Source organism: Manis pentadactyla, chromosome 14 (assembly GCF_030020395.1).
Source record: "Manis pentadactyla isolate mManPen7 chromosome 14, mManPen7.hap1, whole genome shotgun sequence".
In the NCBI taxonomy this organism is placed as follows: Eukaryota; Metazoa; Chordata; class Mammalia; order Pholidota; family Manidae; genus Manis; species Manis pentadactyla.
Window position 1 is genome coordinate 60,497,416 of NC_080032.1, and position 68,044 is coordinate 60,565,459.

The following is a 68,044-nucleotide window of genomic DNA, read 5'->3' on the forward strand; positions in this document are numbered from 1 at the left end:
GTAATTGGTCTGTTTAGATTTTCTGTTTCTTTCTGGGTCAGTCTTGGAAGGTTGTATTTTTCTAGAAAGTTGTCCATTTCTCCTAGGTTTCCCAGCTTGTTAGCATATAGGTTTTCGTAGTGCTCTCTAATAATTCTTTGTACTTCTGTGGGGTCCGTCGTGATTTTTCCTTTCTCGTTTCTGATTCTGTTGATGTGTGTTGACTCTCTTTTCCTCTTAATAAGTCTGGCTAGAGGCTTATCTATTTTGTTTATTTTCCCCAAGGAGCAGCTCTTGGTTTCACTTATTTTTGCTATTGTTTTATTCTTCTCAATTTTATTTATTTCTTCTCTGATCTTTATTATGTCCCACCTTCTGCTGACCTTAGGCCCCATTTGTTCTTCTTTTTCCAATTTCAATAATTGTGACATTAGACCATTCATTTGGGATTGTTCTTCCTTCTTTAAATATGCCTGAATTGCTATATACTTTCCTCTTAAGACTGCTTTTGCTGTATCCCACAGTAGTTGGGGCTTTGTGTTGTTGTTGTCGTTTGTTTCCATATATTGCTGGATCTCCATTTTGATTTGGTCCTTGATCCATTGATTATTTAGGAGCATGTTGTTAAGCCTCCATGTGTTTGTGAGCCTTTTTGCTTTCTTTGTACAATTTATTTCTAGTTTTATGCCTTTGTGGTCTGAAAAGTTGGTTGGTAGGATTTCAATCTTTTGGAATTTACTGAGGCTCTTTTTGTGGCCTAGTATGTGGTCTATTCTGGAGAATGTTCCATGTGCACTTGAAAAGAATGTGTATCCTGTTGCTTTTGGATGTAGAGTTCTGTAGATGTCTATTAGGTCCATCTGTTCTAGTGTGTTGTTCAGTGCCTCTGTGTCCTTACTTATTTTCTGTCTTGTGGATCTTTCCTTTGGAGCGAGTGTTGTGTTGAAGTCTCCCAAAATGAATGCATTGCATTCTATTTCCTCCTTTAATTCTGTTAGTATTTGTTTCACATATGTTGGTGCTCCTGTATTGGGTGCATATATATTTATAATGGTTATATCCTCTTGTTGGACTGAGCCCTTTATCATTATGTAATGTCCTTCTTTATCTTTTGTTACTTTCTTTATTTTGAAGTCTATTTTGTCTGATAGTAGCATTGCAACACCTGCTTTTTTCTGTCTGTTGTTTGCATGAAATATCTTTTTCCATCCCTTGACTTTAAGTCTGTGCATGTCTTTGGGTTTGAGGTGAGTCTCTTGTAAGCAGCATATGGATGGGTCTTGCTTTTTTATCCATTCTATTACTCTGTGTCATTTGATTGGTGCATTTAGTCCATTTACATTTAGGGTGATTATTGAAAGGTATGTACTTATTGCCATTGTAGGCTTTAATTTTGTGGTTACCAAAGGTTCAAGGTTAGCTTCTTTACTATCTTACTGTCTAACTTAACTCGCTTTTTGAGCTCTTATAAACACACTCTGATGACTCTTTACTTCTCTTCCTTCTTATTCCTCCTCGTCCCTTCTTCATGTGTTGGGTGTTTTGTTCTGGGCTCTTTTTAGGAGTGCTCCCATCTAGGGAAGTCCCTGTAAGATGCCCTGTAGAGGTGGTTTGTGGGAGGCAAATTCCCTCAACTTTTGCTTGTCTGGGAATTGTTTAATCCCTCCTTCATATTTAAATGATAATCGTGCTGGATACAGTATTCTTGGTTCAAGGCCCTTCTGTTTCATTGCATCTAGTATATCATGCCATTCTCTTCTGGCCTGTAGGGTTTCTCTTGAGAAGTCTGATGATAGCCTGATGGGTTTTCCTTTGTAGGTGACCTTTTTTTTTCTCTCTAGCTGCCTTTAATACTTTGTCCTTGTCTTTGGTCTTGCCATTTTAATTATTATGTGTCTTGGTGTTGCCCTCCTTGGATCCCTTGACATGGGAGTTCTGTATACCTCTGTGGTGTGAGAGGCCATTTCCTCCCCCAGTTTGGGGAAGTTTTCAATAATTATTTCTTCAAAGACACTTTCTATCCCTTCTTCTCCTGGTACCTCTATAATGCCGATATTGTTCCATTTCTATTGGTCACACAGTTCTCTTAAAATTCTTTCATTCCTGGAGATCCTTTTATCTCTCTCTGCATCAGCTTCTCTGCGTTCCTGTTCTCTGTTTTCTAGTCCATTAATGGTCTCTTGCATCTCATCCATTCTGTTTTGAAGTCCTTCCAGAGCTTGTTTTATTTCTGTATTCTCCCTCCTTAGTTCTTGCATATTTCTCTGCAAGTCCATCAGCATGGTTATGACTTTTATTTTGAATTCTTTTTCAGGAAGATTGGTTAAATCTATCTCACCAGGTTCCTTCTCAGGGAAAGATGTAGAAGATGTTGAAGGTATCTGGGTTAGTCTTGTCTGGATCAAATGGTTTTGCCTTTTCATGTTGATAGGTGCAGCGGTGTGCTATTGACTGTCAGCTCGGAGAGTCAAGACTCTTTCCACTTGGCTCCTGGCCTTTCTTTACTGGGACAACTGCGACCCCTAGTGGCTTGTGTTGGGCAATTGCATGTAGACTGGGTCTCTATATCTTGCCCAGCCGGTATGGAGGAAGCTCCCTTGCTGTGGGCATGGTCAGCCTCAGGCTGCTTCTCTGCTATGGCGGGGCCCCGGAGGGGTAATGGACGGGGGGCTGTTTGGCTATTTAGCTCCGTGAGGGGTCTCAGAGCTGTTGCCCAGGGGGTTAGTGCGCCCGGAGTTCCCTTGAATTTCCAGCTGCTGGACTGTGGCCCGGGATGCTTCCGACCAGCTGTGGGGTGTCTGTCCCTTTAAGACTTTCAAAAAGCACTTGCTTTTCTTTGTCACAGGGGCGCTGGCTTCATGACCGGCTCACAGGTCTTACTGTCCTGCTTCCCTAGTTTCCAGCACCCCACACATGCACTGTGTGTCTGCACTCTGACAGGGATGGCTAGCGCTGTGGCTTGTATCTTACCCCTTTCACCAGGTGCTGGGTTCTCACAGGTGTGGATGTAGTCTGGCTGTTGTCCTGTGTCTTCTGGTCTCTCTTTAGGGATAGTTTTATTTGTTGTATTTTCAAAAATATATATTTTTGGGAGGAGAGCCGCCATCTTGGCTCTGTCCCCTCAATGGATTTTTTTTTTGATGACCATTATAATGAAGTTCAATTTATTAATCTAATAGAATGCAATTGATTTTTTGTTTAATTTCAATTGTGATATAATATACATAACATAAAATTTAACCATTTTTAGGTGTACAGTGAAATGGCACTATGTATATTCACACTGCACAGACATATAATTGATTTCTTTTGATAACAATTTGAGGTAGAGTTTAGACACTATATAATTCACCCATTTAAAGTGTATGGTTCAGTGGACTTTGGTGTACTCATAGAGTTGTGCAACCACCACCACAACCAATTCTAGAACATTTCCTCCCGTCCTTAAAGAAGCCCTGCTCCCCTTTAGCTATCACTTCCCAGCCCCTGGCACCCTCTAGTCTATTTTCTGTCCGCCCATTCCCCTCTTAGTTCACAAATGCTGAAGTGGTTTAAAGAATGGCTGGAGCATCACCTTTGTGCTGGGAAGGCCTTAGAATGTCAGACATCTTCTGTGGGACTTGCATCAGTTTGACACTTGCACCCTTTTGTTTGTTTATCTGCCTGGTTCTTAGATTTCTTTTTCTTTCTTATTTCCTAGTTCTTACTCATGAAACAAAGAGGTACATCTCTGTTATCTGGCATCTTCCCTCTCTAAACGTTGGGACAAACAAATGCACTCTTCCTTAGTGGTGGTTCTTCCAACCCCGAAACATGACATCCTTCCTTATGACATGCTTTTCTCTGGTTTATCCGCCTGCTGCTTGAGAACATTTCTCTTCCTCACTATTCTTTTTTTTTCCCAGTTTTTCTTCCTCTCATGTGGTTGATTTTTTTTATTAAAGTATCACTGATATACAGTCTTATGATGGTTTCACATAAACACATGTGGTTGATTTTTAAAATCAGTTTTATTGATACCAATAAATGGAAAACATTCCATGCTCATGGATAGGAAAAATTAATATTGTCAAAATGGCCTTCTTGCCTAAAGCAATCTACAAATTCAAAGCAATCCCTATCAACATACCAACAGCATTCTTCAATGAACTAGATCAAATAGTTCTAAAATTCATACAGAATCACAGAAGACCCTGAATAGCCAAAGCAATCCTGAGAAGGAAGAATAAAGCAGGGAGGATTATGCTCCCTGACTTCAAGCTCTACTACAAAACCACAGTAATCAAGACAATTTGGTACTGGCACAATAACAGAACCATACACTAATGGAACAGACTAGAGAGCACAGATATAAACCCAAGCATATATGGTCAATTAATATACGATAAAGGAGCCATGGATAGACAATAGGGAAAGGACAGCCTCTTCAACAACTGGTGTTGGCAAAACTGGACAGCTACATGCAAGAGAATGAAACTGGATTATTGTCTAACCCCACACACAAAAGTAAACTCAAAATGGATCAAAGACCTGAATATAAGTCATGAAACCATAAAACTCTTAGAAGAAAACATAGGCAAAAATCTCTTGAGTATAAACATGAGGAACTTTTTCCTGAACACATCTCCTTGGGCAAGGGAAACAAAATAAAAAATGAACAAATGGAACTACATCACTAAATGTACACTTACATGTGCTAAAAAGCTTCTGTACAGCCAAGGACACCATCAATAGAACAAAAAGGCATCCTACAGTATGGGAGAATATATTAGTAAATGACATATCTGACAAGGGGTTAACATCCAAAATATATAAAGAACTCACATGCCTCAACACCCCAAAAGCAAATAACCCTATTTAAAAATGGGCAGAGGATATGAACAGACACTTCTCCAAAAGAAGAAATTCAGATGGCCAACAGGCACATGGAAAGATGCTCCAAATAGCTTATTATCAGGGAAGTGCAAATTAAAACCACAATGAGATACCACCTCACACCAGTTAGGATGGCCAACTTAGAAAAGACCAGAAACAACAAATGATGGCAAGGATGCGGAGAAAGGGGAACCCTCCTACACTGCTGGTGGGAATGCAAATTAGTTCAACCATTGTGGAAAGCAGTATGGAAATTCCCCAAAAACTTAAAATAGAAATTCCATTTGACCCAGGAATTCCCCTCCTAGGAATTTACCCTAAGAATGCAGGAGATCAGTTTCAAAAAGACATATGCACCCCTATGTTTATTGCAGCACTATTTACAATAGCCAAGAAATGCAAACAATCTAAGTGTCCATCAGTAGATGAATGGGTAAAGAAGATGTGGTACATATAAACAATGGAATATTATTTAGCCATAAGAAGAAAACAAATCCTACTATTTGTAACAACACAGATGGAGCTAGAGGGTATTATGCTCAGTGAAATAAGCCAGGCAGAGAAAGACAAGTATCAAATGATTTCACTCATATGTGGAGTATAAGAACAAAGCAAAAACTGAAGGAGCAAAACAGCAGCGGACTCACAGAACCCAAGAATGAACTAACAGTTACCAAAGTGAAAGGGACTGGGGAGGGTGGGTGGGAAGGGAGGGAGAAGGGGAATAAGGGGCATTACAATTAGCATACATAACATAGGGGGTGGTCACAGGGAAGGCAGTATAACACAGAGAAGACAAGTAATGACTCTATAGCATCTTACTATGCTGATGGACAGTGACTGTAATGGAGTATGTGGTGGGGACTTGATAATGGGGGGAATCTAGTAACCACAATGTTGTTCATGTAATTGTATATTAATGATACCAAAATATAAAAAATACGTTTTATTGACATATAATTTACTTGTGTTAAAATTTACCATTTTAGGTGTCTCATTCAATGAGTTTTATAAATGTACATATCCATGCAGGCACCACAGTGATCAAGATACACAACATTCCCATCACCCCCCAAACTTCACTTAATGCCCCTTTGCAGTTAATCCTTTGCAGCCCTCCTCCCCAGCCCCTGGCATCCAATAATATTTCTCTTACTATACTTCTGCCTTTTCTAGGATTTCATATAAAAGAATTATACAGTAGGTGTCTTTTATGTCTAGCTTCCTCCTTTTAATGTAATGCTTTTGAGATTTGCCTGTTATTGTGTGTATCGGTAATTTGTTATTATTGTTATTATTATGGAATAGTGTTCTATTATATGGTGTAAGGAAAATGGAAGTTCCAATGGCCAGCATCCTCACCTGACCCTAATCTACTTGATGATGTAATCGGCCTCCTGCAAGGCTAACACTTCCACACCCTAGGCAATAAGCTATTATTGACTGAGTCACTATATAAAGAGCTCTGCCCAGTGTTCTGGGGGAGGTAGAGAGGATCTGCAGACTGCTGGATACAGATGTGATCCTAGAGTTCAATCTACTGCCAGGAGAATAAAGCTGGGTATGAACCCTTTTACTCCAAGAACATTCCATTGTCATTTCTTGGTCTCACTGAATCTGTAATGAACTTGCCCAGGGCTGAAACCCTCAGGCAAAACATATGGATATACCACAAATTTAATATTTGTTTAATGACTGGCTGAAAGACATTCGGATTGTTTGTAGTTTGTGGTCAATAGGAATGAAGCTGCTAGAACATTCTTGTATGAATCTTTGTTTTGAAATATGTTTTCATTTCTCTTGTATGTATGCCTAAGAGCAGGACTGCTAGGTCATATGGTTGGTGTATGTTGACTTTGTAAAGAGCTGCTACACCATTTTTTAAGTTGACTGCCCCCTATTGTATTTCTGCCAGCAATGTATGGAGTTACATTTGCTCTGCACCTTGCCAACACTGACAGGGTTTTAACCATTTTAGTTGGTATGCAGTAAAATATCATTGTGGTCTTAATTTGCATTTTCCTGATGAATAATGATCTTAAACATCTTACTTTGTACTTATTTAAGATTTGCCGGTCTTCTTTGGTGAAGCATATTTTAACTTTTACCTATTTAAAGAAGCAGATTGGTTTCTGACTGATTTGTAAGAGGGGTAAGTATGTCTGCACGCATGTGTATATAGCTCTGTAGTAGCTTAATAATGGCCCTCCAAAGATGTCTGTGTCTGTGGGGAAAATGTAAGTGCCTACAGCCACGATCCTCACCTGACCCTAAACTACTTGATGAGGTACTTGGCCTATTGCTGCTGGCGGATACAACAACACCTGTAGGCAATGAACTATTATTGACTGAGTCAGTATTTAAAGAGCCCTGCCCACTCTTCTGGGCAGAGGCAAAGACAGAGGTGGATTACAGACCTGCAGACTGTTGGAGGCAGACGTGATTTTAGTGCTTGACCTACTGCCAGGAGAATGAAGCTGGGTATGAACCCTTTTCCCCCAGGAACATTCCATTGTCATTCTCAGTCTCACTGAATCCATAGTGAACTTGCCCAGGGCTGAAAGCTGAAACCCTCAGACAGGACACTGGGATATACCACCGTTTGTTTATTCACCAGTTGAAGAACAAACCCTTAGGCAAGACAATCTCCTAATCCTCAGAGTCTATAAATATGTTACCTTGGATCTTGAGACTGGGCAGTGTGGGGAAGTTGGGGTTCCTATGGCCAGGATCCTCACTGAACTTAAACCACCTGTTGATGTAACTGGCCTGTTGCTAGGCTACCACTTCCACACCTTTAGGCAATAACTATTATTGAACTATATATAGAGAGCTCAGCCCAATGTTCTGGGTGGAGGCAGAGATGCTACTGCTCGACCTACCACCAGGAGAACAATCCGGGTAATAAACCTTTCTCTCCAAAGGAAACATTTTACTGTCATTTCTTTGGTCACTGAATCCATAGAGAACTTGCTGGGGGCTGAAACCCATTAGCAAGACAATTGGTGAAGTTAGCAGGGTTCATTGTTGACCAAGGAAAAAGACAGGCTGCTCTTATGGGAGGGGTGCTTCAGCAGGCTGCCTCTATGAATGGGGAGAAAGTGGATTGTCCCTCAATGGGTATGTGGTCTGAGGTGGCTTGCCTCCTAGAAGACTGGGCCCCATTCAAGGACTGGAGGCAAGTGGAGGTGATACCTGAGGCAGTAGGGGTGGCCCTTGGTATGGTAAGTAGCTCTTTGAGAGACAGAGTGCCTATGAGGCAGCAGGGACTGTGGGCTGGCTGCTTCTCCCAGCATTAAAAAAGTTACAGAAGAGGGGAGGAGCCAAGATGGCGGCATGAGTAGGGCAGCAGAAATCTCCCAAAACCATATATATTTTATGAAAATACAACAAATACAACTATTCCTAAAAGAGAGGTGAGAAGATATAGTACAACAGCCAGGCTACATCTACATCTGCGAGAACTCAGCACCTCATGAAGGGGGTAAGAAACAAGCCGCGGCCCGGTGGGACCCAAGTGCGCCCCCCACCCCAGCCCACTGGCGGGAGGAGAGGAGTCTGAGCAGGGAGGCAATGGGAGCCAAGGACTGCTAAATACCCAGCCCTAGTCATCCACACTGGGAGCACAGACACACAGTGCATGGTGTGCTGGATATCAGGGAAATAGAACAGTAAAATCTGTAAGAGGGTCCCTGGGAAAAAAGAAAAGCGAGTGCTTTTTCAAAGTGTTAAAGGGACAGGGGCCTCACAACTCGACGGAAGCATCCCGGCACACTCAGCCCAGCAGCTGGGAATCTCAGGGAACTCCAGGCACCCTAAACCCCTGAGTGACAGCACAGCTCTGAAGCCCCTCATGGTGATAAACAGCCTCCCATCCATTCCCCTCCCTGCATGGCCCCGTCATAGCAGAGCAGCAGCCTGAGACCAGCCACACCCACAGCAGCCACACAGAGCCTCCCATGCAGCTGCCTGGGCCAGACTCAGAGGCCCCGCTGGCACGCAGCAGCCCAGCACAGACAGAGGAAGCCAGGACAGGGCGCCAAGGGTCGCCCATTCACACAGGAGAGCACACCCAGCGCACCTGCCCCTCCCCGCAGGGCCCTGGGCTGCCCCGAGGGCTGCACCACCCACGGCAGCTCAGGAAATAAAACCAGAAGCTGCTTCCCATGTGCGGGGAACCAGCACAGGCAGCGGAGAAGGGTAAGGTGCAGGAAGGGACGTTTTTCTCCCAGCAAACACATGCGCCAACTGCCCATGACTACCTCTATTGCCATAAAAAGGCAGAAGAATTTGATCCAGTCCATAATTACCCAGACAACCCCTGAGAAGGAGCCTGAGAAGATAGATTTAAACAATCTTCCTGAAAAAGAATTCAAAATAAAGGTCATAACCATGCTGATGGACCTGAAAAGAAATATGCAACAGCTAAAGGATCAAGTTAGGAGGGAGAATACAGAAATAAAACAATCTCTGGAAGGACTTAAGAGTAGACTGGATGAGGTGCAAGAGGCCGTTAATGGAATAGAAATCAGAGAACAGGAATACAGAGAAGCTGACGCAGAGAGAGATAAAAGGATCTCCAGGAATGAAACAATCTTAGGAGAACTGTGTGACCAATCCAAACGGCAAAATCTTTGCATTATAGGGGTACCAGAAGAAGAAGAGAGAGAAAAAGGGATAGAAAGTGTCTTTGAAGAAATAATTGCCAAAAACTTCCCCAAACTGGGGGAGGAAATAGTCTCTCAGACCACGGAAGTACACAGAACTCCCAACACAAGGGACCCAAGGAAGACAACATCAAGACACATAATAATTAAAATGGCAAAGATCAAGGACAAGGACAGAGTATTAAAGGCAGCCAGAGAGAGAAAAAAGGTCACCTACAAAGGAAAACCCATCAGGCTATCATCAGACTTCTCAACAGAAACCTTACAGGCCAGAAGAGAATGGCATGATATATTTAATGCAATGAAACAAAAGGGCCTTAAACCAAGAATACTGTATCCAGCATGATTATCATTTAAATATGAAGGAGGGTTTAAACAATTCTCAGACAAGCAAAAGTTGAGGAAATTTGCCTCCCACAAACCACCTCTACAGGATATTTTAAAGGGACAGCTCTAGATGGCAGCACTCCTAAGGCTAAATAGCTGTCAACAGAGAAAATAAAATCACAGCAAAGAAAGCAGACCAACCAAATACTAACTAAAGGTGAAAAATAAAATCCAGCTACTCAGAAAAGCAGTAAAATGAAACACAAAAGAGTACAGAATAAAACACCTAACATGTAAAGAATGGAGGAGGAAGAATAAGAAGGTAGAGAAATAATCATCCGACTTACTTTAGACAGTAAGATAGTAAAGAAGCTAACCTTGAACCTTTGGTAATCACAAACTTAAAGCCTGCAATGGCAATAAGTACATACCTTTCAATAATCACCCTAAATGTAAATGGACTAAATGCACCAATCAAAAGACACAGAGTAATAGAATGGATAAAAAAGCAAGACCCATCCATATGCTGCTTACAAGAGACTCACCTCAAACCCAAAGACACGCACAGACTTAAAGTCAAGGGATGGAAAAAGATATTTCATGCAAACAACAGACAGAAAAAAGCAGGTGTTGCAATGCTACTATCAGACAAAATAGACTTCAAAATAAAGAAAGTAACAAAAGATAAAGAAGGACATTACATAGTGATAAAGGGCTCAGTCCAACAAGAGGATATAACCATTATAAATATATATGCACCCAATACAGGAGCACCAACATATGTGAAACAAATACTAACAGAATTAAAGGAGGAAATAGAATGCAATGCATTCATTTTGGGAGACTTCAACACAACACTCGCTCCAAAGGAAAGATCCACAAGACAGAAAATAAGTAAGGACACAGAGGCACTGAACAACACACTAGAACAGATGGACCTAATAGACATCTACAGAACTCTACATCCAAAAGCAACAGGATACACATTCTTTTCAAGTGCACATGGAACATTCTCCAGAATAGACCACATACTAGGCCACAAAAAGAGCCTCAGTAAATTCCAAAAGATTGAAATCCTACCAACCAACTTTTCAGACCACAAAGGCATAAAACTAGAAATAAATTGTACAAAGAAAGCAAAAAGGCTCACAAACACATGGAGGCTTAACAACATGCTCCTAAATAATCAATGGATCAAGGATCAAATCAAAATGGAGATCCAGCAATATATGGAAACAAACGACAACAACAACACAAAGCCCCAACTACTGTGGGATACAGCAAAAGCAGTCTTAAGAGGAAAGTATATAGCAATTCAGGCATATTTAAAGAAGGAAGAACAATCCCAAATGAATGGTCTAATGTCACAATTATTGAAATTGGAAAAAGAAGAACAAATGGGGCCTAAGGTCAGCAGAAGGTGGGACATAATAAAGATCAGAGAAGAAATAAATAAAATTGAGAAGAATAAAACAATAGCAAAAATAAATGAAACCAAGAGCTGCTTCTTGGAGAAAATAAACAAAATAGATAAGCCTCTAGCCAGACTTACTAAGAGGAAAAGAGAGTCAACACACATCAACAGAATCAGAAACAAGAAAGGAAAAATCACGACGGACCCCACAGAAATACAAAGAATTATTAGAGAGTACTATGAAAACCTATATGCTAACAAGCTGGGAAACCTAGGAGAAATGAAAAACTTCCTAGAAAAATACAACCTTCCAAGACTGACCCAGAAAGAAACAGAAAATCTAAACAGACCAATTACCAGCAACAAAATTGAAGTGGTAATCAAAAAACTACCCAAGAACAAAACCCCCGGGCCAGATGGATTTACCTCAGAATTTTATCAGACATACAGAGAAAACATAATACCCATTCTCCTTAAAGTTTTCCAAAAAATAGAAGAGGAGGGAATACTCCCAAACTCATTCTATGAAGCCAACATCACCCTAATACCAAAACCAGGCAAAGAAGCCACCAAAAAAGAAAACTACAGATGAACGTAGTTCATCCCTGATGAACGTAGATGCAAAAATACTCAACAAAATATTAGCAAACCGAATTCAAAAATAAATCAAAGGGATCATATACCATGACCAAGTGGGATTCATCCCAGGGATGCAAGGATGGTACAACATTCGAAAATCCATCAACATCATCCACCACATCAAAAAGAAAGACAAAAACCACATGATCATCTCCATAGACGCTGAAAAAGCATTCGATAAAATTCAACATCCATTCATGATAAAAACTCTCAACAAAATGGGTATAGAGGGCAAGTACCTCAACATAATAAAGGCCATACATGATAAACCCACAGCCAACATCATGCTGAACAGCGAGAAGCTGAAAGATTTTCCTCTAAGATCGGGAACAAGACAGGGATGCCCACTCTCTCCACTGTTATTCAACATAGTACTGGAGGTGCTAGCCACGGCAATTAGACAAAACAAAGAAATACAAGGAATCCAGATTGGTAAAGAAGAGGTTAAACTGTGACTATTTGCAGATGACATGATATTGTACATAAAAAACCCTAAAGACTCCACACCAAAACTAATATCGGAATTCAGCAAAGTTGCAGGATACAAAATTAACACACAGAAATCTGTGGCTTTCCTATACACTAACAATAAACTAATAAAAAGAGAAATCAGGAAGACAATTCCATTCACAATAGCATTAAAAAGAATAAAATACCTAGGAATAAACCTAACCAAGGAAGTGAAAGACCTATATCCTGAAAACTATAAGACACTCTTAAGAGAAATTAAAGAGGTCACTAACAAATGGAAACTCATCCCATGCTCCTGGCTAGGAAGAATTAATATCGTCAAAATGGCCATCGTGCCCAAAGCAATATACAGATTCGATGCAAACGCTATCAAACTACCAACAGCATTCTTCAATGAAGTGGAACAAATAGTTCAAAAATTCATATGGAAACACCAAAGACCCCGAATAGGGAAAGCAATCCTGAGAAGGAAGAATAAAGTGGTGGGGATCTCACTCCCCAACTTCAAGCTCTACTACAAAGCCACAGTAATCAAGACAATTTGGTACTGGCACAAGAACAGAGCCACAGACCAATGGAACAGAATAGAGACTCCAGACATTAACCCAAACATATATGGTCAATTAATATTTGATAAAGGGGCCATGGACATACAATGGGGAAATGACAGTCTCTTCAACAGATGGTGCTGGCAAAACTGGACAGCTACATGTAAGAGAATGAAACTGGATCACTGTCTAACCCCATACATAAAAGTAAATTCGAAATGGATCAACGACTTGAACGTAAGTCATGAAACCATAAAACTCTTAGAGATAAACATAGGCAAAAATCTCTTAGACATAAACATGAGTGACCTCTTCTTGAACATATCTCCCCAGGCAAGGGAAACAAATGCAAAAATGAACAAATGGGACTATATCAAACTGAAAAGCTTCTGTACAGCAAAGGATACCATCAATAGAACAAAAAGGTATCCTATAGTATGGGAGAATATATTTGAAAATGACAGATCTGATAAAGGGTTGACATCCAAAATATATAAAGAGCTCACGCACCTCAACAAACAAAAACAAATAATCCAATTAAAAAATGGACAAAGGAGCTGAATAGACAGTTCTCTAAAGAAGAAATTCAGATGGCCAACAGACACATGAAAAGATGCTCCACATTGGTTGTCATCAGAGAAATGCAAATTAAAACCACAATGAGATATCACCTCACACCAGTAAGGATCGCTACCATCCAAAAGACAAACAACAACAAATGGTGAGGTTGTGCAGAAAGGGGAACCCTCCTGCATTGCTGGTGGGAATGTACATTAGTTCAACCATTGTGGAAAGCAGTATGGAGGTTCCTCAAAATGCTCAAAATAGAAATACCATTTGGCCCAGGAATTCCACTTCTAGGAATTTTCTCCAAGAATGCAACACTCCCGTTTGAAAAAGACAGATACACCCCTATGTTTATCGCTGCACTATTTACAATAGCCAAGATATGGAAGCAACCTAAATGTTCATCAGTAGATGAATGGATAAAGAAGATGTGGTACATATACACAATGGAATACTACTCAGCTATAAGAAAAAAACAGATCCTACCATTTGCAACAACATGTATGGAGCTAGAGGGTATTATGCTCAGTGAAATAAGCCAGGCGGAGAAAGACAAGTACCAAATGATTTCACTCATATGTGGAGTATAAGAACAAAAGAAAACTGAAGGAAGAAAACAGCAGCAGAAGCACAGAACCCAAGAATGGACTAACAATTACCAAAGGGAAAGGGACTGGGGAGGACGGGTGGGAGGGGAGGGATAATGGCGGGAAAAAAGAAAGGGGGCATTACGATTAACATGTGTAGTGGGGGGGGCAGCACAGGGAGGGCTGTGCAACACAGAGAAGACAAGTAGTGATTTTACAGCATCATACTATGTTGATGGACAGTGACTGTGAACGGGTATGTGGGGGGGACTTAGTGAAGGGGGTAGCCTAGTAAACATAATGTCCTTCATGTAATTGTAGATTAATGATATCAAAATAAAACTAATTAAAAAAAAACAAAAAAAAAACACATCCAACTCTGGGGGACAGAGTTAGGTTAGCTACACTCCAAGAGCCATTTGCTTCTTCTCCTGGGAAGATAATTAGACACTGTCCAGCCTCCCTGGCAGTGGACTGTGACTGAGTTCCAGCTAATGGGGTATGAGCTAAAGTGATGTGCTAACCTCCAGGCTGCACCATAACAATTTCCCATTCATGATGTTCCATGTTCCTTCCTCTTCTGCATTGTGCATGTTTACACCCAGGGCAGTCTTGGAAGCTAGATGTTTAAAATGTCAGTCTTCATAGCCTGGGCTCCCGAATCACTGTGTGGAAGAAACCTTTCCTCCCCTTGCCCAATACCTGTAACCCTCTTGACTATATATGTGAGTAAAAAAAGTGTTCAATAAAAAAAAAAAAAACATTATGCAAATGAAAGGCATGTCACAGACCAGAGGATTACTGCAATATATCTGTCAAAGCAAATCTTATCTATAATAAAGTAATTCCACAACTTAATAACCAAAAAATAGGCAATGCAATCTTTTTAAATGGGCCAAAGATTTAAGCAGGCACCTCATGAGAGAGATTATCCAGATGGCCAGTAGGTCCATATATGAAAAGGTGTTTAACTTCATTAGCCATCAAGGAAATACAAATTACATAGCTTCACATCCCCCAAATGCGCTAAACTTAAAGGGATTAACAACAACCTATTTTGCAAGGATGTATAGCAACTAGAACTCTCATACACTCTGGGTAGCAGTTGATACCACAACTTGGGAAACCTGGCAGAATCGACTAAAGCTAAACATAGAAGAAAAACTCATGACCAAGCAAGTCCATTTCCCAGGCATACACCAAACCAAAATAAACGAGCATTTCTGTCCATCATCATCATGTGCAAGAATGCTTACAGAAGCTTTATTCCTAATAGCCCCAAACTGGAAACAACCCCAATACCATCAACAACAGAATGGATAAGTAAACTGTGGTATAGTCATAAAATCGCATATTAATGCATCGACGAAAGGTACTGAACTTACTCCTTTAACAAAATGGGTGAATTTCACAGGTAAAACTAGAATGAAAGAAGCCAGTCAAAACAAGTACATAGTGTATGAGTCCCTCTGAGTGATATTCAAAAACAGACAAAACTAATCTCTAGTGACAGAGGTCAGAATAGTGGGTCCTCGCGGGATGATTATGTCCTGGGAGGGGACACTGGGGAGCCGACATGTCCTGTATCTTGATCTGGTGGTAGTTAGGTGGGTACATATGTAACGTTTATCAAGTTATACACCTAATTATATCTTTTTAAAAGCAAATAAGTATTTTTATCTTTCAAGACCTTACTCAAGTTCTAGCTCTGTGTGGGGCCTTCCCAGAATACCTGTCCCCTTAACAGATGGGGCTGCTCTTTGCACTTGGAAACAGCAGCACACTGTTAGGCCTCTTTTACTTAAGCTTCTCTGCGTCAGTGCCTTCAGGGTAGGGTAATTTTGTCCAGACACTATGCACCCCACCATCCCTAGTGCTGACAGATAATCTAGTAGACGCTTAACAAGTATCTTTACATCAACTGGCCATTCACAGGAGGCAGCAGCAAGCACCAGTGGGTGCCCAGTCCTGAGGACAGGGGCTGAGAAATGTTCTCAGTAACTCTTATCTTTCCCCCCCACAGGAAAGAAAGTTGTGATGTCAAGTAATTGATCAATGAAGCAAACCAAGGGCCCCATTAAAAAACACCAGATATCCCTTCTCCCTGAAGGTGTGTGACACTATTTTACCCCTTCTCCCTGAAGGTGTATGACGCTCTTTCTTTCTGATCTACCCGCTATGCTTTGTGAGCACTCCCACCCCTTGCTGGGGCTCCCAGTAACCCATGAGGACGTTAAACTGGAGGAAGTAAGCCCAAGGAAATACCAGAGTAACCCCCCTAAGGAGGTTAGCTGTGGAAAAGAAGGGATACTAAAAACCCATCTGCAGAGCCCACATGAAGAGTTCAAGTCAGAGATTCTCTTAATACACGGGTTGGATAAATGCTGAAAGAATAAATATAAAAGTCAGTATTTGACCGACTATTTGCAACACAGAATGAACTTCTGGGATACAAGAATAAATCTGAACCTCCACATAAATTTTCTATTATTGTTACAACGTAAACATCTTTAAATGTTAGCCGACTAATTAGAGAAGTTTGTATTACACTGAAGGAACAATAATGTCTTAATTCTGACTAGCGATAGCTGCTGGGTTGCTCCTGTGGGCACACTGCAGTGCGTGTTTATATTAAATGCACATTATATTTAATATATATATATGTCCCAAATGACAAACCTCATTCTAGTTAGGCTAATTACATTGATGATAACCTAGACAAATACATGATCTTTGATCACACATACATTTGGGGAAACTAGAAACAGGATGAAATAGGCATTTGGCTATTTGACTCTCTGAAGAACAAAGAAAGCCAATGCCAAATTTCAGTGCTTCCATAGATACAGAAGGATAAAGATGTGCTATGTTTTTATTGCCCTTAGGAGCAAAACAAAATTATATCTTATCTGAAGCAGGAAATTATATTTCATTTTTTTTAAGAGAAGAAAAAAAGCTCTTTCTTACAGCAGGACAACCACTAACTACCCCATCCTCCTACCCACAAGAGCAGATAATGGTGAAGCCCAAGGAAGGATGAAGACTGAGTCTTTACCTTCCTAGGGCTCCAGTCTCGTAAAATGACAAAATATCAACACACCAAGCTCCTGTTATATTAAATGGTCAGGCTCATAATGGAGGGCTAAAGAGTAAAAAATACTGATGTGACCTACCCTGAGGAGAAGCCCGCCTCTGGAAATGATGGAACAAACCCTTGTGTTCCATCCAGTGAGGAACACTGGCCCATGGAGAGTCCAACAGTGAAGCTGAAATCTGAACCCAGGTAAATTCAACAGAGCCCAGATCTCCATTACATGCAGACCTCATGTACAGGTCCACTATTTTTCCAATGTATGAAAATGGAGCTGTAATCCCTAGAATAAGTAACTGATTTATGACATGTATAGTGGCTGTTTTGTTTGTGATTTCTCAGTTAACAGATAGCAAGAGTAGCTAATAACATCTTGGTATTAAATTTTTGACACAAATTGTATTGGTAATGTTCTAATACTTAAATTGGGTGAAATATTCCCAAAGTTCATTATCTTGATATGTTACATAATGCATATGTATATACATATACACACTCATTGCACATTCTTTTGAATGATTCAAATATTTATATAATTTTTTAAATGTTTACAAGCTTTGGCAGTGTAAGAAGATCAAAATGGCAACTTTAAGAAACAAAGGAGTCTTCACGTGGGAAGGATGGGAACCAAATGAGCTCAGGAAGGCTCCTTTTGACAATAACGAAGCTTCTAACCCCAGCATAAGCCATCTACCTAGTAAAGTGGAAGATCAAAAAAAAAAAAAGGGTTCTCTTCCTCTAGCAAAAGGGGAAAATTTCAGAAGGATTTTGAATGAGTGAATGCTATCAGTGAAAATTACATTGTTAAACATCTTTAATGGGAATACTAACTTAAATGGTCTGAAACAAGGGTAAGGAAGAAGAGCCAAACAAAATGTGTGCCCTTTCTGCACTGAGTTCAGGTAAGTTTTATTACCAGAATATAACGTAAATAACCAGAAGAAATTCTAGAAGCAATAAGGTGCTCTGTGAGATTCCAGAACCCATGCCTACTGCCCCCTTCTCTCTCTCTTCCATCCCCCCAGCTCCTCCCTCATCTACCCATTCACTGACCTGTGCCCTTTGCTTTCGACAAAGAAAACGACACAGAAAAGCATTCCTCTAAAGGTGAACTTTTCTATCCCAATTTGTTCTGCCAGACAAGACCCAATGGCCCTAGCATCAAAACAAGCTAGCACACACTGTGAATAAGGTGTATAAAGCAACAGCAAAAGTCCCCGCAGACCCAGCAGCGAGGACCTGACCCGCCACCCCGTCTCCTGGAGTCTGGAACGGCCTTGGTGCTCTTTATTTCCTACCCTAGGAAGTGAAGTGTAGAAAACAGATTTAACCCCAGAGGGTCAAATCTCCCCATATTCTCTGAGGGTATCCCCAATCACCTAATGAGAAATATCTTAGTTGTGGTTAAACTCACCTGCTGTAAAGCTAGAGGAAATGGTTTTGTCTCTTCTGCACCCCCTTCCAGTGAAGTTCCATCAGAAAGGATACAGTGAATTATCAATCATGTTATGGTATTGACATTTCATCTGTATTAACCCCTTTAATTACCTACCTAAGGAGACCGGTTTGTGTACAACAGCACAGTGCCAGGCACATAGTAAGAGCCCCCCCACCTTGCAAAAGTGTGTTATTATTGGAATATAATTCATGCAGCCAGTAACAATTTCACACACTTACCAGGCATGATGCTAAACTGGGGTTTAGGTGCTGAGCAAAATCAAGACCCTCTTTAGACCACCTTTTTTGTCAGGAAATTATTGTCTGGATGAGGCGCTGCAGCTTTACCGCACAGGCACTCTGCATTCCACAGGCAGTCAACAAACACTTGGCTACCAAATATTAAGAAAATATGCCTTCCCATGAGCCTTTAGTAAAAATTCTGACTTTATTCGTGAGTTGAAACCATTTGTTTTTAAATATTAATCTTAACGGCAATTTCATCTTTGTCGGGAAGGTCCCTTTAATACGTGCCCCATTTAAGAGTCCTTAACTCGGTGGGTCATTTCTTGCAAATCGGCTGCTCGCGGCATTTTAAAGAGCTAGAGGCGGCCCCAGCTCGTGGCCCTGGGGAAGTCATGGTTGTTTTCCCCTGCTCCGTGCGCCGGGGTGACCGCTTTGCACACACTGTCCCCGCCCTTGCTTGCGTTCCCCCTTCTGCCTCCCCAATTCGTTAAGTACCGACGCCGAGCAGACAGGGAGGCCACGCTGTTTACGGTCGGCTTTTACAAAAATGCGTGTCTCCGGTCCCGGGGAGACGGACGCGCCAGCCACTCACACCCGGCACGCCGCTCTCAGGCAGGCAGGCCGCTGCTGCACAGTATAGGGCGGATCTGGGGCTCGTAGGGCAGGCTCCTTACAGCCTTGATGCAGGGGCTGGAGAAGGATCTGGAAGAATCCGGCTAGTTCGGGAAACGTGCAGGAGTGTCCCCCAGTTCCGAGGGTCCCAGGAATAAGGGAGGGGGTCCGGGGCAGTCAGTGGGAGGGGCGAAACAGAAAAAAAAAAATTCACGCACAAGAGCTTGAACCTGCTCGGCCGCCGCCGTCTCTAGAAAGTTCTCCACCCCCCTTAGCTGCTCCCGCTCCAGCTCCTCCCAGCCCCTCCCTCCGCGGCGGGGTGGGGCCAAGCGCTCCCCCCACCCCCACCTCATTAACCACCCACTCCCGCTCCAGCGCCCGACTCCGCCGCGGGCTGCGAGCGCGCCGGCTCGGAGACTTTTGTCCTTCGGCCGGTTTGTGGCTCGCTGCGCCCCGTGCAGGAGGCCCGGCGGCCTACGGGTTTGGCTCGCGCCTAGTGCCCAGCTCCCGGAGTATACGGCGCACCAAGCGGCGATGACCGCCGAGGAGATGAAGGCGGCCGAGAGCGGGGCGCAGTCGGCGCCGCTGCCCCTCGAGGGAGTGGATATCAGCCCCAAGCAAGATGAGGGCGTGCTGAAGGTGCGGGCGGGGGTGGGCGGCCTGGGAGCCCCCGAGACGGGACGCGGCGGGAACGGCCGGTGGGGGGGCGGGGAGAGGGCGTGCAGCCGGCAGCGGTTGCATCGCCCTCCCGGGCCAGGCTGCGTCGCTGGGGCGCGGAGGGCGGCCTCGCGCTCGGCATGGGGTGGCCCAGGTGCGCCGGGCAGAGCCGCAAACCCCGAGCGCTGTGGCGCCCGAGGTCGGGCCGGGACTGCGGCGCCAATTCCGGCGTGCGCGGTGTGGCGGGAGGGGCGGGGCACGCGAGCCGCAGCCGGGCAGGGTGGTGTGTGCCCACCGCTCGCCGCGACCCCGCGCCCGGGCCGCCCAGCCTACTGCCTCCCTGCCAGCTGCACTCGGGAAGTCCCAGGGTGCCCCCGTCGGAAGCGCTGCAGGAGCTCGTGTACCCCTGCTAGTTAAATATTAGCCAGGACGTGAAGCGGGGCAAAGGAGTAGTGTCCTGGCCCAGAGGCCGTTGTGCAGCACGGCCCGGGGCTGGCCGCGAGGAAGGTTCCCGCGGCCGCCGCCCTGCCGTTACCCCGTCTATAAAGGCTGGGACCCAGCTAGGTCACCCGCTCGGCCATGCTGTCCCCCTCCCCCCACCCTCGTGAAAGCCACGGCGCGGTGCAAGCCGGGACCTGTAGTTCCCTCCCCCAACTCCCGCCTGCGCTGGGGCTCCGGGTGGGGTGTGGGGCCGGGAGGAGGTGCTTTGCTTGGGATCCTGCTGCTGTGTAACCGCCCGGCTACTTTCCGGAGGACCAGGGAGGGTGGTGGTCCGGGACAGGGGGCAGGGCTTCTTGACTTGGGTCGAGACAGCCCGGGCTGGTTCACAGCAGGTTCTGCCGAGTCCTCGATGGCGAAATCCTAGGCCGGATTTCGTGCCTGCCTTTCATCGAGTGCTTCTGCCTAGTCGTGACTTCCCACTGCTCAGCTCCACGTGTGTGTGCGCGTGCGCGTACGGTGTGTATGTGTGTACCGGACAAAGCCAGAGACCTTTGGGAGCCTTTACCTAGTTTAGAAATGCATCTGGCTTTGCCCCAGATCTTGGAATCCCAAGCTGCCCTCCCAAGTGTTCTGGTGATTTCCACAGGGTTGATTACAGAAAGGGTCATTTTCCCCTTCTGTTTGCCACTCCTACCCTTTTTTACTGCTCAAGTCCCCTGGACATTCTGTCATGTAAGTTTTCCCTTAGAGGATAACCACACACTTACCAGGCGACCCCTGGAGTCACTTTTTAAGAATACTAAAGGTGAGAAGCAGAGACTTGTGGGTCTTGGCATATAATCTAATCCTGAAATAAAAGACCTAATCAACCTACCAGTCAGGAATGCTTACGTCCTAAGTCAGGGTTTAGGGCCTATTTGAGAGCCCCTGCTCATCTATAACCTGCTGATTTCTTTTATTTCTTGGATTGCTTTTATTCTCTTCATTACTCATATTCCTCTCCTCATCTCCAAATCAGACCCTGATCTGATGACCAGAGGTATTTAGCAGGATCAGAAAATGGAGCACAAATACTTCTCCCTTCAACCTTTTACCACTTTAGTCCTCCACTAGCCCTGATAGGGATTATCATCACTACTTTACAGGTAAGTCTGGAGGTATAAGTGACTTACCCAAGATCATAAGCAAAACTTGGACTTGGGTCTTTTTGTCTCCATTTCTCACCAAGTCATGTCATACCTCATGAACGCTAGGAAATTCAGTCAAGCTTCATACTGGAATCATTTATGGATTGGTCCCCTTGAATCTACTTACAAGGAGGCAGAAGAGTCCCCCTGTGCCCATCAGAGGCCTGCAGGCAGTTTTGGTGCCTCTTTCTACCCCCATCCCTGGGTACTCACCCTTTTCCACTTCCTCCCAGGTCATCAAGCGAGAGGGTACAGGCACAGAGACACCCATGATTGGGGACCGAGTCTTTGTCCACTACACTGGGTGGCTGTTAGATGGCACCAAGTTTGACTCCAGTCTGGACCGCAAGGACAAATTCTCTTTTGACCTGGGAAAAGGTAGGCATGATTAGTGGGTTCCTAGGATAAGCTTTTGGGAGGAGGTGTAAGCTGGTGCAGGTAGAAGCCATATTGTCAGGAGGAATAGTCCTGTTAATACCTGTTAATGTTTTTCCCCTTACACCTTTTCTTCTAATGTCCTATAACTGTATTGTTTCTAGCTCCCCCTCCCTGGATTATCTCAGAACTCCTCATTTCCTCTTCAGAGATAGACTGTCTTGTTTCTGGAACTCCTTTGTTCTGGAGTTGAGTGCTATGGTTTGTTTTTTGTTTTTTTTTTTTAAAGAGGTCTGAGACCTGACAGCACTCACTGCAACCAGGTTTTCTACCTTCCTGGTCCCATTTCTAAAGAGTGTCCAGCTTCCCCACTGGTGTGGTTGCTGTTTGAGCCCAGAGTCAGCCCAGCCAAGGAGGATGTGTTTGCTTTCTGTACCTGCAGGGGAGGTCATCAAAGCTTGGGACATTGCCGTAGCAACCATGAAGGTGGGAGAAGTGTGCCACATCACCTGCAAACCAGAATATGCCTACGGCTCTGCAGGCAGCCCTCCAAAGATCCCCCCCAATGCCACGCTTGTGTTTGAGGTGAGTGTCCAGCCACAGAGAGCAAGGCACAGAGCCGGCCTTATCTCAGCCCAGAGAGCCTGGCTGCCCTCCAGCCCTTCCTGCTGCTTGGAGACAATGTAGCCAAGACTGAGGGCCTGGCCTTAGGGAGGAGGAAGAACGAGAGGGCTGCTGGCTCTGCCTGTGCATAGTCTGCTGCTGCTGGGAAGTGGCTGGAGGTGGGGGTTCTGGTGGGAAGAGGCAGGCACAAACTCCTTTCCAAACTTGAAGCAGAGTAAGGGGGTGAAGCATGTTCATCTCAGGAGTAGAGCCCAGAGGAGGTGGGTTATAAGTTTTGGTTGAAAGGAATCAAGATGTCAGAACCTATACACGGTTGTAAGTAACAGCATGGAACATTGGTACTCTAGAGATCAGAGGTGGGGAGAGATGCTTCCCCATTGGCTCAAGGGGGTGGGTGAGGAAAACCTTTGCTGATTAGGTGGAACTTGACAGTGTTCAGTCTGAAAATGGCTGAACCCTAATCAGCGGCTAACTTGGAGAATGTCCAGAAGACCACTGAGAGGGTTCGGGTCATTTCTAATGCCTACCACATGGGGCTTCTCCAGTTGCTGACTGAGGATCACCTGGACCACATCCTTCTTACGGGGAGCAGGTAGTAAATGGGGGGATGTCCTGAGGTTAACTGGAATCCCTGTGGCCTGCCCACCTCCGCCAAAGTTGAGACAAGGGCAGCTCCCGGAACTTGGAGCAGACATGCCCCTCTGTGCACTCCTCGTGTGGCCGCCGTAGTGTCAGACTGGCTGGCTGGTTCCTAGGGACCCTTTTGAGTGAGAGAGAAGTCAGGGTCTGTTGACAAGCTGCTGCTGAAAGGCATCGTGCCACCTTGTCTTATCCCACAGGTGGAGCTGTTCGATTTCAGGGGGGAGGACCTGACGGGAGAAGAAGATGGCGGGATCATCCGGAGAATACGGACTCGGGGTGAGGGCTATGCCAGGCCCAACGAGGGTGCTGTCGTGGAGGGTAAGAGAGGACCATCCGGGGTTTCAGCTTGGGTGGCGGTCTTTAGGCCCTGGGTGGCTTGGGGCAAGTCACTTCCTTCCTCTCATCCTGTTCTCTTGCCTGTGAAAGAAGAATCGGACCTGGGCCATCCCCGATTAATGTCCCTTTGGGTCTGAGAGCACAAGGGCTTACTGAGGGCAGTAGGCGATGGGGTAGAGCAGGGCCGGTGGCATCCATGCTCCATCACTGGCATGCTCATGCCTGCCATGCGGCCTCTCTCTCATGCCAGTTGCATTGGAAGGTTACTACAAGGATCAGATATTTGACCGGCGGGAGCTCCGCTTTGAGATCGGGGAAGGGGAGAATTTAGATCTGCCTTGTGGGCTGGAGAAAGCCATTCAGCGCATGGAGAAAGGAGAACATTCCGTCGTGTACCTGAAGCCCAGGTGAGCAGTGGGCACGCTGCACAGCAGGTGGGTGAGCTGAGGTCAGAGTGTCTGTCATAAGTTGTATAACTAACTAGCCATCTGTTTATCCTTTGCCCTGCGTGGTTCACTACCCCCATAGCCTCATGAGAGGTCATTGTGCCTCTGGGCACTCCAAACAGTAAGATCTCATATTTTGGAGTGTGGCCACAATTGTCCACATCTCCGTGGATCCAAGCCTAATCTTTTCAGATCCTGTCCTCTGCCGACATCAAGATTCTCATCTCCCATTAATTCATTCAATCGATTCTTCGTGCTGTTTATTGAAACACACCTACTGTGTGTCAAAACACCGTGCTGAAAGTTCCTAGATATCCAGAGACATTATTCCTGCCTTCTAGAACTTACTATTCAATGAGATCCATTTAAATTAATCATCCCAGGGTGGTGGGAGTTAAAAGGTCCGTCAGATGCTAAGACCAACTAATTGTTGTGAATAGGTCAGGGAAGATTTTGCCAAACAGGAAGCATATGAACCAAGTCTCCAGGGGTAGGGAGGTACTTTCCAGGAAGCAGGAGGCTTTTTCACTGTGGAGCAGGTTAAGTGCTACTGAGATGACCTGGAGTGTTTTTGCCCCCACAGCTATGCATTTGGTAGTGCTGGGAAAGAAAAGTTTCAAATCCCACCGAATGCTGAGGTGAAGTACGAAGTAAGCCTGAAGAGCTTTGAGAAGGTGCGTTTGCTCAAGGTCATCCTATCCTCAAGTCAGGTCCCTGCCTGAGGGTGACTCAGGTAGCTGACAGCTCTATTCCTTCCTTGGGCTGTGGCAGGCCAAGGAGTCTTGGGAGATGAATTCAGAGGAGAAGCTGGAACAGAGCACCATCGTGAAAGAGCGGGGCACCATGTACTTCAAGGTGAGTCAACAGCTGTGGTGCTGAGGACACGTCCAGGGAGCAGACAGGTTGTCCTCTCATGTGAGTCCGTTGGTCTTGCCTGAGGGTAAGAGAGGGAGGCAGGACTCATGCCTGCCTGTGGCTCACTGCTCTCTGTAGGGCCTGACAGTCTGGTGCCACTGGACCCGTGCCGGGTGCCTGAGCCTCCCTCCTGTTCTAGGAAGGCAAGTATAAGCAAGCTTTACTGCAGTACAAGAAGATTGCGTCCTGGCTGGAATACGAGTCAAGTTTCTCTAATGAGGACGCGCAGAAGGCACAGGCCCTTCGACTGGCCTCCCACCTCAACCTGGCCATGTGTCACCTGAAGCTGCAGGCCTTCTCAGCCACTATTGAAAGCTGTAACAAGGTGAGGCCCTGTGAAAGAGGGCACGGGAGCAACACTGAGGCAGAGTTGGTGAGCAGCTAGAGTCTGAAGCTTGCCCGCGGTGACGAGGGCGGGGGGAAGGGGTGTAGGTGGCAGGGTGGACTAGGTGGAGCTCTGAGACTGAAGGGCCCAGGCCAGGGCTGTGAGAAGCCAGCACCTTGGTTTCAGTGGAAGGAGGCAGCTAACACACGTAGAAGGGTGGGGAAGAACTTCAGCATTTTCTCCCCTCGTTCTCAGCCTCTCCCTCCTTACCCCTCTTACACACGTTTTATTCTGAAGAGAAAGGAAATGTTGCAGGCTCTTCTCTTTCATTTAAAGACCTGTCTTCTATCTCTCTGCTTCTTGGGCTAAATTAGGTTCCTTGCTAGACGTTGGCCCTTTGCATTTAATGTCCAAGACTCATTCTTTTTGGAGTGGAGCCAGCCACTCCATTGCACCTCATCCTGCTGAGCCCAGTCTTGGCCAGGTGAGCTGCAGGCTGTGGGGTCTCACGGTGTCTTCCTTCCTGCGTCCTTAGGCCCTGGAACTGGACAGCAACAATGAGAAGGGCCTTTTCCGCCGGGGAGAGGCCTACCTGGCGGTGAATGACTTTGACTTGGCACGGGCAGACTTCCAGAAAGTTCTGCAGCTCTACCCCAGCAACAAAGCCGCCAAGGCCCAGCTGGTTATCTGCCAGCAGCGGATCCGCAAGCAGCTCGCACGGGAGAAGAGGCTCTATGCCAACATGTTTGAGAGGCTGGCTGAGGAGGAGAGTAAGGTGAGAGCAGGATGGGGAACAGTCTGGATGGAGGGAAAAAGAGGTACTACCTCCTGTGCCCAGCCCAGCTGGTGTGGGCATTTTGTGCCTGTGGTTCTTTTCTGATCCTGGAAACCGGAAATTGCCCTCATCCCTGGAGCAGTTAGGCTATGTGCTGCTCCCTAAGTGAAGACTCCTGCTGTGGGTCCGGCAGGCCTCTGTGCCCAGGGATGGTCACCATGCCTGAGCCCTGGGGGCCAGGATGTTGATCTGGGTGTGCTTCTCAACATACATAAAGTTCCGAAAACTGTTTAAATAGAATTCGAACTGCATGAAAAGGCTTCCCTCCCACCACCCAGAAGCAACTAAAATTTACCAGGACTTACTTCATCCCAGCATATTGTTTACATAAGCAGACAAGTTTGCATTTCCTGCCTTTTCCCTAATAAAAGGCAACATGCTGTATTTTCCCTATCATGCTTTCTTCATGTCAAACCTGAAACTTATTTGATACCGTGTGAAGAACTTTCACATGCTCTGCTGTTCTTACATAGGATTCCATTGTCGGTAAGTCCTGTCTTGCTGACCCAGTGCCCTACTTCTTAGTCTCCTGATGTTCCAAATAAGCATTGTCCCATAGAAACAGTGCAGGTCACATAGTAATTGTAGATTGTCTAGTAGCTTTGTTTTAAAAAAGTAAGCAGAAAGAGGTGAACTTAATTTTAATATTTAGTTGACCCAGGGTGTCTAAATATTTTAATTGCATACGTTTTTTTTTTCAGTCTCCAAATTCCAGTATATATTTTATATTTAAAACACCAATATGAACTAGCTACATGGTAGTGTTCTAATAATACCTATTGTGTAGGGATATCCTTAGGACCTACCCCAGAGAGAATTGCTGTGTCCATGTAATTCTGTTAGAAGTTAGTAGGTATTCTTTTGATGTGGGGCAGACCTTACACAGTATCACTGTGCCAGGTGTATAGGTTTGTCACTAGATCGGTGGGGTGCAGTCAGGGGACAGTGGGAACATGGAAAAAGAGTCCCTGAGTTGCAGAGGAACTGGACAAGATGAGAACTGACTTCATCCCATTGCTCTTTCCTGCCTTTCTGCAGGCCAAGGCAGCAGCAGCTTCAGGAGACCACGCTGACACAGAGATGAAGGATGAGCAGAAGAGTGACGTGGCGGGGAGCCAGCCTCAGGTGGAGACAGAAGCATAGCCTGTCCCAGGCCTGCTGTGGCCGCTGGCCTCCCCTGCTCCCTACCCTGCTCCGCCCTGTTAGTTTTGTAAAAACTGAAGAATTTTGAGTGAATTAGACCTTTATTTTTCTATCTGGTTGGATGGTGGCTTTGGGGGAAGGGGGAAGGAATAGGCTGGGGATTGTGTTAGGCGGTGTCACCCCTCCCCTTCCTCCTACCGTTACACAGGAATGAATGTCCACCCACACGCACACTTGTCAGAACGTTAATTTATTTTGCTTCCTCTGTTTACTCTGTCCATTTTTCAAATGGTAGAAGGGGGTGAGTGGTAGGGATGTGGAGTCTGATGTGAAACCAGAGTGGAAAGGGAGACTTGTGGGCAGCCGTTTTCCTTGTCCTGTTCTCCTCCTCGTCCATTTCCAAACACGTGGCCTTGTGAGGGTGCTGGCTGTGAGGAAGACCACTGCTGTGCCCGTTCCCTCCATTCCCTCCTCACCCCAGGTGGTGTGGCTGATGTCTTCTGGTGTCCCGGTGACTGTCCCCTGCCATCCCCTTCTGGTGTTTTCCCCTAATCTGTTTCCCTTCCCAGCCAGGTGGAGTACCCCCACCCCCCAGCCTCCTCTCTGCACGTAGCTGAAGGTCCAAGCCCACTTCAAGTTCTGTGCTCGAGCAATAAAGTGGAAATGATAAAAGCTGGGTGTCAGGCAACCCTTTCTGTGTGGCTTCAGGTTGGGTGTCGGTGGCTGCCCTGGGGCAGAATGCATGGAGTCACCCGCCTCACCCCTAGCCTTGCTTAAATCCAGCAGCGGGTAAGGATGCAGTGGGGCAGAAGCCCACTGTGCTGGGCAGACAGCAGCCGTGGGTCCCCAGCAGCCTGGTGGGTTGAGAAGCTCTGGTTTTCTTTCTAGCACTTAAGAAAAAGAAAACAAACTAGAATCTAAAGTATTGGGATCACTTGTGTTTGTCTTGAAGTTAGATCTACTTCTGCCTACTGATTGAGTAGAAAGCAAAAACATTCTTGGTTTCCCAACAAGGTAAAATGAGAAGCCTGCACGGGAGCTGGAAGAGTCCGTCAAGCCCAGGAAGGGTGCCTTGGGCCCACTTTCCTCTCCTTTCTCCACCTTAAATGGAAAAGCTTATGCTTCTAATTACACTTCACCCTTGACTCCTGAGCATGGGATGGGGCCCTGGGAGAAGCCCAGGGGCTCCAGTCAGCCTTGGCTATGGACCAGAGCCTTATCTATGCCGTTGTCCCTCTTCTGTGGCTGTTCGGTCCTTCCTGCACAGGGGCAGAGGTAGGCTGCCTACCCACACGTCTGTACAGTTCCTTCTAGAAGAGACTGCTCCATACTTAGGCTGTGCAAGATGAGTGTCTGTGTGAGGAAGTCCCACCAGCTCATACAGTGTGGGTGGTGCTGGGGCCAGGGCTAAAATCTGCCCACCGGTGTCCCAGTACCTGCTTGCTCGCTGGCTTCACAGAGTTCAGTGTTTGAGACTTGTGCCTGGGTCATTTTTGATATGTCAAGATCAGTTAACTGCCAGCTCTCGTTAAGCACTTAAGATGTAAGCCTCGCACTAATGCGAGAGCCTCATGAAAACCTTACTCCTTGCAGCCATTCTACAAAAGAGATCTCACCCCATTTTACAGATGAAACCAACATACAGGTGTTGCATGGAAGCAGGGTCTGCTTGGAGTGTGCACTCTTGAACAAATCCAAATTCTGCCTTGAGGTTCACACGGCCTTGGGCAAGTAGGGCTGCTTTCCTCATTTGCAAAATATGGAGATGGACAAAAAACACGCCTGATGCTTCTTCCAGCCCTTAATGTTTCTGGGATTCCAAGAATTTGAAACAGTCATGTACCTAGAACCCTGGAGCTGTACAAGCCTTGATTTATGGAACTGTCTCATGTTTTATTAAAGTGGCCCAGAGTCTTTTAAGGTCAAAATTAACTCACCACGTACTCTGCTTTGCTGTTGGTCAATGCACCTTCCTCACCAGCACTTGACCTTCCCATATGGAGAGATGGCTTGCCTGGTTTGAGGAAAAGCCGGTGAGCTGTTACTGCAGATTTGAACATGGTCTCTTGAAAATACAGGTTATCGTGTTCTGATGCAGGTGCAAACATCATGTTCTGTAAGTATTCCCTGGAGTATTTCTAGTCTCCATCCCAGCAGACTCTCCCCATAAGCAGCACATGCCTCTAGCCTGCTCCATCTGCAAAGGCTGCTGTTTTGCAGCCCCTCCATCCCACCATCATGTCACTTCTCCTTACCTTCAAACTGTATCCCTCCAACTGCCAAAAGCCCTATCAGTGACCCCATCCCATTTAGGCTGAAGATCAGGATCACTGTCATGGCCCACACCCTGCAGCACCTGGCCAGGCCCACCTTACCAGCAGCAGTACACTTGACCCTCTACACCAGATGTCACTGAGAGGAAAAGGGCAAACTCTCATTTCCATTGGAGAAATAATAAGCAAAAGATAATGTCAGGACCAGTGAAAAGTAGTACCTTTTAAGAAAACTCATTGGAAAAACGAGAACCTTTGACGCCTTAGCCCTTCTGCCTCAAACTACCCTTTCCAAATGCAGGCCACCTCAGCCTTGTAACCCTGAAATGGAAGTGACAATGGGCTAAGGGCAGAGCTGAATGAAGCAAGTGTAAGAAAAGATATTCTAAGAGGAAAACAACTGCTTTCTGCAATCAGCATGGTTGACTTTATGGCCATGGTTTCCCGGCTGCTTACCAACATCATGACCTGGATGCACCACTATCCTTAACTCTAAAATCTCAGAATCAGAATACAACCTTATTTCTCAGATAATGAACAAGGCTAACTAGCCATTTGGGAGTCAAAGTAAGAATGAAAGATATACAAAGTGGTTCTAAGGAGGAACGATTAAGGAAAAGCAATGTCTTCGTGAGCTTCCAGTCCTTGGCAGAAGAGACCAGCCATACCCCATCCCTGCCCCCATGGAGTGCGTGCTCCTCAGGTCACCAAGATCCTGTACTGTTAGATGTGCTTCACACACACGATTCCTTCTGAATTTTTTTTATTGAGGTGAAATTCATGTAACAAGATTAACATTTTGAAGTGAACAATTCTGTGGCAGTCCAGTCACACTGTTGTGATTACAACCCCCACCTCTATCTAGTTCTAAAACATTTTGGGGGGGGGGTTTCTGGGGGAAAACGGAGTAAGGAGGCAAGGCAGAAACTTCCCAAAACCACATGGAACATGAAAAAACAGCACATACAAGTAAACCTGAAAACATTTTCATCATCCTTTGTGATGGATGGACATCCTTAAGTCCATTTCCTCATGTTTGGACTCCAGGGACAAAACTACTTTTCATTCTTCAGCTAATGGCCAGTAGAGTCTTTAACCAGCAACAGCCCTGACGAGGTCAAAGCTTTCCAGAGTCAGCAGTCCTTTCTCACAGGGCCAAACTGGTGAGGAAGGGGTGGGATTCCAAGTGGAGCTCTTGAATACCAGCATTTCACTCAGAGCAGGGCTGCCCACGCAGTCGTTCTTGCCTAATTTCTAGGTCAAGTAAGTTTGAGAAACAGGTTTCTGTACTTCATGACTTCTCAGAAGCTTTTGTATGCTAAGGTGCACGGTCTGTTAGGGAAAGAGAATGAGGGAGTCTCTCAGACTGAACCCACTGGGGAACCCTAGGCACTGCCTCTGGAATGCTGAGGGGCTCTGGGCCTCACTTGTAGAAAGAGCTTTAAAGGTCCTGTTTCTTACCTAGGCATCCTAGACAAGAGAGGACTTGCATAGGGCCCTCTGTCTACTCTTGGAGGAAGAACCGGACAAAGTATCTCCCTAGAAATGCTTTCCACATAAGGCCCCTCCTCCCAACCCTCCCACAGCAGGTGCCTAGTGAAGCTATTGTTTGGCTAGTTTGTGAAGAATATGCCCCCCACTCAACTGTATCCGTGCATCTCACCAGAAAGACAGCCTGGTTAGGCAGTGTGGGGAGTAAGCCAAAACCCATACTGGAAGAGTGCTTGGCTCCAGATGGTGCCACTGGAGACCCGCCCATGGCCCAAGGGCCCAAAATGGGTGCTCCTTGGGAAGCCGAGGGTCTGCACACATGGCTCTGCAATGCTTAGTCCTGTGTTCCACTTACTGTAAATATAACACCTAATGCCAGGAAAGTAATTCACGCAAGGTGGTGAGAGGCATTTGAGTGGAAAGACTTGATTCATGCCACGTGTCCTGGAGATCTAGCTCTCCTCCCTGTCTAACTTTATTTGGCTCTCTTGACAAAAGCCAAAAGGCGTGGTATCCATCCTCTGATCATAATGACATGACCTTCATGGCAAACACAGAACAAACAAAAACACATGCTCCCTGGCACAGGAAGATCAAAAACAAGAAGCCCAAGTGATGAGGAAGATAAAACTAAGGTATTGTGAAGTGCTGGGTCAGGGTGTAAGTTCAGAGAACCCGCTCAGACCGGGCACTTGCCGACAGAAGCAGGATGAGCCTCATCTATTCTGTCCTGGGTTATTTATTAATTTATTTTAGTTTAATTCAAAGGACTGGAAAAAAGGGAAAACAATGGAAAAATAATATAGTGAGAAGAAACATTTTGAAACTATTGAACTTTACAGAGAGGTAAACATTTTTTTATTTTGATATTGTTAATGTACAATTACTTGAACAACATGGTTACTAGACTCCCCCCCCCATTATCAAGTCCTCCCCACATACCTCATTACAGTCACTGTCCATCAGCATAGTAAGATGCTATAGAATCATTACTTGTCTCAGAGAAGTAAACATTTTTAAATTGGCTTTTGTTTTTTTCACCTCTGGAAACCTAACATGAAGCTCAGGGTTTGTGCTAGGGTGAGAGAATATCAATGTGGCAGAGTAAGATGAGGTACATGCAACCCCCTAGACACGAGATAATGTATTCAAAGCACCAGGTACGCCTGTGTGACCCAGGGCCTTTGAATGGACCTAGCCAAACCAAGTGTACACAGCCAGAAACAGAAACTTGAGTGTATCTACAGTCCCCCGTATCTGTCTAGACTGCCTCCTATTAGCTGCTCTGAGCTGTTCCTTGTCTTATCTGGTTTTGAGATCCATTGGGACCTCAAGGACAAAATGTGCCATCTGCCCACAGGCACAAAGGTCCTGCCTTCCAGCACCTTCTCCCACTATGTTCAGACCTAGGAAACAGGACCAGTCCCTGGCCCACGATCCCCACGTGTTGTAGATACCCTTGTTTTCTCAATGCTGACTCCTGAAAGACCAATGTGTTGATCAGTCTGGGCGTGCAGACTCAAACCTTAAAATGTATTGAGCACCTGCAGAATTTCACAATACTTTTAAAGCCTTGATTGATGAGGACCCCCATAGAAAGGCTGGACTCAATTCAACATGAGAAATTTTCCTAAGAAGCCAGCCAGGATAGGGATGTCCCCCATCTAGAGTAAAGTGACTTAGGGAGGAAGGCAAGGGCTTTGTACTGGGGGTCTGCAGGGTGGAGCAGACCCAGAATTTCAGCAACCCTGACATCTAGCCTGAGGGCTGTCCTAGGAACTATTGCATAAATGGTAGAAAGGACCTGGGGTTTCAATCCTGTTTTGAGTCCTCCACCACCTTCTGCCTTGTTACTTAAATGTTGCTGAACCTGATTTCCTCATCCAAAAAAAATAACATTACAAGCTCACAGGGTTGTTATGCTGATTACATGAAATATATGTGAAATGTTTTGCACCAAGTGGTTTTCACCAAATGCTTTGCACCAAGTGGTTTTCAAATTAATGACCACAAAGTACATACACCGTAAAAAAAAATAAAGTTTTACATGATAAGTCAGTAAATACACATATAAACATACACAATTGAAACAAAGGTTTCAGGAAAACAATATTTACCTTACCATACTTGGTATTTTCTATTCTATTTCGTTTTTTAAAATGCTGGTTCAATTCACCATATTGCTTGGACCACTCCTAAGCGGTAAGCTACAGTTTTTTTAAAGAACCCTTGGAAGTCATACGGTTGTCAGTTACTATGATTATTATGGTTCCCGGGGGATGGTCTGATGGCTGGGAATCTTCATCGTCAGGGCAACGAAGGAAGAGGTCAAGGCTATTAAGTCGAGCCTTAGCCCTGTTGCCAAGGGAACAGACGGCCTGGTCAAGGGTGGTCTACCCACGCGCTGTACCCTCTGCGGAAATGGAGTGGCCCACACCCCTGCCACTCACATCAGCAGCCGGTTAAGCCCGCCCCTACGCCCAGAGAGCAAGGAAGACCCGCCTCCTCGCTAAGGTTAAGCGAGGAAGGCCGCGATTGGAGGCTCGGGGGGTGACGTAACTTTCCGCTTTCCGTGTTCTTCCGCTCGGGCAGTTGTTGGGCGGGGTTCCGGGAACATTCAGCGGTGCTTCCCAGTCCCTCGGCCCTTGGAAGTGCGATGAGGTCGGTTAGTTACGTGCAGCGCGTGGCCCTGGAGTTTAGCGGGAGCCTCTTCCCGCACGCAATTTGCCTAGGAGACGCTGACAATGATACGGTCAGTACATGCGCACTGCGAGACCCGCAGCCCGGGTCTGCGCAGGACTGGGGCGGGGCCGGGGCTGGGGCGGGGAGGTGGCCGCCCGCGGCGTGCGCGTGCGCGGTGCGCTTGCGCGCTCGGGCTACGGGGTGGACCCGGTAACTTCATGGCCCCGGACGTGTAGCCGGAGTTGGTCTGGTTCTTCGGTCCGCCTAGTTGCATGGGTAACTGATGCTCAGCTTAAGTCAGGAACTCGTTCACAGTGGGAGCGTAGTAAATTCTGGTTGTCAAATTTACTGTTTCGTTGTGCCTGTCGTTATGCTTCCTCCCCCAGGAGCCTCACCTCTCAAATCACTTTACGTTTCAAAGCCTCACAATAGGCTTAAAACGCACCTCTGCGGCTCTTAGACTTGTCTCCTTATGTTGGAGTGACTGCTGTACTTTGCCTCGACTGCCTATTCGTAGACTCCAAGCAACCCCTGCCGGGGTAGCAAGTGTCCCCACCACCCCAATCTCAACTACGTCGGGTGTCGACGGTGCCCGCCCCGCAGTACACGCAGGTGGCCTTGGTTGAATTGCAAAAACAATTTCCATTTCCCTTTTCTTCTCTCAGCAGTCGTTCCTTTTCTCGTTGATTACCTGAATTAATACAAGTAAAGCGGGTAGAACCATGCCTAACACACAGTTGACGCTGTCTTAGCGTTATTTTTGTCACAATTTGATTGTATTTTTCTACAAATATCTGTTGAACTGCCCGTTATGTGCCAAGAACTCTGGGAATTAAAAAATGAACAAGGCAGCCCGAGCCCTCAGGTAGCTTGCTCATAATCAGTTGGAGTGATAATCACAAGAATGACAAAGTAAGGAGTACATTGATAAAAATGTGTGAAGGGTTCTGGGGCCGATCATCCAAAATGATGGAGGCTGCCGATGGTGGGAGCCACTCTTTTTTCCAGACTTGATCTTTTCATTCATTATCTCTTGTTTCATATTTTTTATTGCAAAGCGCCTTGTTGCTCTCCTCTCCCACACTCTGCCCCATCTCCCTGCTCTGCCTCCCTGCTTCTCAATCTCTCCTCCTTAATTGTTCTGTGCCTTCTTTTCCCTGGAAGAAAACAAGGACTGAAACATCCCCTCTTCAAACCACCCACCATCCCAGCTTCCTTTGTGCTGTGATGGAGAAGGTACTTCATGAGGCCTCTTTTTGGAAGAAACAGTTACTGTCATAAATTTGTATAATGTTTTTTGGGCTTTCCCATTTCTTCATATGCTAAGGAGTACAATTTTATGAGAAAAACAAGGGAGGCATTTTTAAACAGTAAGGTAAATTTAGACATGCATTTTTTTTCCATTTCATCTGATTATCTTTGTTTAAAAGGGAAAAATGCACGCCTTTTTCTCAGAGCTTCATAGCACCAGCTTTTTCAGAAATTGTAGTTTTCTAAGTGAATTGAACTATTAGGCATACAGTTCTGTAATATTAGGTGTAATATTACACCCCCTTTTTTAAAAACCTGAGTTGTAAGCTCCATAAGGATAGGAATTTTAAAATGTTTTTTCATTGCTGTATTCCCAATATGTAGAGTAATGCCTGGCACATAGTAAACATTTAATTCATGTTTGTTGAATAAATGAGGATTGTTATGAAAGGCAAATGTGAGTATGTGTCTGAAAGCCACGAGAAGGGCTTTGCCTGCTAAAACAAATATAATTGAAAGAAGAGCAAGTTACTTGAGATAGTTGGCTAGTGATCTGGTGTGGTTTACTCAGCTTGCATGTGTGTGGATGGAGATTCTGTTACTGGTTCCCCAGGCCAGCATTTGGAGATTTGGGACAGGAAAAAGGCTTCTTTCATACTAATAAAGTTTTAGCTTAGAGTTTTTTTAAACTAATTTATTTTCTGGTAAGTCAGGGAGAAGCCAAGAATAGAGTACCCTGAAGCCTGGCTACAGCAGGGGAAGGTCTCTAGAAGGCCGCAGCTGATCACAGAAAGATCTCACCTCCTTTCTCCTTTTGCACTTCTGACCATGGTGTACTCTCCAGCTGGGGTTCTTTAGTATCACCAGGTGACCTCCGGAGGCCAGAGCCAGGATCAACCACGGAGAAGCAGAATCACTGGGAAGCCTTGTAGCTGCCCAAAGCAGAGGGCTACCCTAGAAATGTTCTCTGCCATTGCTTCAGCTCTCTACCTGGCTGAGTCACATCTGCTTGCCCTCTGTACTTACACACTCTTGTATGATTTTATTCCTGTCTGTGCCTTTCTTAAACTGTGAGGTCCTTCTTAGCAGGGGGGGTCTATGGCATTTATCTTTGTCCCCCTAGCTGATTGTCCAGCTTTATCTGAAAACTCAAGTGCTGACTGAGCATTCTGTTTCATTCCAATTATTATTTGTTTCTTAAAAAGAATTTTTTTTGTTATTTGTCTATTAAGTAAACATCACTGAGAACCTACCGTGGACTATGGCATTTGCTGAATGAGTGTATAAAAAAGAATAGGTTGTATGAAAGATGCTAAGATCCCCAGCCTTGAAGGCGTTTAACTAGAGGCTGAAAACCACCTAGTATTAGTGCTCATCATACACCAATCACTGTTCTAAATGCTTTCCTTTGTTTGTTCTATTGTCACAACACCATATGAAGGTGATGATCTTATTATCCTCATTTTATAGATCAAAAAATTTAGGCATAGAGAGCTGCATTCAAATCCAGACAGCTGTGCCCAGAAGCTCCACACTATACAGCCTCTCTTCTTTGTCTGTAAAAGTCCTCTGGGCAACCATAATTGAAGCATCAGGTGTAGAGGGTCTGATGTAAATAAACTTATTCGCACCAGAAACTCAAATAACTATCAAAAATGAATAAATCTAAAGTTCAAATCAAGTAAATCATAATTAATAAATCCCAGTTCATTTCTTACCTTTCCTTACTGTTGATCTGTTGTATCTTTGTTGCCTTTAGAGTTAAATCTCTTGAGAATCTAATATTCAGTCTGTTTGGGGGACAGGAGGGAGTGTTAGATGTCCTACCAACAGGAAACATGGAACTGTCTGAGAGAAATAGGGTTTGGAGCGACCTCATTATGATAGTTAGCCCCTGGAAAGGGTGGGAAGCCTTTGGGGAGCCACTGGAAGTGGAGTACCCCCATAGAGAAGGTCGAGGAGAGGCTCCATGAGGGGAGCACGCCCTCCTGAGAGCCTGGCCGCCACTTGAGGGCGCTAGAGGCCCAGAGTGCGGATACTGACCCCACAGCCCCTTCCTGCTGTCCCCTCTAGCACCTCCATCCCAACTCTTCACTCACACACCAAGATCAAAAGGTTTTGCTAGAGGAGAGAGGGCCCCCTGGGGCTGAATTTGCCTTTTTTACTTGGTTCCTGATTAAATACCAGGTCTGAAGTTAAATCCCCCAGAAGTTAAATATTTGGATTGTTTTCAAAATATGTCCCATTTGTAGTAGACAAATTAGAAGAGCTGAGGTCAGGCGTGTGGGGATTGAGCTGTTCTACTGTCAGCTGGATTGTGGTTCTGTATTGCCCCTTTCCTCTAGCTTCCCATGCCCCCAACACACACACACCCCTAACTGGAAATTAAGATACTCAGGGAAACTATAGCTGTGTTAGTTGTAAAAGATTTTTAATACATTTGCTTAAGATACATTAAGGTCTTGTGATTTTGCCAGGCTGGGCAGAGCAGAGCTTGGATGGTTTGGCAGTAACCCATCCTAATGCTCTCTTCTCTCTCTGTTTGAAGTTAAATGAATTGGTGGTAGGAGACACCAACGGAAAGCTGTCCGTGTATAAGAATGATGACAGCCGGCCCTGGCTCACCTGTTCCTGCCAGGGAATGGTCAGTATTCACCTCCCTGGGTCTCAAGGTGGGGAGGGGTCCCTTTTGTCCAGGGACTGTCAAGGCTGAGTCCCACACAGGAACTTACCAGTGGGTCCCAACTCACCAGCTGCTCAGCCCAGCCACTGGTTCTCAGTTCATTGGATTAAGGGTGGGACGCCCCCAGGCAGAGCTCTCCTAGCTGTTACACATACACACACACACAGTGGAGTTGTTTTTTATTTTATGTTGTGGAGTGACTCCATTTGTACTTTAGGGAAACTGCCTAGCTTGTCTGATCTTATATAGCACAGTTGAAAGTGGGAGCATTGACTGAGACTATAAATGTGATAGTCTGGCTTATATAAGATACAGAGTTTTGCTTTGTATTGTCTTAACTACTGCAGGTCTTCACATTGCTCTCTGGGTAGAAGGAACCTGTAGCACTATAACAGTGAATACAGCCTATCAGTGTAGGTCATGTGGCACAAGCTTTCAGCAGATGGTGGGGATTAGAAAGCTTGCTCCCTCTTGCTTTGCAGAGACTAAAGAGCCCTGGTCTCCCTCAGTATGTTTTCCTGAGCCTCCCTTTCTTCTTTTGCAGCTGACCTGTGTTGGGGTTGGAGATGTATGTAATAAAGGCAAGGTAAGCCCTCTAGGGGACCTTGGAACTGCGGTAGAATGCCAAGGCCTTACCTGGATCACCCCTGTCTCGGGTGGAAATCGGTTGAGAGCCTCGGCCATGACTTCTGTGCTGATGATCAGGCGTGTGCCCATACTCCCTCCTGTATCCATCTCTCCCACTGCTCTGTCTCTCCCAGAACCTGGTGGTGGCAGTGACTGCTGAAGGCTGGTTTCACCTGTTTGACCTGACACCTGCGAAGACCCTGGATGCTTCTGGGCACCACGAGAGCCTGACAGGAGAGGAGCAGCGTCCTGTCTTCAAGCAGCACATCCCTGCCAACACGAAGGTCATGCTGATCAGCGACATCGGTGGGCATGGCTGTCTTTGTAGGCAGCAGCCAGGGAAATAGGAGTCAGGGGGTAATATGGGCAATCTCGAGGGATTCAGGGGGTAGTCAGTGTTCATTTGTGTAACTGTTACTCATTTAATGTCGAGTTACTCAACTCCCATTATAAACTAGGCATCAGTCAAGGCCCTGGGATTGCAATATAAATAAGATAGACAAAAATCGCTGCCTCTTGGACCTTTACTAGGAAGGGACAGAAGATAAGCAACATAAATGTTGTAAGAAATTTAAATAGTTTATTAGAGGGTAGTAAGTGTCAGAGAGAAAATAAATCATGGGAAGGGGCTAGAGAGTGTTGAGGTATAGAGGCAGAGGAAGCAATTCTGAATGGAATTTTCAGGAAAGTCCTTGCTGAGATGACATTTGATCAGAAATTGAAGGTGGCAAGGGAGTGAGCCACACAGATAAAGAGCTGATATTTTGGTCAGAAGCTACCTCAAAGGTGCTAGTAGGTATAATGGGATGAATCAACACTCTAGTAGTATATCTGAGAGAAGGAGTGACAGGCCCTGTGGAACGTGGGTGGGGAGTGTTTCGAACCCAAGGAAGGCAGGGCAGTGGGTCCTGACTCAGAGTGTGGGAGGGATGGACCTGAAGCCACACGGAATACAAGTCCCCCTGGCACTGCTGTGAGTGGAGTGTGGGCGGGGTGCTGTGGGATTCACGCTGGCCCACACAGATTTGTCTCCGAACTTGTCTTATGTTCTGGATCTGCAGACGGAGACGGGTATCACGAACTCGTGGTAGGTCACACAGACCGCGTGGTACGGGCTTTCCGCTGGGAAGATCTGGGCGAGGGCACCGATCACCCAACGGGGCAGCTGGTGTCACTCAAGAAATGGACGCTGGAGGGTCAGGTGAGAGACCCAGTGTGGGGACCATGGGGCCCAGGGAGCAGGGGGAAGGCCTCCTGGGGGGGGGCCCGTGGACAACAGGCCCGAGTACAGCACAGGAAGAAGGGAAATCCCCTTGTTAAAGAGATCCAGAGATGACTGTTTCAGACCAGGGTCTCGGGAAACTGCTAAAAATGGACAAAGGGGAAGAAACAGTGGGCCGAAAATTAGGCTTGTGAAGGGAGGTATGGTGTGGTCTGTATCAGGACCCGGACCCCAGTGGAGGCGTGCACAGTGGAAAGCAGGCAGTCTGTGTCGACAGGATGGCACCAGGCAGGAGCCCGTGACTCTAGGGTTCCTTCTGCTACTGCCCTTGAGGTCTGGGGAGTGCCCTGAGGCCGCGCCCCACTTCCCTCCCCTGTTCTCGGCAGGGCCCCACTCTTCTCTCTCCAGCCCCTTCAAGCCCTGTTCCCTCGTGCAGGTAGATAGTCTGTCCGTGACTCCAGGGCCCCTGGGTGTTCCTGAACTGATGGTATCTCAGCCAGGCTGTGCTTACGCAACTCTCCTGTGTACGTGGAGCAAGGACGCTGGGCCCGCCGCTGCCTCCAAGGGGGCCCCAGAGGGCAGTAGGTAAGGGTGCGTGGGCTGGAGGTGGTCTCCCGGTGCACACAGCAGGGGGCGGGCCTGCGCTGCTGACAGAGCTGCTTCAGCTAGGTTCTGGCACATGCATCTTTGCCTCATTAAGGAAAATGATTTCAGAACACAGGGAATCCTGAACTTTAACCTTGTAGCACCTGAAAGAAATTCCAAGTAACCTGGTTACCCTGTCCCTCTATTTTCTGCTTGCCTTATGGGCCAGGCACGGTCAGTTACAGGTTTCCAGGTTGACTGACTTCTTGGAAGCTCTTACAGAGATAGGGGCCCCAAAGGCCTGGACAGCTAGGCTCACTTGGTCCCCACTCAGGTGCCCCATCCTCCTGCCCCAGGGAGACCCCGGCTGCCCGAGATGTCGTGCTGCACCAGACATCTGGCCGCATCCACAACAAGAATGTCTCCACTCACCTCATTGGCAACATCAAGCGAGGCGAAGGTTGGCAGGGAAAGGGAGGGGCCAAGGGGCAAGCAGCAGGAGGGGGGCCCCCTCATTCCCAGCCCTTCCCCTCCTCCCTGCCCTTGGGCACCCCATGGGCTCTGATCCAGCCTTGCTATTCACGTTTCCTTCAGGTCCTTCTGCTGCATGTGCAGGCGCCAGCCCTGAGAGAGGTGGCTCTGGCCTCTTCGCCCTCTGCACCCTGGATGGTGAGTCCCGGGGCAGCCCAGAACAGTCCTGGGGTGATGGCTGGGGCTGGTGGGCTCTTCTCAGGGCTCCTTGCTCCCCGTCTGCCCTCCCAACAGGGACACTGAAGCTGATGGAGGAGGCAGACAGGCTGCTGTGGTCGGTGCAGGTGGACCACCAGCTTTTTGCCCTAGAGAAACTGGATGTCACGGTGAGTGGTCAGCCTAGGGGACACCAGCCTCCTTACCGCCATCTCACGAAGAGATGAGACTTAAAGGAGGCCATCCTCAGGCACAGTTAACCCTAAACCTTCGTCAGAAGCCTCCCTTCAGACAGGCCCCACCACAGCTGAGCGAGCTGGTCTCCCTACCCCACAGTGCCGAGCGCTCTTCTCTGTACGGCTGGGGAAGCTCTCATTACAGCCGCTGCCCGCAGAAGCAGTAGCTCCTGAGAAAAAAGTTGTTATTAGGGTTCAGACTAAGCTGTTAGTCCCAAATCCAGATGCACATTCTACACATTTTTTCTTGTCCATAGCCGAGCCTCTCCTTACTAAGGCTGTGGCTCCCGAATTGGCAGGTAGGGGCCATACTGTGAACCTGTGCACCGCCCTTGTGCGTGCCGGATGGTTTAGGAGAAGAAGCCTGAAGTTTCAAGTCAGTTAGAACAGGCCTGGGGTTGAGTTCTGATTCTGCTCCCTCCCAGCTGAGTGACAGTGGGTGAATGACTTCATTTCTATAAGCTGAAGTTTCCTTCATAGAAAACTGGGGCTCCTGTTGCCTGCTTCATAGGTTTGTGAGCATAATGGAAGGTGGCCCATGTGGCAGCCCCCTTCAGTGCCTGTCCCACGAGAGAGGTTCAGAAGGAAACATATGTGGTCTTCCTTCCCAGCTGGCTATTAGATCTCTTTCAAAAATGGCTCCTGGCCACTGCCCTGCATCCTTGTTTCTGGCCTTTTTCAGGGCAACGGGCATGAGGAGGTGGTGGCCTGTGCCTGGGATGGACAGACATACATCATTGACCACAACCGCGCTGTTGTCCGCTTCCAAGTGGACGAGAATATCCGAGCCTTCTGTGCAGGTGGGACCCTGCCCTGTGGCCCCTCTAACCATACTGTATGCCTCTCATTTCCACTTTCCCTCTGCCCCCTAGTGGAAGTCTCATGAACAGAGGAGTTCTTTAGCTCTTTCCTTAGAGGGCGGTGGGTGAGCACTAAATCGCCTTCTTTACAATTTTAAATAAGAAATAAAAGGTAATGAGATGCCCATCTCTGAATATTTTAAAGAATGGGATGAATTCTTACCATCTTTCTGGGTTGTGTGAAGACCTCAGAAAGACCTCTCCCACCTGAGCTCATCAAACCTCTGTGAAGAGCATTCTCCCAGAGTATTCTCACTAGTTCCAAACTGGGGACCTTGGAAGGCAGCACTGGCTCTCTTGGGTGATGTGGGGAGTCTTTGGTCCCTGTGCCTGAAAGGCTAATGTGCCTTTGGAGCAGGGGTCATCACCAAAGAGAGCCTTAGTTTCTGACCAAGTTTTGCTGGTCCACCTCTTGAAGTAGCAAGCCTGCCCCTCGGGACTCCAGGGCTGCCACTAAGACGGGAAACCAACAAATATCACCTTCTTGGGTGCGATTCTGCCCGGGATCTGTTGTGTGGTTTTTCAGTGTCTGAAATGGGCCAGCTACTGTACTGTTGCACCTGTTTTACTGAGTTCCTGACAGAGGAGAGATAGAAAGAGGGCCTGTGGTTTTCTGGTTGACGTCTGGGAGGGTTGAAACTGCTGACACTAATGCCCCCCGTCTGGTCTGTGCCCTCCAAAACTGGGGCTGGAACTTCGTGAACTTTTTCTCACCATCCACACCTCCCAGGCCTGTATGCCTGCAAAGAGGACCGCAACAGCCCCTGCCTCGTGTATGTAACGTTCAACCAGAAGATCTATGTGTACTGGGAGGTGCAGCTTGAGCGGATGGAGTCTACCAATCTGCTGAAAGTGCTGGAAGCTGAGCCAGAGTACCAGAGCCTGCTGCAGCAGCTGGGCATGGGTGAGTCCCGGGAGAGCTGGAGGCTGCAGGAATCCAGTGGCCCAGGATCCTAGGAGATCCACAGCTCTCACCAGCATCCCCTTTCTCGCCCTCAGATCCTGATGACCTCCCAGCTGCCCAGGCCCTGCTCCACCAAACCCTCTACCATCCAGACCAGCCACCACAGGGTGCTCCCACAAGCCTCCAGGATCCCACCTAGCTGGACTCGCCCTCTTGGCTGAAGAAGGATCCTTCTGAACCTCCCCATTCCTCCGGGTATCCATGGTGTGGGCAGAATAGGGACTGTACATTACAGAGGAGCGTGGAAGGACAGTCACCCCGGGGTGATTGTGAACTATGGACTGCGTGTTCTTGGTGAAAGATGAGGCGAGTTGACCATCCACCCATCCCCTCGTGCACCTCACCCACCCTGCCAGCAGGGTCACAAGACCCAGCCCGACTCCACATCGTGTGGGACTGCCCCCTCACCCCCACAGGGTGGTGGGCGGCGTGTGTGTGAGGAGGGAGCACAAGTCTTTTGCATGGCCCCAGCCCCTTAAGGAAGCCAGGATCTGGGGCTGGTGGAGCAGTGCGATAGGGGCTCCACCCACTCCAGGCTCCCTCTGCCCTGGCACAATGGCAGGTCACTGTTGAATAATTATTTCCAGAATGGCACACTGTTTGGTTTTCGAGGGGTCTTTCAGGACATTTTACAATCTGGTCTTACTGTGTTCCCAGCAACTCTGAAGATGATTTTCTTCTATTTCCCAAAGAAACTGGGCCAGTATTCTCTTTTGCCATGTTCAAGTATCGTGCAGCTTCAGAGGCCTTGCTCCCATCTCCTCACCCAACCATTTCCCCCCAAAAATACTTTCATGTCAAAATACAATAGACATTTAAACTCTGATGCAGGTTTATGATCTGAACCATGATCAGAGTTGTGTCTTGTGCTGTTTACATCCCTCTGCTCTTGGCTCCGTGTGCTCTAAATCACTGTTTCACATTATAGGGTGCAGTCCTTTGGGGGGTTGTGATCAGCCCTTTTTGAATACGTTGAATAGCATAGAATAAAATAGAATGCCAAATATCCGAGTGTTCTCACAGTATTGGGAAGTACTGTGTTACAGTTGTAAGTGTGTAGGCATATGTGTATTCTGAGTGCAATGTAAAGTTTATTTCCCTGTGAGTTGTATTTAGGGGAGTTTGAAAGCCATTGCTCTCAATTATACTGATGCCAGCCAGATGGATCAACCCAGGGAAAAGTCCACATTCACATTTCCTTTCTGTAAGGGTCCAAGGGCAGAGATACCATTCAGCCTGATCAACATAAAGGAAGACTGGAGGAGGATGTCAGCACAGAAAAACAGCTGTTTATTAAGAGGAGAAGCAGCTGAGCTGAAGGCCTGCCCTGGGGTCTGCAGTTACAGAAGCAGGAGGAAGCAGAAGGGAAAGGACCAGGGGAGCAGGGACCATGGAGCAGAGCAGTGAGGGACCAGGGCACCGCTGCACAGTGATGGGCAGCCCCTCACCTCTCCTGAGGGCAGGGGGGCCTGGGGCAGCTCCTTGCGTCCTGGGTCTTCCCTTAACCTACCCCAGGCCCATGGATCCTAGTTTCCTGGTTCAAGTTAGTTACATCTGGCTTCCTCTACCCCTAATCCATGACTTCAGAGACACGGACCAGCCAGGGAGACACTCAGGGGTCTGGATCCTTAAAGTTTGAGTTGCTGCCTTCATGATGAAGTCAGATTCCTTGTCTCTTTCCTTTGGCTCAGGGTCTGGCAGGGGATAGAAAGCCACTGATACCAAAATCAGACAAGCTCAAGCCAGGAGGCCAGAGATGGGTGGGGAGGTCTGACGGGGTCAACTGGTTAGGTTAAGTCTGAGCACTGACTGCCCCACAGTCCTGCCCACCTCGTGGGGACAATTCTCTGCAAGGCTCTTCCACACACACCCTGTGTAGGGGCCCAGTGGCTGAAAAGCAAGTGGAGAAAGATAAATATCTGGAGCAAACAGTAGATGTATACCCAAGGTTTTGCACAGGGCATCAGAGAATAACTGGTTTCAGACATTTGCTGCCCCAGGAAAGGTGACAGCGCTGCCAGCCTTGTGCGCCAGGTACCCCTCTCCCAACTCACCTTCCTGTTGTATTGAGTTGTTCTGTTTACTACTTCTTCTCAGACTCAACTGTGTGCAGAGCCAGAAAGGAAGGCCCCAGTAGGAACAGGGACCCAGGCTGGTGAGGTATGGTAGTCTAGGTGTGAGAGAGAACCAGTTTCTGAAGGTAGGGAAGACAGGCATGAAGGCAGTCAGGTGTTTAGGGTGGAGCTGGGGACAGGTGGAGGACAGGAGACGGCAGCTTGACTCAGGCCAGTTCCTACCATGCCCAGGGCCCAGCCTGCACCCCATTTTTGTTTATGCCCTTTTCTTCAGTCTTTTTTGGAGGGGAAAGACCAGGAGAGCCAGAGCCCTGAGACCAGGACCTGCTCTGGGGACAACCGCCCCTGGGGGGAGGGTGTGGCCGAGAAGCAGAGAGGAGGGAGGCCAACTGAGCAAGGTCAGGATGGTGACAAAAGGGACAGAGTAGTCCCCAGCTACCTGGCTCTAGTAATGCCCCATGTCCCACATGGTGCTCCCCCTAAGGTGAGGTCCTTCCCCCTGTGGACTGAAGGGAAGAGGCATCACTGGCCAGGCTCTTGGCACAAAGGCAGGAAGGGCAGCTCAGAGAAGGGGGCTCGCAGCCGCAGCACTCCGTGTTCCAGGTCGATGCAGCACTGCGGGGGGAGCATGAGCCAAGCTGGGGCCTCTCCCAGCCCCTCCCACTTCCCACAGCATCTCTGCACCCTGCTTTCCTGCTCCCAATCACCTGGACCCCTGTCGGGGAGGCACCCAGTTATTTCCCACTTGGGCACAAGTGAACCTCTCAGGAAGCAAAGGTGAGACTGCACCTCTCTCTAGGAACCTGACCCCTGCTTCCACACCTACACCCTCACCTCTTTCCTGCCCCTGGGCTCGGGCGCCAGGCACAGCAAGTGTGAGCAAACTCACCTTGAGGGCAAGAAGAGTCTGCAGTCCAAGACAGAACTCGGGACTCTCGTCATCTGCAGGAGCATTGGGAAACGAGGCTGGAGGGCGCCCACAGGTCGGGCTGCCCTGCGGTCATCACTGGCCCCTTCTCTGCCCACCGCGCCCACAGCTTTGAGAACGTGGACGCAGACTGGAGACAATCCGAGCCGGCTTTGGGCTACTCAGCTGGTGCCAGCAGGGGCTGAGAGTCTCTGCGGTGGCCCCGCCCGGACAGAGGTGGGAGCCGTCAGAAGCTGGGCCCTTGAAGGGAGGACTTACCCACCACCTGGGCTGAACACGCCACTGTCTCCTGGCCCAGCTGTAGCTCCAGCTGCTCCACCTGGGTTGGGGGCCCAGGTGCCGGGTCCCCACCTGGGGCTTTCAGGCCCTTCTTCCCTATCCTGTGGTTGGGAAGCAAGGGTTATGGCCCCCACACCTCCCACCTTTTGTTCAGCCAGTGTCTTCCACACCGCCTTGTGGGTTCTCATCCAATCCCTTGGTCCCACAGGGGGTCTCAGTCCTTGTCTTCCCTGCCAGCGCCCCCATCAACTCTTTTTTAAAATAACAGCTTTATTGAGATATAGTTCATATACCATAAAAGCCACCCTTTTAAAGTGTACAATTGGGTGGGTTTTAGTATATTTGTAGAGTTATGTAGTCATCACTGTTACCTAATTTCAGAGTATTTTCAACCCTCCTAAAAACCTCGCCCCCCATTCACTCCTTTGACGCACACTCTTACCCCAGACGGCTGAGGCATCCTGCGGAGATCTGATTGTGCTGTGTGCCTGTGTCCACGGCCACCCTGAGCACCTGGTCCCGGCACTGAGAGAGAGGGTGTGAGGCTTCCGTGAGCCCCCAGGAGAACGGATTGGGTTGCACCCTCACCTTTCTCAGCCCCTTGATAGTTCCCTTTCCGAAACAAGTGAAGAGAATGAACTATCTTTAGAAGTGCTTTCTATGGCACTTGTACCACTGAAGGAAACTGGCTCCGATCCAGGATCAAGAAGGAAGCAGCACTGCATGTGGTGAGTCCATACGTTTGGGAACAATTTCACCCAATAGGGATGTTTGTTTAGAGGAATTCTTAGGGGGTCACGGGCTAGAGAAATCTAGGTTAGGAGCAGAGAAGGGATGGGAAGACTGGGACACCTTTATAGGAAAATCAGGTGTGGGTAACTGAGAGGTCCACTGAAGACAAGGTCACTTCCTCTTAGATATATGGAGACACTTTGATTTACACTTGGATATCACAAACACATGTAGTTTTCTCATTCCAAACACCAGTCCCCTACTGTGCATCTGGTATGTTGGTGGCAGACACAGCAATGAAGGCTGTGCTTTAGGAGCTTAAGGGATGTGACATGTAACTAACTAGTGTGAGGGAAGGAGTTTAAGGCCTGTGAAAGGACTGGGAGTAAAGTGCCCTAGACACTGAGAGGGAGGGAAGGTTATTTCCTACTGGGGAAATCAGAAAAGGCTTCAAGGAGGAGGTAACATTTGAGGTCTTAGAAGACTGTACAATGTGGGCGTAGAACGACTGAAGAGCAGGAGGGAAATGCTGAGGGACAGCAGTGGCAGAAGAGCGGGGGCATCTATGAGGAAGGCTCAATACTGCGAAGGGGGTTGGTTCCAGAGACGACATGGCTGTCACCTTGGAACATGTGAGCTTTTTCTGGAAGGGCTGCATTATGCACACACACACGCACACACCCTTTATGCATGGAGAACATACTGAAGAGTATTTACACATTCACATTTATCTCAGACAAAGGAAAGGCGTCAGAGTGATAACAGATGGATTTGCACAGAGGGCTGATGGGTTGAGGCACCGACAGTAAAGAAAGTATCAGGTCCCATGTTTAGGTCCCTGCTAGGGCTGCCTTTTCTCCCTCCCTCCTTCCCCTACCACACAGGGCAGAAAGGAGAGTGGGCAAAGTGAGCCAGTCACGGGAAGGCAGCCTGTTAGTAGAAGCCCGCTCCCGGGGTGTCTCACCCTGCAGCTGACCAGCAGAGCTGGGGGGCCTGCCTTGCTGGTCCTGCTCTCGCTCTCCTCGCTGTGGAGCAGGGCCTGCACCCAGGTAGACTCAGCCTGGAGGTGACTCTGGCTTCCCTCCACCAGCCGTCTTTGGATCACGCTGTGTGGCTGCTGGCTCCATCACAAAACAGTGAAGGTAGACAGGTCTGCACCCGATGTCCAGGAGTGAACACCAGTATCAACTCATGCCATTTTTCTGGGACCCCATTAGGTTGCTCAGCAATGAAGAAATGGGGAGACGAGAAGGGTCCATTCTAGGTTAGACTGGCCTATTGGCTGGCAGGACATTTCAGGAACTAATACTCTGCTTGAGGGGAGGGACTTCTAAGTCTACAACACATTCTCTTTGACATTTTTTTCCTTTGTTTCCCCTCTGACCTCAACCGGCTGCAGATCCCAGGGTTGATGGTGTGATGAAAAAAGTCAAAATAATAAAAACAAGGCAAAAAACCAGACAGAGAGAAGAAGGACCAAAAGAAGTTAAATCTTCAAAATTAGGGTGCTGGGAGTCATGCTTGAACTCTTCTTCCCCTGAAACCACCCCCACCAGGTCCAGTCACTCTCTCAATACTGCCAGTTTCGTCTCTGTTTACAGAATCCAGCCCTGCTTTCCAGACTGCAGTTATTCAAGCCTCCCCACACTCACAAGGACTTGCCTCGGGTCCTGCTGCCTCTCGAATACACCTGCTCAAAGCTGATGATTGTCTATAACCCTGGCTACTCAAAGTGTGGCCCTCAGATCAGCAGCTTCAACATCACTTGGAAGCCTCTTAGAAATGCAGAATTGTGACCTACTGAATCAGAAGTTTTCTTTTAACAAGATGCCCAGATGATTGTGTTCACATTAAAGTTTGAGAAGCAAAGTAAATAAAAGCTAACTGTGTTGGTTCCCTCTTCAAAATCCATCAAAGGACCTGGCATTCCACCTTGCTTATATGGTAGAGCACAAACTTTTTACAGTGACCCATGGCTCAGACAGCCTGGCCACTGCCCGAGTCTTCAGCCTCATCTGTCCCACTGAGCACATCTACCCCAGTGCCCTGCTTGTGCTGCTTAGACCGGACTGTTTTCACCTCCATGCCTTCGCTCTTGCTCACCCCTCTTCCTGAGATTCCTCTAAGCTGGACTGGATGACTGGCTCAACACACTTTGTTCAGGAACTACTGTTTATTCCGGAGAGAGGATTTTATCTTAACTCTGGGATTCTATGTGCATCCTGTAATTATTGCAGGGATCACCTCTTTCAGGAAGCCCTCTCTTACCTCTGTGCTATTCCCCCCACACAGGCTGGGACTAGAGTCCCTTCTCTAAGCTGTTTTTGTCATGCTTCTCACAGATGTTATTTGTGGATTTCACTCCCCCTACCCCACCCCATTAGCCTAGAGAGCCTGTGAGGTCAGGTCTGTATCTCATTCATCTTTGTATCCCAAGACTTAGCTCCACACATAGTAGGCAGTCATACATGCTTGCTGAAGAATGGCCCCACACATGCTCCCCTGCCTGCCCTCTCTCCCTGGGAGCATGGGATTGTTTCTTTACCCTGGGTTTAATGGGACCCTTGAGGCTGCTCCTGCCAACAAGCCCGCCAGCAGGAGGTCCAGCTCTGGGAAAAGGGCAGCATGCTCTGGGACTGGCCAGAAGGAGCAGCTTTGCAGCTCCCAGCTCCCCTCCCACCTTTCCCACAGTGAATATAGGCTGCAGGCCCCCCGCCGCGCTGTGGTTGGCTCCGGAGCTATCCCAGGGAGGGAGTCAGTGTTTCCTCCAACCTGTTGTGTCTTCACTCCGAAAGCCAAACAGGGCAACTGCCTGAGATCAATTCAGGAGGTCCTGAGGCAGAGGGAGTAGGTGAAAAGCCCAGGACTTTCTCATCAAAAGGCTGGACCTGCTGCTCTGGGAAGGCAGTGTTAATGGAGCATCTTCTTCAGGGCCAAATAGATGTAGGACAGTCTCCAAAGAGAAGAGGCTATAAGGTCCTAGCTCCTGGGAGGCAAAGAACCAGCTTCCCTGCTCCTCAGCTGAGCTTGCTGTGCATGCAAGGAGGGAGAGGCCCGGAGGCTCTCTGAAGTGAAACCTCAGTCTGACCTCTTTTCCTCTTTGGGAGCTCCTGGGATGGGGTCGGCACGATCGGCTGGCATCTCAGCCAGGTTCCTAGAGGGGCAACATGTGCTGGGAGGGATATGGAATGGTAGGGCTGGGTCAGGAAAGGCAGCAAGGGGCTGTGTTAGCCTCCAGGTTCCCAGGGAGAAGAGGCTGCAGGAGCGGCTGGAGTCCGCGGGAGCTGACTTTGTACTACTTGTGTTGTGGGAGTACCATCCTCTCAGACCCTTTGACTAGAAAATGGGAGAGGGAGCACAGTGCTTCCAAGCCTTTCTACAGAAGCCTGCCTTTAAAGCCTTCCTTTCTTCCATGATGCCATAGTCTCTGGACCCGACACAGCTGACTTCCTCTCTCAGGCTAAATGGAACAGCAGCCAGAGGAGTAATAATAAGAGATGTTAGCTATTGCCAAGGTTCTGTGCTAAGTCTTTCACAGGTATTAGCTCCTGTGGCTCTAGGAACAACCCTATGAGGCAGATACTATTAATTTTATGTAAATTTAACAGATGGAGAAACTAAGGCTCAGAGACATTCTAGTAAGTGGCAGAGCCAGGATCTGAAGCCAGTGTGGCTCCAAAGCCCTGCTCTTAGCCATGCCCTCGAGGGGGAACGAAGAGGTGAGACCTCACTGCTACTCCCCCGCCCATTCCCTCTGCTGGAAAGCTGCTGCAGGGGGATGGAGGGAGAGGAGCCTGGAAAGCGGGAGGGGGCAAGAGGTGCTCTAGGAGGCCAGGCGGCCCAGGTGAGAGCTGTGAGAAACCCGGATGCTCAGGCCTAGATGGAGGCCTGCGACGCTTTCATGCTGAAAGGACAGGCAGACCTGCTATGAGGGGCTCAGTGGTCTCGGGAGGGGAGGGAAGCTGCACCTGTACACTGGCCAGTCCCCCAGGCCCATCCAGCAGTCAGTGGCTGCTCCAGAGGGTCCCTGTGTCCCTACAGGCCCCCACGGGTCAACAACACATCTGCTCACCACCCCAAGGAAGCCTTGGACTCTCTGGGCAAAGCTAAGCAATGAGCGTTGAGTCCTCTGGAGCCACCCAGCCAGGGGAGCGTTCCCAGCAAACAGCCTGAGAAGGGCCAAAGTGCAGCCCCTCAAGTTGGGGCTCCCTCTCCCCCACTCTCAGGGAAGCAGGGGGAGTCCGCAGGCTTGGGGGCTGCACTTACCCCCTTAGGATGGCGGGCAGGGCAGGGAGGGGGGGCCAGGGGACTCTGCGGGGTTGGGAGAGAGGGCTGCCTCACCAAGTCCTTGGAGGTGCCCAGCCTCTTGAGGCTGTCCAGCGGGAGCAGGTCGGCAGAGTCCTTGTGCGCAAACTGGGTGGCCTGTCTGAGCCGCCGCCGCTGGCTCAGGTGGGCTCGGTCCCGAAGCGCTGCCTCCTTCTGTCCCCTCCGGCCGGGGTCGCCCTCCTCCCTCTCGGATTCCTGCCTGGTGCTCATGGCCCCTGCCGGCTGGCCGGGCCTGAGGAGCGGGCTGAGGGCTCTGGAGTGCGCTTTCCTCCGTCCTCTGCCTCCGAGTCCCTGCAACGCCCCGCCTGCCCTGTCCCGGCTGCAGCTCTCCCGCCAGGAGGGTCTCGGCGGCAGGAAAATAAATAAATAAAAATGCCGACTGAAAGCGTCAGACACAGGTTTCCAGAGATTGCAGCAGAGGGAGGGAGGCTTCGGCTGGAAAAACCCTTCGGGGGAGAGAGAGGGGGAGGGCTGGCAGGGCCTGCAGGTGGCACGCTCTGCAGCGGCTCCGATGCTGAGTCCTGGGCGGAGTGGACAGGGGGAGGGGTCTGTGTGTGTCTGTGCCTGCATGCGGGAGGGGGCGTAATGGGTTGTGAACTGTCAGGTGTCTGTGCCAGCTTGTGTGAAAGGCAGCGTGACAGCGTGGGGGCGGCAGCCTCTGGGCCCGGGGTGAGGCTGGAGGCGCAGGCGTCCGTGTGGGCTCACCCTCTGGCTCCTCCTGGGCTGCGCGTGAGTTCCTCCGCCTGGGGGTTCGGTTCGGCACAGACAGGCGCAGCATCAAAACATCTTTTCCCTCCTCCCACCCCCGCTCGACAGCAGATGCTTCTGGGGCTCAGCCTTGCAGCGCAGCCCATGTCAGGTCTTTACTAATTTCCTCTGGGTTCCGTGGGGGTGGCAAGAGCCGCTCTGAATCTCCCCACAAGTAGGGGCCCAGCTTCTCCCTCTCCTTTATGTCAGGGTCATGGAGTCCTGGCTCTTAAGAAATGTTACGCTTCAAACATGCTGAAAATTATAAAGAATAACCAACAGCCTTTACTCACTGCCACCTCCTTTAAAAAGAAACTGTTACAAATGCAGCTGAAGCCCCTGCCCACTTCTCCTTCTCCCTGATAACACCCCCTCCTGAATTGGGTGGTTATCATTCCGATACGTTATAAAGCACTTCATATACCCTTGATGCATGTACATACGTATACATTTTAAGGAGTACATCATTTACTTTTGCCTGACCCATTATATATATTTCTCTGTAATTTGCTCCTTTTGCCCAATTTTATTCCTGAGATTCATTCATGAGATCTGCATAGCCCTAGGTAATCACCTTCACTGCTGTATAGTATTCCTCTACAGGACTTCATCCCATTGAGGACATTCAGGTTATTTTTCATTTATAAGCAATGCTACTATAAACATGTATGCACAGACCTCCTGGGGCACGTGTGTAAGCATTTCTTTGGATACATACTGAAGAGTGGAATGGCGGGGGCATCCGATGTGTATCTGTGCTCTTTCAGCATAATGGCATTGCCCTGCAAAGTCTTTATACCAACGTGTGCTCCGGTCAGCAAGGGCTCCTTGGGCCACTTCCTTGCTTTCACTTGGTATCAGACTTTTTATAACCTTGGCTCATCAGATTTTTCTCTCCAGCCTTTCATCTTCACCATCATCAAAATGCAACAAGTGCCTGCTTAGACATCTTAGACACTTGTGGGAAGAGGATCCCACTCAAGCCCTCCTCCCTAGGGGTGCAGTCTGATGCAGACAGCACCAAGGCACATGCACATTCAGGCAAACCAGATACCCACTAGCCCTCTGCAGATCCAGTCTCTTTGAGGCACTTCCACAGACGCTACAACTATATGAGGAAGACTGCGTTATGCTCTCCATTTACAGATGAGGAACCTGGCTAGGTGGGGTGGACTGCATTGTGTCCTCCACCAAATTCATAATTTAAAGTCCTAACCCCCAGTACCTCAGAAGGTGACCTTATTTGGAGGTAGGGTCTTTACAGAAATAATCCAGGTAAGATGAGGTCTTTAAGTTGGGCCCTAATCCAATATGAGTGTGTCCTTATTAAAAGGGGAAATCTGGGTGCAGAGAAATGCACACAGGAAGAACGTCATGTAAACATGAAGGCTGAATGGGGTGGTCCATCTACAAGCCAAGGAATCCAGAGACGGTCAGCAAACCACCAGAGGCTGGGAGACAGGCAGGGAATGGATCCTTCTTGTTCTCAGCATCCTCGGAAGGAACCAGACTGCCTGACACCTTGAGCTTGGACTTCTAATACATTTTCATCATCTGTGGTTCTTTGTCATGGTGGCCTCAGGAAGCTAATACCCTAAGACTTAGATCACTTGCCCAAGATTCATTCATTGTACAGCAGAATCAGGAATCAAACCCTTATGTTCTGTCTCCCAAGTCCTGCTCAGTTTCCACTAGGCCAAGACAAGAATAGTGGTGGAGGCAACATGGAAGGAGAGCCAAACGGTAGTATGATTCCATTTATCAAGCTCTGGCCCACTCCGATCCTGGCTCCACTTAGACGGGATATTAGTAAAATATTCCAGCTCCCTCCATGGCTTGACATCTATGACCACTATACATTTGCCTGGATAGAGGTTGAAGAGGATCCAGTGACATGTGCTGGGTTCCTATGGTTGTTTCCATGGGATTAACTATATGCACTGACAGATGCTTGAGTAAGCTACATACTAGGATGCTGGGCGAGGCCAGTGCTGAAAGGCGTCTCCTTTGATTTTGTTCTTACCAGTTCATTCCTTAGGTTTGAAAATTCTTCAGCATCTTCAAGAGACCCTTATTAATTCATTCTTTGGAGAAGTAAAGCTTTCAACGAACAAGAATGCGGTCACTCTAGAGCACTTGGCAAAGTGGCCTTGGGACAGGCTTACATCGTGGATGGGATGTCACAGGACTCCTTAGTGCACTTAGGTCTGCAGACTGTATCTGAGGCACAGATGGAGACTTTGGAGTTTGTGATTTGAAGACAGACTGGGGATAGCCTCACCTCTTTTCTGGCCAGTCTGATGAGGCCTTTGTTGCCTGTCCCAGGAACCACTCGTGCTCAGGAAATGCCATTCTCTCCCTGTGCAAAGGGAGTCAAGCTGGTCGCTGTATGCTGTGACCCAAGCTAATACTGTCTCATTCACTGCCTCTCTTACCATTTTGGAGTGGGACTCGGGGGCAAAGAGATTCTCTTTTGCCTTTTGTGTTCCCTGCTTTCTTCCTTTACCAGTTTGTACTTTTCCCAAGTTGCAGGGTGAATGGGAAAGTTCTGGCATTACAAAGCGCTGAGCCCTTCTTTCTCAGGGGTTGAAGAAGGCCCTTTGATTTATCACAGTGGAGAGTGCCAGGGAATGTTCTGAGGCCATTTTGTGTCCTCAGCTGGTGGTCTCTGTCTTTGTCAATGACTCACCTCTCTTCCTTCCCTCATCATTTTTTAACCTAACCATTATAGAATTCAACCAAGCAATTCATTAAAAAGGAATGACTACATTGAGCTCTAATGAGGAGACATCTATTCAGGAAGATTAGACCATTCTGGTTTGCTAGAAATAGAAGAAGTGGAGGTTTTCCTTTCCAAGACACTTGAGAAATATCTAATTTATTTCATCTTGTAGTCACATGGATGTTGAAATGAGTGGATCCAAATTCATGGGTTTAGAGTGAGAAAAAAATGGGTGAACTATGGCTCCCTCATTGTGTTACTTTTTCTCTGAATCATAACAAGTTTTCCTCTCATTCAATTAAAAGATATTTATTGAGCACCTACTATGTGTCAGACGCTGAACAAGGCCCTGGGTGTGAGGTGGTGAGCCAGACGAAGCCCCTGCTCTCCTGGAGTTCACATTCTAATGACAAAGGCAGGCAGGGCACACCTGAATTTATCATGTCAGGTCGTGGTGAGTGCTGAACAAAAATGCAGCAGGGAGAGAGGGGAGGCAGTGATGGAGGTGGTGGCTCTGTTAGAATAGGTGACATTGTGCAGAGGTGAGAACAAGGTGAGGGAGGGCCCATGCAGATACCTGGAGGAGGAATGGAGCAGACAGAGAACTTGGAATAGTGCAGGAGGGATAGGCGAGGCTGGGCAGGGCTTATGTTCCTGCACCACACCCCAAACAGGGGGCAGATGCACCTCTCCATCCTCTCTGTCTGGCTCCTTAGTGTCCAGGCATCCACACCAGCAAGATGACAGACAGGTGGGCACAAAGCACTGCCTCCTGCTGTGGAGGGAACAGAGTGAGCCACCTTGTCTACCCCAGTACAGAACCCTTCTCTGTGCTCTCTTTCCCACCCGGGTTAACAAGTATTTGGTTCCCACACCAAACACTGAATCTGTCAGACCTGGAGGAGCCGGTTGCCCTCTACTGAAGGAGAACGCAGAGCACAGCTGAGTGGTCTCTAAGAACTGCCCGCGGTGATGGGTCTGCGTTTCTAGCAGTGAGGATGGCTGAGAAGGGCTCCAGAAGGTAAGGCCCTTCTGGAGAACATCTGCCTTTAGATAAAACCAGACCACACCTTGCATTTGCATTGGATGGCCTACGATCAATCATTTGCCAGTCTAGACTTGTGCTGTCCAATCTAGCAGCTGCCAGCCACACAGGGTTCCTGAGCCCCGATTCGTGGCTAGTCTGAATTGAGATGTGCTGTAAGTGTAAAATATACACTGAACTTTGAAGACAATCTGAAGAACAATGTGAATTATGTCATTATTTTTACATTGATTACATTACTTTATATTGGTAATATTTTGGATCTATTGGGTTAAATGAAATACATTACATAAATTAATGTCACTTTTCTTTTCTACTATGGCAACTAAGAAATTTTAAGTGATATATATGGCTCCATTATATTTCTACTGGACAGCATAGGTCTAAATAGAGTCACAGCTCGTTTCCTCTAACCTGATATAATCCACTCCAGCACCTCTCCACTGATTCAGGAAGTTCTTTGTATCTAATCGAACCCCTTGGAGCTACATACAAACTCCCTGCCTTCTTGTCCAAGCCTCGGGAAAGTTGGAGATGAGCTGGTTCCCAGCTTCCTTATGATAATCTTTCCTGCCTTTAAGTACCTTCACACCTTTTCTTTTTCACATCAATTCCTCAAGTCTGAACAGTACCCATTCTTAAGGCTGATGGTAGAGATGAGGGAGGAGGGTGCATTTGGCACAGTGAAAACATTCAGTCAAATGTCCTGCCACGTAAGGAAATTCCCAGGACATTCTTCATAGAATGGGTTATTCAGAGCTAGACAAACAGCTCCCTTGAGCCCGTGGAGGGCTAAGGGCAGCCAGTTCTATTTCAGGCTCTGTCCTCTGGCCCTATCAGATCTACTGAGCACAAGAATGAGGTTGTTTTCCAGAATTCTGCTGCTCATCAAGTGTCCCAGGAGACCCGTGCCAGTTTTGAAACTTACCACCCTACCTCCACCCTGAAACGGTGATCTTCCAAAGACTGCCAAGCTGGGACACTTTTCTATACTTGACGCTAGATGATTTTCTCCTGTTTTATGGATGGAAAAACCAAGGCACAGAAAGGTCACAAGTTGGTCTCTGTTGACGGATGCAGACTGAACCTGGGACATTGAGCTAGGCAAGTGTGGTCAAGTTTTCCAACTCACTGACTACTTGGGTGACTTTGGCTGAAGTACTTAAGCTTTTGGAATCTGCTTCCTCATCTCTAAAACGGAAATAACATGTAATTTGTAGAATTGCTGTGATGTTTAAATGCAGACTAGCACAATGGTTAAGAGCTCTCTATGCCTCATTCATCTCTAATCATAATCATAACTGGACCTACCTCAGAGCATTGTAAGGATTAACTGGGTTGGTTCATGAAAAGCTGTCCAGACATTGTCTGAAACACACTAAATGCTGAGTAAATATTTGCTGTTATTTGGGAACCATACAAATACACACAAGTGCACACACGCACACACACACTGAGTCTGACTGTGGTATGTCCCCCTTTGCTCTCATAGTACAATTAGATCAGGTAGCTATTATTTTATTTCTCAGATAATTTTTAATTGTTTAGTTGTTTCAGATCTTCCCAGTAGATCCTAGGCTTTATAAGGGCAGGTTTTTTTTTTTTTTAATCTCTTCTCTCTCTTCTTACACATAATTTGTTGAAAGAATTCTTCAGCAAGACTGCAGAGGATGCAGAAGGGAACATGCTCTTCTTACTCCAAATGCTCCGGGGAGGAGACCCCAGAACAACCTGTTCAGCTCCCACCTGAGTTTTTCAGTTCAACAGATGCCATTGGCCCCTTTCTCCTCAGCCCCCTTTCCCTGGCACCCATGGGACTTATTTGCCAGTCCCTTTCATGCCCTGGCCTCTGCACCCCAGTCTCAATCTTGCAAGTGCCCTCTGAGAATCTGGCAAAGTTGCCCAACTCCTTCCAAACAGTTTGGACCTCTGAGTTCCAACAGAGACTCCTGTTCTGCCTCTTCTGGCACTAGCACTTCTCTGCCTCCCTTTTCTGTGTATATACTTTCTTCCTGCTTCCATGTCCCTCCATTTTTTCCTTATTATTCCCCTAAGCTTTTGGGCCTGCCCTTGCACCCCTGGACATGACCTCCAGTTTCCAGTGACAGTTGCTCAAGTAGCCACTGGCTATGATCAAGGGACCACATCGGGATACCGTGACAGTGCTCCATGAACGACCTGTGGGGATGGCAGCGGGCTGAGGGAGGCACACGTGGGAATCTGAACCAGGGCGAGGGGCAGCAGCACTGTCTTCTGAGCACACTGGCATCTGTGAGTTCTGTCGGGGGCCCGCCGACAGCGGATTGGCTTGAGACTGGTGTGAGATGGGCAACTACGCGAATAACCGCAGAAACCACTAACTGTAATAGTAAAAAGGCAGGAGCAAGTATTTACATTGTGTAATGGAAAGAGTGGCTCATGGGACAGTACAACTAGAAGCGGGGCTCAGAGGTGGTAGAGAAGCAAGAAGACGGAGGGCTTGGGGTGAGTCAGTGATGAGTCCTGGGGGAGGTGGGAACTGAGTCTGGGGCAGGCTGGACAGAGGATCTTGGCTCTGACTTGCCATCTCAGGGAGCAGTGAGGGGGCTTTTGGAGGCATGGCGATTAGATGGGATGATACTGGCGACAGCCAGAAGGTGAATGGATGCTGAGGATCATGACTGGTCATGTGGCGGGCCCTGCAGCTCCCCAGGGGCCCGGCCCCACAGCTTCTAGCACCACTGACCCCCAACCATTCCTCAGCCCCAGCAGTGCAGGAACCTGAACTCAGCCCCCAGCTCAGGAGACTGACACTGGGCTCAGGGAAAGGGAGGTTGCAGAAGGGGAGGTGCTGACCTGGAAGAGGCTCTGATGACCTCTGTGCATCCACAAAGCTGGCAGTACTCAGTGGAGCGCAGGGTGTTTGGGGGTAGGGGTGTTGGGTTTGGGGGTGTCTATCCCTGCTTCCCTCTCAGATCAACTCTCAGAAGTTGTGGTGAGAGAGTAGGCCTTTATTTAAGGCAGGGCCAGGTTACAGGAACCCCTACTCCACCCACCAAAGGCTTTCAAGAACTCCACGTTCGTTAGTGTGTGTGGGCAGGCGGGGGTCAGGGTTTGTTCATGATCGCTGGCAGGCTGAGGGGGGGACCCAGACCCAGGAGGATGGACAGACACCGTTGTTGGCCCCCAGACCTCCACAGCCCAGTGGAATCCAGGAATTTCAGGAGTCGTGCTTCTGCACCCCTGGCTGGCTGATGGACAAGAGGGCCCTGATAATGCTGTCTCCCTGCCAGCTGCAAGGAGGTTGCTGTCCAGAGAACAGAGCAGGAAGGCGGCGGGTGGGTGGAGGTCCTTGTGACAGGAGGCCAGCTCTCTCTGGGCTGTTCTGGGTCAGCCACTGCAGGATTCTGTGTCAGAGCAGCTTATCTTTCTGCTCTCCCCCCAGCTCCAGGCCAGAGAGGAGGTGGTTTTCTCTGAAGAATCCCAAAGGACCCCCAGTCTTCATATGAACCCTCTGACTCTCCCCAGGGCCCCTCGCAGTGGGGGTGACAAGGCCCAGGCACTGTGGGCGAGCAGCCTGAATAGCACGGTGACAGCAGCACGGCCGTGGAGTACTAGCCCCAAGCCTGGTGCTTCCTGTCTCGTGACCGGGAGGGCAGGGAATGCCTGGCTTTGTGGCTTGGAATAAGTCACTCCTCCGTGGGCCTCATGTCACCATGGAAACTGAGGGGTTTTGACTTGTTTCCTAGCAGGCTGCCCAGCTCTGACACGTTAGTATCCTGGACGGTGGAACCTCCTCCGTGACAGCATCATTCCTACTCATACCGAATGGGGAGGATGGGTGCCTTCCAGGAGCCCTGCCCTGCCCTGGACTCAGGAAATCCTCCTTCCCCTATGGGGCTCTGGCCCCGCCATCCGCGACCCACCCTCCACAACATACCACAGGGAGGCGGGGCTCCAGGCACCACTGCATAGGGTTTAGGTGTGGAACTAGAAGGAAATGTGGAACTCTCTATACACACCTTATTTATTTTGATTATTTTTGAGATGTCTAATTGCTGTGGCTAGGACCTCCAGTACTATGTTAAATAACAGTGGGGAGAGTGGGCATCCCTGTCTTGTTCCCGATCTCAGAGGAAAAGCTTTCAACTTATCGCTGTTCAGTATGATGTTGGCTGTGGGTTTATCATATATGGCCTTTATTATGTTGAGGTACTTGCCCTCTATACCCATTTTGCTGAGAGTTTTTATCATGAATGGATGTTGAATTTTGTCGAATGCTTTTTCAGCATCTATGGAGATGATCATGTGGTTTTTGTCTTTCTTTTTGTTGATGTGGTGGATGATGTTGATGGATTTTCGAATGTTGTACCATCCTTGCATCCCTGGGATGAATCCCACTTGGTCATGGTATATGATCCTTTTGATATATTTTTGAATTCGGTTTGCTAATATTTTATTGAGTATTTGCATCCACGTTCATCAGGGATATTGGTCTGTAATTTTCTTTTTTTGTGGGGTCTTTGCCTGGTTTTGGTATTAGGGTGATGTTGGCTTCATAGAATGAGTTTGGGAGTATTCCCTCCTCTTCTATTTTTTGGAAAACTTTAAGGAGAATGGGTATTATGTCTTCTCTGTGTGTCTGATAAAATTCTGAGGTAAATCCTTCTGGCCCAGGGGTTGGTTTTGTTCTTCGGTAGTTTTTTGATTATTGCTTCAATTTCTTTGCTGGTAATTGGTTTGTTCAGATTTTCTGTTTCTTTCTGGGTCAGTCTTGGAAGGTTGTATTTTTCTAGGAAGTTGTCCATTTCTCCTAGGTTTTCCAGCTTCTTAGCATATAGGTTTTCATAGTAGTCTCTAATAATTCTTTGTATTTCTGTTGGGTTCGTCATGATGTTTCCTTTCTCATTTTTGATTCTGTTGATGTGTGTTGATTCTCTTTTTCTCTTAATAAGTCTGGTTAGAGGCTTATCTATTTTGTTTATTTTCTCAAAGAACCAGCTCTTGGTTTCATTGATTTTTTTCTATTGTTTTATTCTTCTCAATTTTGTTTATTTCTTCTCTGATCTTTATTATGTCTCTCCTTCTGCTGACTTTAGGCCTCACTTGTTCTTCTTTTTCCAATTTTGATAATTGTGACATTAGACTATTCATTTGGGTTTGTTCTTCCTTCTTTAAATATGCCTGGATTGCTATATACTTTCCTCTTAAGACTACTTTCGCTGCGTCCCACAGAAGTTGGGGCTTTGTGTTGTTGTTGTCATTTATTTCCATATATTGCTGGATCTCCATTTTAATTTGGTCATTGATCCATTGACTATTTAGAAGCGTGTTGTTAAGCCTCCATGTGTTTGTGAGCCTTTTTGCTGTCTTGGTACAATTTATTTATAGTTTTATACCTTTGTGGTCTGAAAAATTGGTTGGTAGAATTTCAATGTTTTTGAATTTACTGAGGCTCTTTTTGTGGCCTAGTATTCTGGAGAATGTTCCATGTGCACTTGAGAAGAATGTGTATCCTATTGCTTTTGGATGTAGAGTTCTATAGATGTCTATTAGGTCCATCTGTTCTAGTGTGTTGTTCAGTGCCTCTGTGTCCTTACTTATTTTCTGTCTGGTGGATCTGTCCTTTGGAGTGAGTGGTGTGTTAAAGTCTCCCAAAATGAATGCATTGCATTCTATTTCCTCCTTTAGTTCTGTTAGTATTTGTTTCACATATATTGGTGCTCCTGTGTTGGGTGCATATATGTTTATAATGGTTATATCCTCTTGTTGGACTGAACCCTTTATCATTATGTAGTGTCCTTCTCTATCTCTTGTTACTTTCTTTATTTTGAAGTCTATTTTGTCTGATACTAGTATTGCAACACCTGCTTTTATCTGTCTGTTGTTTGCATGAAATATCTTTTTCCATCCCTTGACTTTTAATCTGTGCATGTCTTTGGGTTTGAGGTGAGTCTCTTGTAAGCAGTATATAGATGGGTCTTGCTTTTTTATCCATTCTATTACTCTGTGTCTTTTGATTGGTGCATTCAGTCCATTTACATTTAGGGTGATTATTGAAAGATATGTACTTAATTGCCATTGCAGGCTTTAGATTTGGGGTTACCAAAGGTTCAAAGTTAGCTTGTTTACTACCTTCTGTCTGACCTCACTCGCTTATTGAGCTGTTATAAACACAGTCTGATGATTATTTCTTTCCCTTCTTTTTCCTCCTCCTCCATTCTTCATATGTTGGATGTTTTGTTCTGTGCTCTTTTTAGGAGTGCTACCCTGTAGAGGTGGTTTGTGGGAGACAAATTCCCTCAACTTTTGCTTGTCTGGGAATTGTTTAATCCCTCCTTCATATTTAAATGATAATTGTGCTGGATACAGTATCCTTGGTTCAAGGCCTTTCTGTTTCATTGCATTAAATATATCATGCCATTCTCTTCTGGCCTGTAAGGTTTCTGTTGAGAAGTCTGATGATAGCCTGATGGGTTTTCCTTTATAGGTGACCTTTGTACTCTCTCTGGCTGCCTTTAATACTCTGTCCTCTTCCTTGATCTTTGCCATTTTAATTATTATGTGTCTTGGTGTTGTCCTCTTTGGATCCTGTCTCTCGGAAGTTCTGTGTTCCTCTGTAGTCTGAGCAAGTATTTCCTCCCCAAGTTTGGGGAAGTTCTCAGCAATTATTTCTTCAAAGACACTTTCTATCCCTTTTTCTCTCTCTTCCTCTGGTACCCCTATAATGCGTACATTGTTCCTTTTGGATTGATCACACAGTTCTCTTAATATTGTTTCATTCCTGGAGATCTTTTTCTCTCTCAGCATCAGCTTCTATGTGTTCCTGTTCTCTGGTTTCTATTCCATCAATGGCCTCTTGAATCTTATCCATTCTGCTTATAAATGCTTCCAGAGATTGTTTCACTTCTGTAATCTCCCTCTGGACGTCTGTAATCTCCCTCCGGACTTCATCCCTTAGCTCTTGCATATTTCTCTGCAGCTCTGTCAGCATGTTTATGATTTTTAGTTTGAATTCTTTTTCAGGGAGACTGGTTAGGTCTGCCTCTGCAGATCCTTTCTCAGGTGTAACTATCTTGGACTGGACCAGATTTTTTTGCCTTTTCATGGTGATAGCAGTGGCTGTAGGCAGGTTGCGGGTGTGTCAGCTGGGAGAAGAAAGTCCTTTCCTGCTTGCTGGATGCCTTGCCCTTCTCTGCTGCCTGTGATGGTTACCTGCACTCCTGGAGCAGCCACTGGGTTAGTCCCCTAAGCTGCTGTGGGCGGGGTGTCCGTCAGAGCAGCGCGGAGCCCTGTGGGGTGTGGCAGGCATGCCAGGTCCTTTTCTCCATGCTAGCAGCGACCCTGCCAGGCAGCTGTGTTAGAGCAGAGGCCTTTGGGTCTGGCCCGGATGGCTGTGCGTTGGGCTGGGATTCTGGTCAGCTGCTGGGAGTGTGCCTGCTCCCTCTGGCTTCGCTGCAGGTGTGCACGGGGCTCTTCCGTGCAGGCTTCTACCTGGCTCTGGCTTCACTGCCGCCGGTGTGTGTGAGCTGCGCCTGGGCTGTTTGGTCGTGCAGCTGTGGGTTAGCACAAGCCTCTCCTGTGGTGCACGGATCTGCTCTCGGTTCCTTCTGGTGCTGCCGTCCCCAGCGCGCGCTGCCTCTCTCCTGATACTGGGCCCATGCGTCGGGGTCTGTGCCAGTTGGGGGAACCACTGGCAGGCTGCTTAGTGCCATGAGGGGCTTCAGAACTGCACTGCCTCCATTTAGGGTGCCTAAGTTTCCCCAGTATTCCCAGCTGCCGGGACAACTTCATTCAGCTATGGGGTCCCTGTCTCTTTAAGACTTGCAGAAGTCTTTTCTTTTGTCTCAGGGGTGCCGATTGCGGGGACCTGCCCACAGGTTTTGCTTTTCCATTTCTCTAATATCCAGCACCCTGTGCACCTTGTGTCTGCGTTCTGGGTGCGGATTTCTAGAGCTGGTTGTTTAGCAGTTCTGGGTTTTCACTCCCTCCCCGTTCCGACTCCTTTCTTCCCACTGGTCTTTGGGGTGGGGGAGCGTTCGGGTCCCGCCTGGCCGCGGCTTGTATCTTACTCCCTTCGTGGGATGCTGAGTTCTCGCAGATGTAGATGTATCCTGGCTGTTGTACTGCATCACCGGTGTCTCTTTTAGGAATAGTTGTATTTATTGTATTTTCATAAATATATATGTTTTGGGGAGGAGATTTCCTCTGAACTACTCATGCCACCATCTTCCTGTGATCCCTTCAACAGTTGTTTTTTGTCTTCAATTTGAACTTGCCATTCTAACATTTGAATTGAGATCTCATTGCGGTTTTGATTTGCATTTCCTGATGGTTAGTGATACTGAGAATCTTTGCATGTGTCTGTTGGCATCTGTATGTCTTTTTTGGAAAAATTCCTATTCAGGTCCTCTGTCCATTTTTTTAATTGAGTTGTCGTTTTGATAGTGAGTTGTATGAGTACTTTATATGTTTTGGATGTTAACCCCATATTGAATATGTCGTGTTTGAAAATCTCCCATTCAGTAGGTTATTCTTCTGTATGGTTGATGGTTTCCTTTGCTGTACAGAGCATTTTAGTTTGATGTAGGTCCCATGTGTTTGTTTTAGCCTTTGTTGTCCTTGACTGAGGAGGGAGATCAAAAAAATATTGCTAAGGCCAGAGTCAGAGAGCTTGGTGCTTATGTTTTCTTCTGGAAATTTTGTTTCAGGTCCTACATTTAAGTGTTTAATTCACATTGAGTTTGTTTGTATGTGCTTTAGGGAAGTGGTCCATGTTTTGCATGTAGCTGTCCAGTATAACAAACACGATTTACTGAAGAGACTTTATCTCATTATGTATTTTTTTCTTTCTTTCTTTCTTTCTTTCTTTCTTTCTTTCTTTCTTTCTTTCTTTCTTTCTTTCTTTCTTTCTTTCTTTCTTTCTTTCTTTCTTTCTTTCTTTCTTTCTTTCTTTCTTTCTTTCTTTCTTTCTTTCTTTCTTTCTTTCTTTCTTTCTTCCTTCCTTCCTTCCTTCCTTCCTTCCTTCCTTCCTTCCTTCCTTCTTTCCTTCCTTCCTTCCTTCCTTCCTTTTCTTTCTTTCCTTCCTTCTCTCCTTCCTTCCTTCCTCCCTTCCTTTCATTTATTTATTTAAGTATCATTAATCTACAATTACATGAGGAACATTATGTTTACTAGAATCCCTCCATCACCAAGTCCCCCTACAAACCCATTACAGTCACTGTCCATCAGCGTAGTAAGATGCTGTAGAATCACTACTTGTTTTCTCTGTTGCACAGCCGTCCCTGTGACTCCCCCCTCATTATACATGCTAAACATAATGCTCCCTTTTTTTTTTCCCCCTGCTTATCTCTCCCTTCCCACCTATCCTCCCCAGTCCCTTTCCCTTTGGTAACTGTTGGTCCATTTTTGGGTTCTTTGAGTCTGCTACTGTTTTGTTACTTCAGTTTTTTCTTTGTTCTTATACTCCACATACGAGTGAAATCATTTGGTGCTTGTCTTTCTCTGCCTGGCTTATTTCACTGAGCATAATCCCTTCTAGCTCCATCCATGTTGTTGCAAATGGTAGGATTTGTTTTCTTTTTATGGCTGAATAATATTCCATTGTGCATATATGTACCACCTCTTCTTTATGCATTCATCTACTGATGGACACTTAGGTTGCTTCCATTTCTTGGCTATTGTAAATAGTGCTGCGATAAACATAAGGGTGCATATGTCTTTTTCAAACTGGGCTCCTGCATTCTTAGGGTAAATTCCTAGGAGTGGAATTCCTGGGTCAAATGGTGTTTCTAATTTTAGTTTTTTGAGGAACCTCCATACTGCTTTCCACAATGGTTGAACTAGTTTACATTCCAACCAGCAGTGTAGGAGGGTAGCCCTTTCTCCACATCCTTGCCAGCATTTGTTGTTCCTAGTCTTTTCTGTGTTGGCCTGCACAGGGCCCTCTGACCAACAGTCCCTGAGGGCAGTGGGCAGGGGCAAAGAGCAAAGGCCCTGGCCCAGGGGGAGCATCCTGTGCCCTACTTCCCTTGTTCCTGGGCTGATGGAATGTCAGTGGCGTCTGGATGCAGGTCTGAACAAAGTCACCCCACAGGTCCAGTTTGCTCTGAAAAGAAGATGTGGCTGTGACAAAAGCCCCTTTGTTTCAGGGAAATCATAGTAGGTGCTGAAACAGGCCCCCAAGGTGCTAATTCAGTGACAGAGGCTCTTGGCCAGGCTCTGATGGCAGCATGAGAAGGGTGTCTTCTGGGTGACACTGTGTAAGTTCCACATCCTCCGGGGGGATCCACCCTGCCCCTCTATCTGCCCCTCTGTCACCCTCTTCTGCCAGCCCTCTGCCCAGGCAGTGATAGGTGGACTGATGGTGAAATACCCCTAGGCTGCAGGAAGTCTCCTTTTGAAGACCAGTGTGCCCATCAGGCTCTGATGCCATCACAACAAAACATGACCTACCTTGTCTGTTTTTGGTGGCAGCTTCTGGAAGACAGAAAGATGCACACGACAGGGGACCCTGCTCTGCAGCAGAGGGATAGAACAGGGCTTTGGGTGTCCATCTGAGTGCTTGCTTCACGTGGGTCTGTGGCCAGCTGGCCCCACCTGCCTGAGCTGAGTCCACACTCCCCTGTCAGTCCCTGGGGAGACATTCAGGCTGGGGTGTCTGGTCCTGGCACACGTGTCCCACGGGGTGGTTTTCAACAGCATTCTTTACATCTTATGAAGACAAGAGATCCTCTCCTTCCCTTCCTTCTCTTCTCTCCCCTCCGCTCTCCACACCCTGAAGCACCCCCAGTGCACAGCCCTCAGGGAAGTCCACCCAGCACCCTCCGTGGCTTCCTGTCCTCAGCACCCCTACTTTGGAGACCTGGGACCTGCAGGCTTCTTGCTGGGGCTGCCCTCTCACATCTCTGGGGGTCCTTCCTCCTGCAGCACTCCTACATGTGTCCTGTGAGCCCAGCTAGCCAAGCCTCGGCGCCTACCCTCCTCTGGGCCAGCCTCTGGCCTTTTACTGCTCTGCTTAGGCAGGGCCCTTCCCACATGCCATGAAGGTGACATTTTACTCTCAGTACCCTGAGACCAACGCCAGTCGGGACACCAGACCTGGAGCTGCTGTGGCCGGAATGCAACCACTTCATGTCTGTCCCCTGTGCCCAGCACAGGGCCCTGCACAACCTGGCCCTGCGTAGTGACTGGGGAGGAATGACAAGGCTCTAGTGATGGGCAGAGACCACGTTGGTTTTACAGGCACAGTTGCCCCAGAGGAATCCTGGGGCACCTGATTGTACTTTGGGGCCATTTTTGGCCCTTCAGGTCTCTCTTTCCCTCCACAGTAGAGGTCTCTCCCCAAACTTTGTCCACCCGAGTCCCTCAGAACACTGGCCCCTGGGAGGCAGCCCCGTCTCAGAGCCTGGGTCACTTCTCCTCAGTGGCCAGGGCATCTCACAGGCCACTTCCTTGAGGCAAGCCTGAGGGACAGAGCTCCTCAGCATCCAGGCTTTGTGGGCCCAGGGATGGGAGGGCAGCACCTGTACCTAAGCATTTGGACAGGTGACCTAAGAGCAGGATCCCGGGGCGGGCAGGTGTCCGGGTGCCTGAGAGGGTGCTGGAGAACTTGGGCACAGGGCTTTGTGGGTGGGGCTCCCTCACCTTCTTGCAGCACCAGATGCACAAGAGCAGCAATGGTAACATGAAGAGAGCTGGGACAAGGAATGGGAACAGGAAAAGGCTGTAGGCTGTCTGGTTCTGTGGGACAGCCTTGGGCACTGTTGTCTATTTGTGAGGGAACATTATGGGCTCCGTGGGCTCTGTGGTCCCATCTCTTCCTGTGGGATGGTTGTGGGCTCCACGTGCTCCTGTGGGATGGATGGTCATGGCCTCCGTGGGCTCCTCCTGAGGGATGGTCATGGGCTCTGTTTCCTTTCTGTGGGATAGTCATGGGCTGTGGTCCCTTCTTGTTGGACAGTCTTGGGCTCTGTGGTCTCCTTTGGGACACTGTGGCCTCTGGAGGCTTATCCTGCAGAAGCATTTTAGGCAGCGACCTGAGGAGGTTTGGGTGGCCTCTTCCCAGGCACCCACCAGTGGCCATTAATTACCACCAGATGTAAGTCCAGGGAGAAGAAATCCTGGGACAAAATACCTCTAAAACTGAAATCAGTTAAAGGGAGAAACAAAGTTTAAAATCCATTTATTGCTTACAAACTGCAGTCTGGGGCCATCTCTCTCTTCTGCTCTGGCAAAAGCAAGCAAGCAAGGACCTCTCCCTAA

The 68,044-nt window shown here is 47.6% G+C and overlaps 3 protein-coding genes across 5 annotated transcripts; 2 read left to right on the forward strand and 1 right to left on the reverse strand.

The window, feature by feature from the left end:
* Positions 1–19,827: 19,827 nt before the first annotated feature.
* FKBP4 (FKBP prolyl isomerase 4) lies at positions 19,828–28,058 on the forward strand. Its single transcript, XM_036908034.2, has 10 exons — positions 19,828–20,099; positions 21,979–22,123; positions 22,563–22,705; positions 23,584–23,704; positions 23,973–24,129; positions 24,752–24,842; positions 24,940–25,023; positions 25,223–25,408; positions 25,944–26,183; positions 27,282–28,058. The coding sequence occupies exons 1-10, from the start codon at positions 19,995–19,997 to the stop codon at positions 27,384–27,386; spliced, it is 1,377 nt and encodes a 458-aa protein (XP_036763929.2). The 5' UTR covers positions 19,828–19,994; the 3' UTR covers positions 27,387–28,058.
* A 5,660-nt stretch (positions 28,059–33,718) lies between these two features.
* On the forward strand, positions 33,719–43,955 carry ITFG2 (integrin alpha FG-GAP repeat containing 2). The gene is made up of 13 exons (XM_036908052.2): positions 33,719–33,902; positions 37,632–37,727; positions 38,311–38,352; positions 38,528–38,699; positions 39,455–39,594; positions 40,052–40,200; positions 40,557–40,660; positions 40,816–40,869; positions 40,966–41,057; positions 41,806–41,923; positions 42,714–42,887; positions 42,983–43,399; positions 43,510–43,955. The coding sequence occupies exons 1-12, from the start codon at positions 33,807–33,809 to the stop codon at positions 43,084–43,086; spliced, it is 1,341 nt and encodes a 446-aa protein (XP_036763947.1). The 5' UTR covers positions 33,719–33,806; the 3' UTR covers positions 43,087–43,399; positions 43,510–43,955.
* Positions 43,956–44,078: 123 nt separating this feature from the next.
* Positions 44,079–51,862, reverse strand: NRIP2 (nuclear receptor interacting protein 2). Of its 3 annotated transcripts, XM_036908063.2 has the most exons (6): positions 51,303–51,862; positions 47,926–48,078; positions 46,672–46,754; positions 46,209–46,330; positions 45,912–45,964; positions 44,079–45,637 (listed from the first exon to the last, which is right to left on the reverse strand). In XM_036908063.2, the coding sequence occupies exons 1-6, from the start codon at positions 51,855–51,857 to the stop codon at positions 45,545–45,547; spliced, it is 1,059 nt and encodes a 352-aa protein (XP_036763958.2). In that variant the 5' UTR covers positions 51,858–51,862; the 3' UTR covers positions 44,079–45,544. The 3 variants fall into 3 exon arrangements, with proteins under 3 accessions (XP_036763958.2, XP_036763975.2, XP_036763968.2); XM_036908080.2 differs by lacking the exon at positions 47,926–48,078; XM_036908073.2 differs by lacking the exon at positions 47,926–48,078 and having other exon boundaries at positions 46,672–46,841.
* Between the last annotated feature and the right edge of the window lie 16,182 nt (positions 51,863–68,044).

What these genes read in the sequence shown, in the direction of transcription:
- FKBP4 (XM_036908034.2), top strand. Translation starts at nt 19,995, where the DNA reads ATGACCGCCGAGGAGATGAAGGCGGCCGAGAGCGGGGCGCAGTCGGCG. An exon ending in AAGATGAGGGCGTGCTGAAG is followed by an intron (nt 20,100 to 21,978) that starts GTGCGGGCGGGG and finishes ACTTCCTCCCAG; the next exon opens with GTCATCAAGCGAGAGGGTAC. An exon ending in CTATTGAAAGCTGTAACAAG is followed by an intron (nt 25,409 to 25,943) that starts GTGAGGCCCTGT and finishes CTGCGTCCTTAG; the next exon opens with GCCCTGGAACTGGACAGCAA.
- NRIP2 (XM_036908063.2), bottom strand. Translation starts at nt 51,857, where the DNA reads ATGCAGGCACAGACACACACAGACCCCTCCCCCTGTCCACTCCGCCCA. An exon ending in TGGGCACCTCCAAGGACTTG is followed by an intron (nt 48,079 to 51,302) that starts GTGAGGCAGCCC and finishes TGATGGAGCCAG; the next exon opens with CAGCCACACAGCGTGATCCA. An exon ending in GGATGCCTCAGCCGTCTGGG is followed by an intron (nt 46,331 to 46,671) that starts GTAAGAGTGTGC and finishes TCCCAACCACAG; the next exon opens with GATAGGGAAGAAGGGCCTGA.
- ITFG2 (XM_036908052.2), top strand. Translation starts at nt 33,807, where the DNA reads ATGAGGTCGGTTAGTTACGTGCAGCGCGTGGCCCTGGAGTTTAGCGGG. An exon ending in GAGACGCTGACAATGATACG is followed by an intron (nt 33,903 to 37,631) that starts GTCAGTACATGC and finishes CTCTGTTTGAAG; the next exon opens with TTAAATGAATTGGTGGTAGG. An exon ending in AATGGACGCTGGAGGGTCAG is followed by an intron (nt 39,595 to 40,051) that starts GTGAGAGACCCA and finishes TCCCTCGTGCAG; the next exon opens with GTAGATAGTCTGTCCGTGAC.